General features: G+C 43.1%; 1 protein-coding gene across 1 annotated transcript; it reads left to right on the top strand.

Annotated features, from left to right (window-relative positions):
- Positions 1-52239: 52239 nt before the first annotated feature.
- LOC122927521 lies at positions 52240-66938 on the top strand. The gene is made up of 6 exons (XM_044279431.1): positions 52240-52524; positions 52625-52726; positions 54190-54418; positions 61860-61978; positions 64244-64374; positions 66832-66938. The coding sequence occupies exons 1-6, from the start codon at positions 52316-52318 to the stop codon at positions 66936-66938; spliced, it is 897 nt and encodes a 298-aa protein (XP_044135366.1). The 5' UTR covers positions 52240-52315.
- Positions 66939-72089: the final 5151 nt, after the last annotated feature.

Here is a 72089-nt window from a genome sequence, read left to right as displayed (position 1 = left end):
GCACAAAGCGCACGGCGTCATAGCAACCAATGACGCCATGCGCTCCTGCACTAAGCAAGATGCCAGTCTGGTCTCTCACGGACCGTTTTCCACGGACATCTGCATGAGGCTTTAGAGGGGTGCTAAAGAGACTCTTTACTCCCAGTTTTCTGGTACAAAGAAACACATTTCCCTAATACAGTTTAGCACAAGAATATTTAACAACCCCTTCCCTACTCTACATTAAAAATACAATGTAGAGATCACAATATCTTTTTTTTTTAGCCTGTAGCTTATTAGGATGATGTAACAAGGTGTTTGTCTTTATTTTGAGGCTGTGTTCTATTGTGATGATGTTGCAATAGCCTGTGTGTTAATTTATAACATTTGGTCTATTTTGTATTTTATTGTGGTGACATCACAATGTTTCCTAATGTTTATCCTGTGCTTTTAATATAAATGGTTTATAGTGAACATGTTTATGTGCATGTATGAGTGTGCAGATATGTTGTACTGTATACATTTAGCTTTTGTGCATGCCTGTAAGTGGTGGGTGTGGATACACTGAACAGCAATACCTTACAGTGCAACTGTCATCTCACCTTTTTTAATGTGTACGGAAAGTTATGTTGAGGGCTGATGCACACGACCATAGACTCTGTCCAAAAATGCGGATCGGATGCGGACTCATTCATTTCAATGGGGCACAAAAGATGCGGACAGAACATGGTGTGCTGTCCAGCATCACATTAACCCACCCCACACACACTAACACACACTCCTTATGCACTCTTTTCTTTTATCCAGACTGTGGATAAAATCTTGTAAGGAGAGCTGTACCTTGATGTGCTTGGCAGGTTCCCCCTTCAATCCACCAAATAGAAAGTTCTCCTCCCAACTTTCTTCACCTCAAACTCAACTCAAGGAGCCACTGAAGTGGGAAAGAAGACTGGGAAACTTGAGCAGCGGTTAAGGTTGAGAGCTAGTGGCTTGAGATTTGAAACATGGATAGAAGAGATGCTGGCAGGCAGGGGCGTACATAGAAATCATTGGGCCCCACAGCAAAACTCAGAATTGGGCCCCCACTCTCACCCTTGCAATAAAAAATACAATTATTGTATCAGATCCTTTAGGGTGTGGGGTTTAATCTGATATTGATGAAGCTTGTGAAGTGTTTTTTTGTCTTTTTTTAACTTTTAATAAAATTGTATGTGTTTGTTATGTCACCACGCATCATTCTAAAGTGTTACAATGGCAGAACTCGAACTAGCTCCAATCCTGCCAGCTACAGCAATGTGCCACCTGCATATTATAATGGTCACTAACAGGTAATGGTGCAAGCTCAACTTCTGTGTCTGCACCATGTACAGTGGATATAAAAAGTCTACACACCCCTGTTAAAATGTCAGGTTTCTGTGATGTAAAAAAAATTAGACAAAGATAAATAATTTCACCTTTTTCCACCTTTAATGTGACCTATAAACTGTACCACTCAATTTAAAACCAAACTAAAATCTGTGCAGGGAAGAAAACAAAAAAAATAAAAAATAATGTGGTTGTATAAGTGTGCACACTCGTATAACTGAGGATGTAGCTGTGCTCAGAATTAAGCAATCACATTCTAAATCATGTTAAATAGGAGTCAGCATACACCTGCCATCATTTAAAGTGCCTCTGATTAACCCCAAATAAAGTTCAGCTGCTCTAGTTGGTCTTTCCTGAAACTTTCTTAGTCACATCCTGCAGCAAAAGCCATGGTCCACAGAGAGCTTCCAAAGAATCAGAGGGATCTCATTGTTAAAAGGTATCAGTCAGGAGAAGGGTACAAAAGAATTTCCAAGGCATTAGATATACCATGGAACACAGTGAAGACAGTCATCATCAAGTGGAGAAAATATGGCACAACAGTGACATTACCAAGAACTGGACGTCCCTCCAAAATTAATATAAAGACAAGAAGAAAACTGGTCTGGGAGGCTACCAAGAGGCTTACAGCAACATTAAAGGAGCTGCAGGAATATCTGGCAAGTACTGGCTGTGTAGTACATGTGACAAGTACAATCTCCCATATTCTTCATATGTCTGGGCTATGGGGTAGAGTGGCAAGACGAAATTCTTTCATTACAAAGAAAAACATCCAAGCCAGGCTACATTTTGCAAAAACACATTTAAAGTCTCCCAAAAGCATGTGGGAAAAGGTGTTATGGTCTGATGAAACCAAGGTTGAACTTTTTGCCCATAATTCAAAAAGATATGTTGAGTGCAAAAACAACACTGCACATCACCAAAAGAACACCATACCCACAGTGAAGCATGGTGGTGGCAGCATGATGCCAAGGGGCTGTTTTTCTTCAGATGGAACTGGGGTCTTAGTTAAGCTAGAGGGAATTATGAACAGTTCCAAATACCAGTCAATATTGGCACAAAACCTTCGGGCTTCTGCTAGAAAGCTGAACATGAAGAGGAACTTCATCTTTCAGCATGACAACGACCCAAAGCATACATCCAAATCAACAAAGGAATGGCTTCACCAGAAGAAGATTAAAGTTTTGGAATGGCTCATCCAGAGCCCAGACCTGAATCCGATTGAAAATCTGTGGGGTGATCTGAAGAGGGCTGTGCATAGGAGATGCCCTCGCAATCCAGAAGATTTGGAGTGTTTTTGCAAAGAAAAGTGGGCAAATTTTGCCAAGTCAAAATGCGCAATGCTGATAGACTCATACCCAAAAAGACTGAGTGCTGTAAAAAAAATAAAAAGGTGCTTCAACAAAGTATTAGTTTAAGGGTGTGCACACTTATGGAATTTCTACCTAAAAGATTTCAGTTTGTTTTTCAATTAAGTGGAACAGTTTATAGGTTACATTAAAGGTGGGAAAAAGTCTGAAATTATTTATCTTTGTCTAATTTTTTTTAACAGGGGTGTGTAGACTTTTTATATCCACTGTATGTTCATGTACATAGCAGTAGCAGAAGATAATGAGGATTAAAAAAAATATATATATATATATATATATATATATATATACAGTACAGACCAAAAGTTTGGACACACCTTCTCATTCAAAGAGTTTTCTTTATTTTCATGACTATGAAAATTGTAGATTCACACTGAAGGCATCAAAACTATGAATTAACACATGTGGAATTATATACATGACAAAAAAGTGTGAAACAACTGAATATATGTCATATTCTAGGTTCTTCAAAGTAGCCACCTTTTGCTTTGATTACTGCTTTGCACACTCTTGGCATTCTCTTGATGAGCTTCAAGAGGTAGTCACCTGAAATGGTCTTCCAACAGTCTTGAAGGAGTTCCCAGAGATGCTTAGCACTTGTTGGCCCTTTTGCCTTTACTCTGCGGTCCAGCTTACCCCAAACCATCTCGATTGGGTTCAGGTCCGGTGACTTTGGAGGCCAGGTCATCTGGCGCAGCACCCCATCACTCTCCTTCATGGTCAAATAGCCCTTACACAGCCTGGAGGTGTGTTTGGGGTCATTGTCCTGTTGAAAAATAAATGATGGTCCAACTAAACGCAAACCGGATGGAATAGCATGCCGCTGCAAGATGCTGTGGTAGCCATGCTGGTTCAGTATGCCTTCAATTTAGAATAAATCCCCAACAGTGTCACCAGCAAAGCACCCCCACACCATCACACCTCTTCCTCCATGCTTCACGGTGGGAACCAGGCATGTAGAGTCCATCCGTTCACCTTTTCTGCGTCGCACAAAGACACGGTGGTTGGAACCAAAGATCTCAAATTTGGACTCATCAGACCAAAGCACAGATTTCCACTGGTCTAATGTCTATTCCTTGTGTTCTTTAGCCCAAACAAGTCTCTTCTGCTTGTTGTCTGTCCTTAGCAGTGGTGTCCTAGCAGATATTCTACCATGAAGGCCTGATTCACACAGTCTCCTCTTAACAGTTGTTCTAGAGATGTGTCTGCTGCTAGAACTCTGTGTGGCATTGACCTGGTCTCTAATCTGAGCTGCTGTTAACCTGCGATTTCTGAGGCTGGTGACTCGGATGAACTTATCCTCCGCAGCAGAGGTGACTCTTGGTCTTCCTTTCCTGGGGCGGTCCGCATGTGAGCCAGTTTCTTTGTAGCGCTTGATGGTTTTTGTGACTGCACTTTGGGACACTTTCAAAGTTTTCCCAATTTTTCGGACTGACTGACCTTCATTTCTTAAAGTAATGATGGCCACTCATTTTTCTTTACTTAGCTGCGTTTTTCTTGCCATAATACAAATTCTAACAGTCTATTCAGTAGGACTATCAGCTATGTATCCACCTGACTTCTCCACAACACAACTGATGGTCCCAACCCCATTTATAAGGCAAGAAATCCCACTTATTAAACCTGGCAGGGCACACCTGTGAAGTGAAAACCATTTCAGGTGACTACCTCTTGAAGCTCATCAAGAGAATGCCAAGAGTGTGCAAAGCAGTAATCAAAGCAAAAGGTGGCTACTTTGAAGAACCTACAATATGACATATTTTCAGTTGTTTCACACTTTTTTGTTATGTATATAATTCCACATGTGTTAATTCATAGTTTTGATGCCTTCAGTGTGAATCTACAATTTTCATAGTCATGAAAATAAAGAAAACTCTTTGAATGAGAAGGTGTGTCCAAACTTTTGGTCTGTCCTGTATATATATATATATATATATATATATATGTGAAACTCGAAAAATTAGAATATCGTGCAAAAGTCCATTTATTTCAGCAATGCAAATTAAAAGGAATTGCATTAATGCGGCTTAAAATCAGAATTTTGTGAAAAGGTTCAATATTCTGGGCTCAAAGTGTCACACTCTAGTCAGCAAAAGGTACCTCAAAATTGTGACTTTGGGGTTTCATAAGCTGTAAGCCATAATCATCCAAATTATAACAAATAAAGGCTTGAACTATCTCGCTTTGCATGTAATGAGTCTATCTCATATTAGTTTCACCTTTTAGGTTGCATTACTGAAATAAATGAACTTTGCACGATATTCTATTTTTTTTGTTTCACCTGTGTGTGTATATGTATATATATATATATATATATATATATACTTACCACAAGTTCTCCGACAGGTCCAGTCCCTGCCCCCCCCCCCCCCCCCCCCGAAATAGGCTATTACTAATGGAGCAATAAGGAGCAGGGACTGGACCTGTCTCAGAACTTGAAGTATATGTCTATGGGGGGTTGTGTATAGTTGTATAGTTGTACTCTATGTATAAACACCAGCACATCCACCTTTGCCCCCTCCCCTCCACATTGAAGTATTATGTGTCTTTTTACACTTACACACAATGTGATGAATGCTGCAGCTACATGTCAGCTCACCAGCAGGTTGGTTCAGGGTGCTGGATCCTTGGATTTAATCAGTTACACAGAGCTGAGGGCCTCTCTGGAGCAGAAAGAACGGTGCTCTCATTACTTCTGTAATGACACTGGACTGAGGCACATCCGCAGGCAAAGTCAGAAGCAGAGCCAAGAGTGGAGGCTAGGTGGCTCTTCAGGAGGAGTACTCAGGAGGGCTGGCATTTATCTATCCAACATCTGTATATGGCGTGTATTCAGGTTGGAAAGGGGGCCGGGCCATTCAACCTGGCCGGGCCCCTGAAGCTCTGTCTTCTTCTTTGAGGAATAGGACCTTTGATGATGTCACTGCGCTCATCACATGGTCAATCACATGATCTATCACCATGGTGATGGATCATGTGATGGACCATGTGATGAGCGCAGCGACGTCATCAAAGGTCCTTTTCCTGTGCACAGCAAAGATGAAGACAGAAGAGAAGCTAGGCTGCGTGAACAAGTGGATTAAGGTGAGTTAAATATTTTTTTTTAACCCCTCCAGCCCTATTGTACTAAGCATTCTGTATTCAGAATGCTATTATTTTCCCTTATAACCATGTTATTAAGGAAAATAATAATGATCGGGTCCCCATCCCGATCGTCTACTAGCAACCGTGCATGAAAATCGCACCACATCCGCACTTGCTTGCGGATGCTTGCGATTTTCACGCAGCCTCATTCACTTCTATGGGGCCCAAACGCACAATATAGAACATTCTGCGATTTTAACGCAATGCACAAGTGATGCGTGAAAATCACCGCTTATGTGCACAGCCCCATAGAAATGAATGGGGCCGGATTCAGTGCGGGTGCAATGCGTTCACCTCACGCATTGCACCCGCGTGGAAATCTCGCCCGTGTGAAAGGGGCCTTAGGCATAGTGGCTGCCTTTTGAGAGAGCCTGTGAGATCCAGCCCCCTGGATCTCACAGGCAAGCAAGCTGTAAGTGTATTACACTGGTAATACACTTACAGCCAATGCTTTACAATACAAAAGTATTGTAAAGCATTGTAAAGGGGATCAGACCCCAAAAAGTTGAAGTCCCAGAGTGGGACAAAAAAGAAAGTGAATAAAAAAATAAAAAAGGTTTTTACAAAAAAATTTAAAGTTTCAATTGAAAAAAAGCGTTCTTTTCCCAAAATAAAGTTAAAAAAAAAATTGGAGAAAATGGGGAAAAAAATAAAAGTAGACATATTAGGTATTGCCGCATCTGTATCGACCGGCTCTAAAACAAATATCACATGACCTAACCCCTCAGATGAACACCGTCAAAAAATAAAATAAAAACTGTGCTAAAAAAAATGTCACCTTACATCACTAAAAGTACAACACCAAGCAACCAAAAAGGCATATGCCCCCCAAAATAGTCCCAATTAAACCCTCACCTCATCCCGCATTAAAAAAAAAACACAATCGGTCAAAAAGACAATCGGTCAAAAACTAAAAAAGCTATGGCTCTCAGACTATGGAGACAACAAAACATAATTTTGTTTGGTTTCAAAAATGCTATTATTGTGTAAAACTTAAATAAATAAGAAAAAGTATATATATTAGGTATTGCCATGTCCGTAACTATCTGCTCTATAAAATGACCATTTAAAAAAAAATAATAATAATGTTTTAGTGTCTCCGTATTCTGAGAGCCATAATTTTTTCATTTTTTGGGTGATTGTCTTAGGTAGAGTATAATTTTTGCAGGACGAGATGATGGTTTGATTGGCTCTATTTTGGGGTGCATATGACTTTTTGATCGCTTGCTATTACACTTTTTGTGATATACGGTGACCAAAAATGGCTTTTTTGACACCTTTTTTTTTTTTTACGGTGTTCATCTGAGGGGTTAGGTCATGTGGTATACACCAGTAAAATCAGCTTTCCAAAAACCATATGGCGTTCCTTTCCTTCTGTGCAATGCCGTGTGCCCGTACAGCAGTTTACGACCACACATGGGGTGTTTCTGTAAACTACAGAATCAGGGCCGGAAATATTGAGTTTTGTTTGGCTGTTAACCCTTGCTTTATTAGTCAATTTTTTTTATTAAAATGGAAAATCTGCCAAAAGAATAAAATTAAGAAATTTCATCTCCATTTTCCATAAATTCTTGTGGAACACTTAAAGGGTTAACAAAGTTTGTAAAATGTTTGAGTTTTGAATACCTTGAGGGGTGTAGTTTATAAAATGGGGTCATTTTTGGGTGGTTTCTATTATGTAAGCCTCACAAAGTGACTTCAGACCTGAACTGGTCCTTAAAAAGATTTGCTTCTAAACTTCTATGCCTTCTAACATCCCCAAAAAATAAAATGGCATTCACAAAATGATCCAAACATGAAGTAGACATATGGGGAATGTAAAGTAATAACAATTTTTGTAGGTATTACTACCTATTATAAAAGTAGAGAAATGTAAATTTGGAAATTTGCAATTTTTTCCAAATGTTTGGTGAATTTGTTATTTTTTTATAAATAAAAATGATTTTTTTTTTACTCAATTGTACCATTGTCGTGATATACACTCACCTAAAGAATTATTAGGAACACCATACTAATACGGTGTTGGACCCCCTTTTGCCTTCAGAACTGCCTTATATCTACGTGGCATTGATTCAACAAGGTGCTGATAGCATTCTTTAGAAATGTTGGCCCATAGTGATAGGATAGCATCTTGCAGTTGATGGAGATTTGAGGGATGCACATCCAGGGCACGAAGCTCCCGTTCCACCACATCCCAAAGATGCTCTATTGGGTTGAGATCTGGTGACTGTGGGGGCCATTTTAGTACAGTGAACTCATTGTCATGTTCAAGAAACCAATTTGAAATGATTCAAGCTTTGTGACATGGTGCATTATCCTGCTGGAAGTAGCCATCAGAGGATGGGTACATGGTGGTCATGAAGGGATGGACATGGTCAGAAACAATATTCAGGTAGCCCGTGGCATTTAAACGATGGCCAATTGGCACTAAGGGGCCTAAAGTGTGCCCAGAAAACATCCCCCACACCATTACACCACCACCACCAGCCTGCACAGTGGTAACAAGGCATGATGGATACATGTTCTCATTCTGTTTACGCCAAATTCGGACTCTACCATTTGAATGTCTCAACAGAAATCGAGACTCATCAGACCAGGCAACATTTTTCCAGTCTTCAACGGTCCAATTTTGGTGAGCTCGTGTAAATTGTAGCCTCTTCTTCCTATTTGTAGTGGAGATGAGTGGTACCCGGTGGGGTCTTCTGCTGTTGTAGGCCATCCGCCTCAAGGTTGTGCGTGTTGTGGCTTCACAAATGCTTTGCTGCATACCTCGGTTGTAATGAGTGGTTATTTCAGTCAATGTTGCTCTTCTATCAGCTTGAATCAGTCGGCCCATTCTACTCTGACCACTAGCATCAACAAGTCATTTTCACCCACAGGACTGCCGCATATTGGATGTTTTTCCCTTTTCACACCATTCTTTGTAAACCCTAGAAATGGTTGTGCGTGAAAATCCCAGTAACTGAGCAGATTGTGAAATACTCAGACCGGCCCGTCTGGCACCAACAACCATGCCACGCTCAAAATTGCTTAAATCACCTTTCTTTCCCATTCTGACATTTAGTTTGGAGTTCAGGAGATTGTCTTGACCAGGACCACAACCCTACATCCATTGAAGCAACTGCCATGTGATTGGTTGACTAGATAATCGCATTAATGAGAAATAGAACAAGTGTTCCTAATAATTCTTTAGGTGAGTGTATATATGTGACGAGAAAACAATCTCAGAAAGGCCTGGATAAGTAAAAGTGCTTTAAAGTTATCACCACATAAAGTGACACATGTCCGATTTGCAAAAAATGGCCTGGTCCTTAAGGTGATATATAGCAGGGTCCTGAAGGGGCTAAAGAATCTGTAAATATTATGAACAGAGGCAAAGCAGTAACTGAACTGAACTCCACTCCTTTAAAACTCTAGGGTGTAATCCATCTGGACCCGTAGCCTTGTTCACTTTCATTTTTTTAACCCTTGAAAGGTATATCAGACGCTGTTTTGTTAACAGCGTCTGATACACCTGCTACCTGGTCCTCTGGTGGTCCCTTTTGCTTGGATCGACCACCAGAGGACACAGGCAGCTTTGTAATAAGTAGCACCAAGCACCACACTACATTACACTACACCCCCCCGTCACTTATTAACCCCTTATTAACCCCTGATCACCCCCCCCCCCCCCCGTAAGGCTCCATTCAGACGTCAGTATGTGTTTTGCGGATCCGCAAAACACGGACACCGCGGATCTGCAAAACACGGACAACGGCAATGTGCTTTCCGCATTTTGCGGATCTGCACATTGCCAGAACTATATAGAAAATGCCTTTTCTTGTCCGCAAAGAATAGGACATGTTCTATAGGCTCTACAAAAAACGCAGTGTTCGCCCGATCAGGCCTGATCTTGTGCGCACACGTGCGTTCAATCCGCCCCAACACAGTGAAAGAATATATTTTTTTCTGATCACTGCAAAAACACCGTAAAATCGCTGCGGCGCTATAAAGATCACTTTTGAGGGGCATGGCGGGTTCAGAGAAGATTTTTTTTTTTTTGGCACAAGTTAGCGGAAATGTATTTTTATTTTTTTATTTTTACAAAGTCTCATATTCCACTAACTTGTGACAAAAAATAAAATCTCACATGAACTCACGGAATCCAAATGTGTAAACATTTTTAGACATTTATATTCCAGACTTCCTCTCACGCTTTAGGGCCCCTAAAATGCCAGGGCAGTATAAATACCCCATAAGTGACCCCATTTTGGAAAGAAGACAATTTATTTTTTTTGCCACAAGTTAGCGGAAAATTGTTTTTTGTTTTTTTTTTCTCTTCCAAAATCATTTTCCGCTAACTTGTGCCCCCAAATTTTTTTTCTAGGAACTCGCCATGCCCCTCATGGAATACCTTGGGGTGTCTTCTTTCCAAAATGGGGGTCACATGTGGAGTATTTATACTGCTCTGGCATTTTAGGGGACCTAAAGCATGAGAAGAAGTCAGGAATCCAAATGCCTAAAAATGCTCTCCTAAAAGATACTCATTGGAATTTGGGCCCCTTTGCGCATCTTGACTGCAAAAAAGTGTCACACATGTGGTATCGCCGTACTAAGGAGAAGTAGGGCAATGTGTTTTGGGGTGTATTTTTACATATACCCATGCTGGGTGAGATAAATATCTCTGTAAAATGACAACTTTGTATAAAAAAATTGGAAAAGTTGTCATTCAGAGAGATATTTAACTCACCCAGCATGGGTATATGTAAAAATACACCCCAAAACAAATTGCCCTACTTCTTCTGAGTACGGCGATACCACATGTGTGACAATTTTTTGCAGCCTAGGTGCGCAAAGGGGCTCAAATTCTAAAGAGCACCTTTAGGATTTCACAGGGCATTTTTTTACGCATTTGGATTCCAAACTACTTCTCGCGCTTTAGGTCCCCTAAAATGCCAGGGCAGTATAAATACCCTACAAGTGACGCCATTTTGGAAAGAAAACACCCCAAGGTATTCTTTGAGGGGTATGGTGAGTTCATGTAAAAAAAATTTTTTTTTTGTCACAAGTTAGTGGAATATGAGACTTTGTAAGGAAAAAAAAAACATTTTCCGCTAACTTGTGACAAAAAATAAAAACTTCCATGAACTCACTATGCCCATCAGCGAATACATTAGGGTGTCTACTTTCCGAAATGGGGTCATTTGTGGGGTGTTTCTACTGTCTGGGCATTCACATTTTAGCACCATAGTTTGTAAACGCTATAACTTTTACCCAAACCAATAAATATACACTTATTGCATTTTTTTTAATCAAAGACATGTAGAACAATAAATTTAGAGAAAAAATTATATAGAAATGTAGTTTTAATTTAAAAATTTTACAACAGAAAGTGAAAAATGTAGTTTTTTTGCAAAATTTTTGGTCAATTTTGATTAATATAAAAAAAGTAAAAATTTCATCAGCAATGAAATACCACCAAATGAAAGCTCTATTAGTGAGAAGAAAATTAGGTAAAATTCATTTGGGTGGTAAGTTGTATAACTGAGCAATAAACCGTGAAAGTAGTGTAGTGCAGAATTGTAAAAAGTGGTCTGGTCATTAAGGGGGTTTAAGCTAGGGGGGCTGAGGTGGTTAAGGACAATATCTACAGGCAGCCAGTTAAGTATGTTATTTGAGATATTTACACCAGTGGCACCTCCCTCATGAGATGCCCTCTTTTCTTTTGTATATACAGAGCTAAAAAAAACATTTGAAACATCCAAAGTCGATTTGCATAATACTTTGTTTGCATACTGTACGGAGCCAGCGCTCCATACAGTATTAGAATGTATTGGCTCCTATGAGCTGAAGTTATTACTTTGCGAAGTCTCGCGAGACTTCGCATAACAGCTTCATAAATCAATTTCGACTGTAAAAAACATTTACCGGATTCGGGTTTGGTTCCAAGCTATCACTTGGAACCAAACCCGAGTTTGGGAAATGGTTTTTACAGTAGAAATTGATTTATGAAGTTATTATGCAAAGTAATAACTTCTGCTCATAGGAGCCAATACATTCTAATACTGTACGGAGCTCTCACTCGTACAGTATTCAAACAACGTATTATGCGAATCAACTTCAGATGTTTCATTGAAAGTCGATTCGCTCATCCATACTTATCATCTGTACTATCAGCTTTCACTAAATTAATGTTGAAACACAGCATAGTATCAAAGACTTTAGAAATCAATGGCAGGGGATATTTGTTTTTATGGTGATTGTTTTGTCTTCATACACGTTCACACAGTGTGACGTCTAACATTCAGCATAAACCATTCCTGTCTTCCAAATGAGAGGACTGTTATTTGTAGTCTAACTTGTTTATTGGTCAACAGGTCGTACATATGTGATTGATTGATTGGTAAAACAGGTTTGTTTGTTTGTTTGGTAAAACTACAAGAGTACAAATAGCATGTATAAGTATAAAGTATAGATAGCATGTACTATAACATTTGCATTAACACTGAAGCACATGGTAAAATGGATGCCTAACATAGGACTACATGTCTAAATAACAGTAGTAACAACTCCCTGAGTAACAATTACAACTGACTGAACAGCTCTGCATAACAGAATATCCCTAAAACAAAGGTAGATCTCTCACCAGATATGATTTTACAATGATGGTGGAGTTTGAGAAGGGGATATGCAAAAATACAGAATTGCTGATGTGTCCTGGTGACTGGAGACTTCTCTTTCTTAGGATGCTTTGCACCACCCACAATGCTGCAGTCTTTGTAACAGGAAAAACAAAGTGTAATACAACTTAACATTGCTAGATGGGGCTATAACCACATTAAACACTTGAATAATACCAATACTCTGGCACAATGAACTAGAATCGTTTTCCCTAACCCTGCTGGGCAGAACAGTGATCTTATTCAGGTCACTGTAGTGCGCAGTCATAGCACAACGAGCGGCTGTGGAAGACCAGGAAGTAGGGAGTACAGAGCCCAGGGAGTGCTGCATTCACTGCTTCCTGGTCCTCCTATACTAATAAGCGTTCATTAGTATTCGTACCATAAGACACACTGGCATTCTCCCAAATGAGTGATACCAGGCAACAGGTAGATTGGACAGTCATATGTTCTATGAGCCGAGAGTTTCAGCCTCCTCAGGGAGAGGTACTCCTTTAAAGGGGTTGACCACTTTGTTATATGTTATGCTTACTTACATACAAACCGGATTCCCAAAAAGTTGGGACACTATACAAATCGTGAATAAAAACTGAATGCAATGATGTGGAGGTGCCAACTTCTAATATTTTATTCAGAATAGAACATAAATCACGGAACAAAAGTTAAAACTGAGAAAATGTACCATTTAAAGGGAAAAATATGTTGAATCAGAATTTCATGGTGTCAACAAATCCCCAAAAAGTTGGGACAAGGCCATTTTCACCACTGTGTGGCATCTCCCCTTCTTCTTACAACACTCAACAGACGTCTGGGGACCGAGGAGACCAGTTTCTCAAGTTTAGAAATAGGAATGCTCTCCCATTCTTGTCTAATACAGGCCTCTAACTGTTCAATCGTCTTGGGCCTTCTTTGTTGCACCTTCCTCTTTATAATGCGCCAAATGTTCTCTATAGGTGAAAGATCTGGACTGCAGACTGGCCATTTCAGTACCCAGATCCTTCTCCTATGCAGCCATGATGTTGTGATTGATGCAGAATGTGGTCTGGCATTATCTTGTTGAAAAATGCAGGGTCTTCCCTGAAAGAGATGACGTCTGGATGGGAGCATATGTTCTTCTAGAACCTGAATATATTTTTCTGCATTGATGGTGCCTTTTCAGACATGCAAGCCACACGCACTCATGCAACCCCATACCATCAGAGATGCAGGCTTCTGAACTGAGCGTTGATAACAACTTGGGTTGTCCTTGTCCTCTTTGGTCCGGATGACATGGCGTCCCAGATTTCCAAAAAGAACTTCGAATCGTGACTCGTCTGACCACAGAACAGTCTTCCATTTTGCCACACTCCATTTTAAATGATCCCTGGCCCAGTGAAAACGCCTGAGCTTGTGAATCTTGCTTAGAAATGGCTTCTTCTTTGCACTGTAGAGTTTCAGCTGGCAACGGCGGATGGCACGGTGGATTGTGTTCACTGACAATGGGTTTCTGGAAGTATTCCTGAGCCCATTCTGTGATTTCCTTTACAGTAGCATTCCTGTTTGTGGTTCAGTGTCGTTTAAGGGCCCAGAGATCACGGGCATCCAGTATGGTTTTACGGCCTTCACCCTTACGCACAGAGATTGTTCCAGATTCTCTGAATCTTCGGATGATGTTATGCACAGTTGATGATGATAGATGCAAAGTCTTTGCAATTTTTCGCTGGGTAACACCTTTCTGATATTGCTCCACTATCTTTCTGCGCAACATTGTGGGAATTGGTGATCCTCTACCCATCTTGGCTTCTGAGAGACACTGCCACTCTGAGAAGCTCTTTTTATACCCAATTATGTTGCCAATTGACCTAATTAGTGTTAATTGGTCTTCCAGCTCTTCGTTATGCTCAAATTTACATTTTCCAACCTCTTATTGCTACTTGTCCCAACTTTTTGGGGATTTGTTGACACCGTGAAAATTTGAATCAAAGTATTTTTCCTTTAAAATTATACATTTACTCGGATTAAACGTTTGATCTGTCATCTACGTTCTATTACAAATAAAATATTGATATTTGCCATCTCCACATCATTGTATTAAGTTTTTATTCACAATTTGTTTAGTGTCCCAACTTTTTGGGAATCCGGTTTGTATATTCTGTGACAGTTTCTGTTATCCTGTATTTTCATCTCTGTCTTTCTTTTAGGCTGGGGCTGGTGCTCTTGTGTACAGTGCCTGTGCACTGTTTTGGCAGTGTGGGCCTCTCTTATTTACATCATTCAAGATGGTTCCTGTCAAACCCCCCCTTGTCTTGACGGCTGTGTGCGCTCCCCTTATCTGCTCTAATGTGCAGACTTCATGTTCCGGAGTGCTGTGCCTGCGCGGTTTAACCAAATTGGCTGCCATTATAAAGAAGAGGATAATGATTCATATGTGCTGAAGAGGAGCACTGGAGCACAGAATGCCAGTGCACATGCTCAAGTCTAAAACCGGACAAGATAGTTAGATAGTATGGGGACATCTAAAGCATGAAAAACTTCAACTGCGGAGGTGCACGACTCTGGACATGGAGTCTGCGCTTTACAGCAGATAAGGGGAGCAAGCACATCCATCAAGACAGAGGTTTTTGACAGAAACAGAAAGAAATAAGAGTGGCCAGCACTGCCAAAACAGTGCACAGGCACTGTATTTAGGAGCAGCAGCCCCAGCCAAAAACAGCCTAAAAGAAAGACAGGGATAGAAATCACCACAGGATAACATAAGCTGGCACAGAATATATGTAAGTAAGCATAACATATATCAAAGTGGCCAACCCTTTAACTGAAGTCACAGCCAAGTACTTCCCCCAGGAATACTGTGGCAATGCATTATTGGGTAACTAAAGTCTGATGCATAAAGTTACCAGCAGACCCCAAAAAGGCCTGTTCAGAGAACAGTTGTTACTACATGACAAAACCAAAGGAAAAGTTAATTTTGGAGAAAAGTTATTGTCACCTAAGGCCATCTCTCCTACCAACCCTAGGCACTGGAGTTTCAAGATTTGAGAAGGCAATTCTTCACATAATTGGTTGAACCATCATAGTATAGGCACAAATTGTTGTTGTGTCTGCGCAATCTCTCCTCCTCAGGCATTTTAACTCTTTCTAGTTGCATGGAATCCTCATTGCAAAGCAGATGAGGAGGGGAATAGGGGTCTCTGAAAGGAAGGCGCCATACATGGAATTCTTCTTCCCAAAGTAAACTCTCTGGGGTGTTCTCTGGAGCATAGATCTGTATGTGTGGACAGAAGTGAGTAGCTAGTAAGTCTCTGTCTGTAAGTTCGTCTTTGATTTTGATATGGCAAGTCAGACACTCCTAGAAAGTTCCTACCAAGTCCTCATTGTTACAGAACAACTCTAAGGACATGGTGCTGAACTGGATGGCTTACTGATCCACAACTGAGTTACCCTGGCAGAGGCTTGTCAAATATGATGCAGTTGAAACCACCTGACCAAGCTCTTCAAAGACCCAATGGAAAGTAGGCAAGAATTCATGAAGGTTTGTTTTCAAGAGTCCCTGCATTCCCGGAGAAGTGTGGGCCAAGGCAATGCCTCAATAAATAGGAGAGGCACTATGAAAAACATTTTGGCACAATCTGTAGGGAACTGGTGAGCCTGCAATTTGAAATTAAGCACTAGTTCAGGAAGTTATGGCATGTCATGGGAGCTCCTCTAGTGATGAGCAAAGTTTTGAAAAATTCTATTTGGCAGCTTCGCCAAACTTCGTCAATAAATTGTCTTTGTTACGAATTACTTTGTTACGAATATTATATTTTTTTTTCATTGTATGGAGGGGGTGCAATGACGGGGAATGGTGATCGGGCTGCCCCATGTCATTTAACCCCTCAGATGCCATGTTCAGGTCTGGTCCGTGACTCACATTCAGGTGCTCAGGGGGTTGAAAAAAATTATATATACAGTACAGACCAAAAGTTTGGACACACCTTCTCATTCAAAGAGTTTTCTTTATTTTCATGACTATGAAAATTGTAGATTCACACTGAAGGCATCAAAACTATGAATTAACACATGTGGAATTATATACATAACAAAAATGTGTGAAACAACTGAAAATATGTCATATTCTAGGTTCTTCAAAGTAGCCACCTTTTGCTTTGATTACTGCTTTGCACACTCTTGGCATTCTCTTGATGAGCTTCAAGAGGTAGTCACCTGAAATGGTTTTCACTTCACAGGTGTGCCCTGTCAGGTTTAATAAGTGTGATTTCTTGCCTTATAAATGGGGTTGGGACCATCAGTTGCGTTGTGGAGAAGTCAGGTGGATACACAGCTGATAGTCCTACTGAATAGACTGTTAGAATTTGTATTATGGCAAGAAAATAGCAGCTAAGTAAAGAAAAACGAGTGGCCATCATTACTTTAAGAAATGAAGGTCAGTCAGTCCGAAAAATTGGGAAAACTTTGAAAGTGTCCCCAAGTGCAGTCACAAAAACCATCAAGCGCTACAAAGAAACTGGCTCACATGCGGACCGCCCCAGGAAAGGAAGACCAAGAGTCACCTCTGCTGCGGAGGATAAGTTCATCCGAGTCACCGGCCTCAGAAATCGCAGGTTAACAGCAGCTCAGATTAGAGACCAGGTCAATGCCACACAGAGTTCTAGCAGCAGACTAAATCTAGAACAACTGTTAAGAGGAGACTGTGTGAATCAGGCCTTCATGGTAGAATATCTGCTAGGAAACCACTGCTAAGGACAGGCAACAAGCAGAAGAGACTTGTTTGGGCTAAAGAACACAAGGAATGGACATTAGACCAGTGGAAATCTGTGCTTTGGTCTGATGAGTCCAAATTTGAGATCTTTGGTTCCAACCAATCTTTGTGCGACGCAGAAAAGGTGAACGCATGGCCTCTACATGCCTGGTTCCCACCGTGAACCATGGAGGAAGAGGTGTGATGGTGTGGGGGTGCTTTGCTGGTGACACTGTTGGGGATTTATTCTAAATTGAAGGCATACTGAACCAGCATGGCTACCACAGCATCTTGCAGCAGCATGCTATTCCATCCGGTTTGCGTTTAGTTGGACCATCATTTATTTTTCAACAGGACAATGACCCCAAACACACCTCCAGGCTGTGTAAGGGCTATTTGACCATGAAGGAGAGTGATGGGGTGCTGCGCCAGATGACCTGGCCTCCACAGTCACCGTACCTGAACCCAATAGATGGTTTGGGGTGAGCTGGACCGCAGAGTGAAGGCAAAAGAGCCAACAAGTGCTAAGCATCTCTGGGAACTCTTTCAAACTGTTGGAAGACTATTTCAGGTGACTACCTCTTGAAGCTCATCAAGAGAATGCCAAGAGTGTGCAAAGCAGTAATCAAAGCAAAAGGTGGCTACTTTGAAGAACCTAGAATATGACATATTTTCAGTTGTTTCACACTTTTTTGTTATGTATATAATTCCACATGTGTTAATTCATAGTTTTGATGCCTTCAGTGTGAATCTACAATTTTCATAGTCATGAAAATAAAGAAAACTCTTTGAATGAAAAGGTGTGTCCAAACTTTTGGTCTGTACTGTATTTATATATATATACAGTACAGACCAAAAGTTTGGACACACCTTCTCATTCAAAGAGTTTTCTTTATTTTCATGACTATGAAGGCATCAAAACTATGAATTAACACATGTGGAATTATATACATAACAAAAAAGTGGGAAACAAATGAAAATATGTCATATTCTAGTTTCTTCAAAGTAGCCACCTTTTGCTTTGATTACTGCTTTGCACACTCTTGGCATTCTCTTGATGAGTTTCAAGAGGTAGTCACCTGAAATGGTCTTCCAACAGTCTTGAAGGAGTTCCCAGAGATGCTTAGCACTTGTTGGCCCTTTTGCCTTCACTCAGCGGTCCAGCTCACCCCAAACCATCTCGATTGGGTTCAGGTCCGGTGACTGTGGAGGCCAGTTCATCTGGCGCAGCACCCCATCACTCTCCTTAATGGTCAAATAGCCTTTACTTTCAAAGTTTTCCCAATTTTTCGGCTGACTGAATGACCTTTCATTTCTTAAAGTAATGATGGCCACTCATTTTTCTTTACTTAGCTGCTTTTTTTCTTGCCATAATACAAATTCTAACAGTCTATTCAGTAGGACTATCAGCTCTGTATCCACCTGACTTCTCCTCAACGCAACTGATGGTCCCAACACGTGGTGACAAAAAGACCAGGATTTTTCACTACGTCCTTCTGGTGCCGGAGCCTTTTTCTACTTTGTGTATCTACCTCCGGACTGGCTTGAGTCTGCCCCGTGCACCGTCACACAGGATCGGAAGGTGAGCTGGCTACAATCTTTTCTACTATGATGGTCCCAACCCCATTTATAAGGCAAGAAATCCCACTTATTAAACCTGACAGGGCACACCTGTGAAGTGAAAACCATTTCAGGTGACTACCTCTTGAAGCTCATCAAGAGAATGTCAAAAGTGTGCAAAGCAGTAATCAAAGCAAAAGGTGGCTACTTTGAAGAACCTAGAATATGACATACCGTATTTTTCGCCCTATAAGACGCACCGGCCCATAAGACGCACCTAGGTTTTTGGGGAGGAAAATAAGAAAATTAATATTTTTAACCAAAAGGTGTGCTGTGTGTTTGGTGGGTTTGGAACTAATGGTGGTCTGTGGATGACACTATTACTGGGGATCTGTGGATGACTGACACTGTTATGGGGGGATCTGTGGATGACGGACACTGTTATGGGGGGATCTGTGGATGACGGACACTGTTATGGGGGATCTGTGGATGACGGACACTGTTATGGGGGATCTGTGAATGACGGACACTGTTATGGGGGGATCTGTGGATGACGGACACTGTTATAGGGGGGATCAGTGGATGACGGACACTGTTATGGGGGGATCTGTGGATGACTGACACTGTTATGGGGGGATCTGTGGCTTGCACTGTTTCAGGGGGGGATCTGTGGCTGACACTGGTACAGGGGGGATCTGTGGATGGCACTGTTACAGGGGGGATCTGTGGATGGCACCGTTACTGGGGGATCTGTGGATGGCACTGTTATGGGCTGGGGGGGGGGATCTGTGGGTGGCACTGTTATATACCGTATGTGCCATCCACAGACCCCCCAGCCCATAACAGTGCCATGCACAGACCCCCCCAGCCCATAACAGTGCCATTCACAGATCCCCCCCCCCCCCTGTAACAGTGCCATCCACAGATCGCAATCTGAAATCCCCCCCCTCCCCCGCCCGCCGCCGCCATACAAATATAAGATGTCATATTGAATTAATAGTTATTAAACATGCCCCCCAACTCCTATTACTACCTTACATCCTAATCGCTTCTGTAAAATTCAGGCCGGGCGGCTGGGCGGCCGGCGCGTCTCACTGACGTCACTTGCCTGCGCCGCCTACTTCATTCATAAAGTAGGCGGCACAGGCACGTGACACGAGTTACGCTGCCGCCCGCCCGGCCTGAATTCTACAGAAGGATTAGGATGTAAGGTAGTAATAGCAGTTGGGGGGCATGTTTAATAACTATTACTTGAATTTGAGATCTTATATTAGTATACCGGAGCGGCGGGGCGGTGCTATACTACACTGACTGCACCGCCCCGCCGCTATTGCCGGCCCCCAGCTCCTCCTCCCAGTCCCTCCCCGAGTCCCCGCTCTGCCCATACATCGCAGCTTGCGATGTAAAACTAGCAGCATTCGCCCCATAAGACGCAGGGGCATTTCTCCCCCATTTTGGGGGAAGAAAAAGTGCGTCTTATGGGGCGAAAAATACGGTATTTTCCATTGTTTCACACTTTTTTGTTATGTATATAATTCCACATGTGTTAATTCATAGTTTTGATGCCTTCAGTGTGAATCTACAATTTTCATAGTCATGAAAATAAAGAAAACTCTTTGAATGAGAAGGTGTGTCCAAACTTTTGGTCTGTACTGTATTTATATATATACAGTACAGACCAAAAGTTTGGACACACCTTCTCATTCAAAGAGTTTTCTTTATTTTCATGACTATGAAGGCATCAAAACTATGAATTAACACATGTGGAATTATATACATAACAAAAAAGTGGGAAACAAATGAAAATATGTCATATTCTAGTTTCTTCAAAGTAGCCACCTTTTGCTTTGATTACTGCTTTGCACACTCTTGGCATTCTCTTGATGAGTTTCAAGAGGTAGTCACCTGAAATGGTCTTCCAACAGTCTTGAAGGAGTTCCCAGAGATGCTTAGCACTTGTTGGCCCTTTTGCCTTCACTCAGCGGTCCAGCTCACCCCAAACCATCTCGATTGGGTTCAGGTCCGGTGACTGTGGAGGCCAGTTCATCTGGCGCAGCACCCCATCACTCTCCTTAATGGTCAAATAGCCTTTACTTTCAAAGTTTTCCCAATTTTTCGGCTGACTGAATGACCTTTCATTTCTTAAAGTAATGATGGCCACTCATTTTTCTTTACTTAGCTGCTTTTTTTCTTGCCATAATACAAATTCTAACAGTCTATTCAGTAGGACTATCAGCTCTGTATCCACCTGACTTCTCCTCAACGCAACTGATGGTCCCAACACGTGGTGACAAAAAGACCAGGATTTTTCACTACGTCCTTCTGGTGCCGGAGCCTTTTTCTACTTTGTGTATCTACCTCCGGACTGGCTTGAGTCTGCCCCGTGCACCGTCACACAGGATCGGAAGGTGAGCTGGCTACAATCTTTTCTACTATGATGGTCCCAACCCCATTTATAAGGCAAGAAATCCCACTTATTAAACCTGACAGGGCACACCTGTGAAGTGAAAACCATTTCAGGTGACTACCTCTTGAAGCTCATCAAGAGAATGTCAAAAGTGTGCAAAGCAGTAATCAAAGCAAAAGGTGGCTACTTTGAAGAACCTAGAATATGACATACCGTATTTTTCGCCCTATAAGACGCACCGGCCCATAAGACGCACCTAGGTTTTTGGGGAGGAAAATAAGAAAATTAATATTTTTAACCAAAAGGTGTGCTGTGTGTTTGGTGGGTTTGGAACTAATGGTGGTCTGTGGATGGCACTATTACTGGGGATCTGTGGATGACTGACACTGTTATGGGGGGATCTGTGGATGACGGACACTGTTATGGGGGGATCTGTGGATGACGGACACTGTTATGGGGGATCTGTGGATGACGGACACTGTTATGGGGGATCTGTGAATGACGGACACTGTTATGGGGGGATCTGTGGATGACGGACACTGTTATAGGGGGGATCAGTGGATGACGGACACTGTTATGGGGGGATCTGTGGATGACTGACACTGTTATGGGGGGATCTGTGGCTTGCACTGTTTCAGGGGGGGATCTGTGGCTGACACTGGTACAGGGGGGATCTGTGGATGGCACTGTTACAGGGGGGATCTGTGGATGGCACCGTTACTGGGGGATCTGTGGATGGCACTGTTATGGGCTGGGGGGGGGATCTGTGGGTGGCACTGTTATATACCGTATGTGCCATCCACAGACCCCCCAGCCCATAACAGTGCCATGCACAGACCCCCCCAGCCCATAACAGTGCCATTCACAGATCCCCCCCCCCCCTGTAACAGTGCCATCCACAGATCGCAATCTGAAATCCCCCCCCTCCCCCGCCCGCCGCCGCCATACAAATATAAGATGTCATATTGAATTAATAGTTATTAAACATGCCCCCCAACTCCTATTACTACCTTACATCCTAATCGCTTCTGTAAAATTCAGGCCGGGCGGCTGGGCGGCCGGCGCGTCTCACTGACGTCACTTGCCTGCGCCGCCTACTTCATTCATAAAGTAGGCGGCACAGGCACGTGACACGAGTTACGCTGCCGCCCGCCCGGCCTGAATTCTACAGAAGGATTAGGATGTAAGGTAGTAATAGCAGTTGGGGGGCATGTTTAATAACTATTACTTGAATTTGAGATCTTATATTAGTATACCGGAGCGGCGGGGCGGTGCTATACTACACTGACTGCACCGCCCCGCCGCTATTGCCGGCCCCCAGCTCCTCCTCCCAGTCCCTCCCCGAGTCCCCGCTCTGCCCATACATCGCAGCTTGCGATGTAAAACTAGCAGCATTCGCCCCATAAGACGCAGGGGCATTTCTCCCCCATTTTGGGGGAAGAAAAAGTGCGTCTTATGGGGCGAAAAATACGGTATTTTCCATTGTTTCACACTTTTTTGTTATGTATATAATTCCACATGTGTTAATTCATAGTTTTGATGCCTTCAGTGTGAATCTACAATTTTCATAGTCATGAAAATAAAGAAAACTCTTTGAATGAGAAGGTGTGTCCAAACTTTTGGTCTGTACTGTATATATATATATATATATATATATATATATCACTTTAAGGTTACTAATGCTGTCTTGGCATTTAAGAGCTTGAAATGAGTTGCATACAGTCCTAAGACATACCAGAATGCCACACACCATATTTCAGGACAATTGGAGTACTTTCAATTCAATAGTCAAATTTATTCAGACCTGAATTCAAATTTCAAGAAACTCGCTCTTTACTAAATATAAGTAAATTGTCAACACTAATAATGTTAGCAGTTCCTTTGCTATATAAGACTTTACTACACAATTTTATTTTTTCAAGAAGTTTTTCAACATGTCTTGTAATGAACTAAAATATTATGTGTGAATCATCATTTTCACTGAATGATTTTTGCTAATTCATCTGCATTGTAGGTTTGCATTAATTAGAGTGTTTTGTAAGTAAATCTTGTGTATTTAACGCTTGGACAGCTTCAGCAGAGCATAGCAATTATTGTCAGAAGCAAATGCTCTCTTCTGAAACAAATTTGGGGCCTTGTAATTATTTTATCAAAAACGTCCCCTATTAATATTGAAATGGCTTAAGGCTAACATGCTAACGGTTAACATACTAAATACTTACCGGCTCTTTTATATGGAAAGGGATGTACATGTACATGATCGGACGGGCACAGGAGCTGTGCTTGCTCGGTCACAGCAGGGGCCAGGACGTTTCTGCCAGCCAGGGTCCTGCTCTTACTGCCAGAAACCAAAATAACACAGATGACAGCAGTTTAATCCCTTAGATGTGATGATCAATGTTGACCACTGAATCTAAGGGTTTTACAGAGGTAGGGGGCTCCCTCTTTTATCCCATCGGCTCCAGGGTCCCCACCCCCATTTAAAAAAACAAAACATTTTTGGATAGCCAAAAATACCACATGATCTTATCAGGTGAATGTTGTAAAAAAAAAAAAAAAAGCGATAGAAGAAAAGCCATTTTTGGTTACCTTACCTCCAAAAATCAAGTCATCAAAAAGTTGTATGTACCCCAAAATTAAAAAAGAAATGGTTCTCAGAAAATGGCTGTACTGGCACCCCAAAGTCTGTTCAAAGGCAACATGGCAGCTGTAAACCAGTCCATCAAAATTTGCACTGTAAAATCCTCAAGGTGGTCTCTCCCTTCTGAGCCCTGGAGCAATACCTCAACAGCAATTAATGTCTATATTTATGGCATTTCTGTACCCAGTAGAACCTGCCTAGCAATAATGTTTATTTTGTATGGTCCGCTGCTCATTAACCCCTTCCTGCTGCTTCACTGTAAAATTACACTGGTGGGTAGGGGTTTAAAGTGGCGCCCGCTCGCAAGCTCGGTGGGTGCCATAGCTGCCGTTTGCCTGCTGTTTTAAGCAGCAGGCACCAAGAAATAATGTATGCGATCGATGAGAACGTTGATTGCATACATTTGACCCTTCAAATGTCATGGTCATGTGACCACGGCATCTGGGAGGTAAAAAACCGAGCCACGCACCAACTCCCACTAGCGAGGATCGGAGGAGCTGGAGTGTGTGTGCAGCAGCCTCTGTATTCCTGAGTGATATCAGGCAGCAGTTCCTATGGAGCCCCTGCCTATGGCAGGGCTCCATAGTTAATCCCTATAGACCAATGCCAATGCATTGGAGTCTATGTTAGAAGCAATGTGATGATTGCTTGTTAAAGTGCAACATCTGAACAGCAGCAGGGGACCAGTGAAGTGAGTAATGATTATTTTCCACCTATTTTTTTTCTAAATTCCCCTGGAAAACACCTTAACCTTTATTATAGCCAAAACTTTTTATATAGTTACTAATCTAACCATTACAACGATAACAACAAGATAGGGAGAACACGATGGCGGCACTGGACAAGAATTAGAAATGGCGGGTCCAGGGATATAGCTGCTTACCCCTTGTTAATAGTGAAGGAAACCGGACAGCACTCCAAGTAAAAATCAAAAGGTGTTTATTTACCCATGTGAAAGGCAACGTTTCAGCTCATACAAACAGCCTTTTTCAAGCTTGAAAAAGGCTGTTTGTATGAGCTGAAACGTTGCCTTTCACATGGGTGAATAAACACCTTTTGCTTTTTACTTGGAGTGCTGTTCGGTTTCCTTCATTTTATATATATATATATATATATATATATATATATATACACACAAGCTACTCACAAAAAGTTAGGGATATTTGGCTTTCGGGTGAAATTTATGGAAAACAAAAAGTTCACACTATAGTAATATTATATCATGCAAGTAGGACATTTAAGTAAAAGCATGCAATGATGATTTCCTCATCTCAAACAATTTATTGAAACAAAAGCCAACAACAGTGGTGGGTATATCCCACAAAAAATGTCAATGTCTTAAAGGGGTATTCCGGTTACCATAAATATAACTTATGTTTTAGATTAAATCATCATCAATAATTAGCTAATATAATATAAATTTCACATATTTACCGTTCAGTAGTTATAAAAGTCGTTTTTCTCCTCTGCTACCCACTATTACCATAGCATTGACCTGTAGTTCTGAGCCTTTGTTAGGTCGAGCATGCTCAGTGTGTTGCTATTAGTTCTCTAGCTAAATGTCTTGTGAAAAAAAGGGCGTATTAGTGTGCTGCTGATTACTGAGAAGAGGGGGTGTGACCGGACTGTATATCAGGCAGCCAATCAATAAACATCAACAATCACAGCAGGGAAAGCTAGGGATTGTAGGGATTGTAGTTTGGTGAGGGAAGATCAGGCGCCATCATACTCTCAGTGTGTTGCAGGCCGTTTTTCAAAAATTAAGTTACTTTACCGGAAAACCTTTTTAATAACTTGTCATGTGGCCTTGAGCATCAGTTACAGCTTGACAATGACGTTTCATGCTGCTCACAAGTCAACTTATTATCTGCTGAGGCATGGCATCCCACTCTTCTTGAAGAGCGGTCCTCAGGTCATTGAAATTCTGGGGTACAGAGTTATGAGCCTCTACATGGCGACTCAGCTGATCCCATAGGTTTCCAATGGGATTTTGGTCTCCAATTGAGGTACCCCAGTCTCCAGCAGCCGTTCTCTATTGAAGCAGCCTCAATGAGCTGGCATATTGTCATCCATGAAGATGAACTTATTCCTGTGTTGTTCATGCAGAGGTATAATGACTGGATTAATTATGATATTCAAGTAGTATGGGCTTGTCACTGTACTATTTACTAAGGGTAGGGTAGTTCTGTATTGACTAGACACACCAGCCCACACTGTAACACCACCACCAAAGGCAAACAGTGGCTGATACATAACGCTCTCCTTGAAGTCTCCAACATGGTTTGCGGCCATCATTTCTGCTCAGCGTGAATAGACTTTCATCAGTGAACAGCACTGAGGCCCACTGGTCCCTCATCCAGCGTAGATGCTCCCTGGCTGATGCAAGGCGACGATGCCTGTGGTCAGGTACCCTTGCAGGTCATCTAGAACACAAACCATACTGATATAACCGGTTTTGAATGGTCTGACATGACACTTGAGTACCTCTCACCTCCCTTCAATGTGCCCGGAGTTGTGTAGCATTCATCTTCCGGTTCCAAAGGGCATTGTTCACAATGAAGCCGTCATTAGTGATGTGGCCAAATGACGTCCAATTCTATGCCTTTCTGTGACTCTTCCAGTCTCTCTATCTCTGTTGCAACCTGCTAATGACACTCCGCGACACTCCAGGCTCAGTGGTTCCGTCTGAGAACATCCTGCTTGAAGGTACTGTTGATCAATTGTAGACGTTGTCTTGGTCTCATGGTGTTAAAATGTGAACAGCATGATGAGGAGGACTGTTTAAATACCAATTCTAATTGAACCAGGAAATGTATTGGGCAATTCATGGATCAAACACCTGTTGTGAATTTTGTCGTTAAGCTACTTGTTAGAGAACAGCAAGTCATGCAAAAAGTACTGAAACATTGAACAGTTGGACATGTGCATTCAAAAGTTTAGAGAAGGTCACATTAAGTTCACCTGTAATGGTTAGAGCTCATTTTAGGTTCATCCTGAAATTTCACCCACAATATTGGCTAAATTCTCAATTTTAACACCAGTTTGAGGGTTTAGTCAGACTTGTTTGTTTGTATCCACAGTAGCGCACTTCCTTATTAATGTTTATTTCAATTTCACCCACAAGCCAAATATCCCTAACTTTTTGAAATATAAATATATATATATATATATATATATATATATATATATATATATCTCAAATCACATTACATCTAAAGCAAAGAAAGAACAAGGAGAAAATAAATGTAAATAATGTTTAGTATTTGCATTTCAAAGGAATGAATGAAGGCACGAAAGCTCCTTTAACTTACCATATTTTCACAAGTGAAAAGTAACAGTTCTGTGGGTTCTGTTTCTCACTGAAACCACTGTAAGAAGGAACAAGGAGCCGTCTTTGACGGAAGATACGTGTCACCGAGGTTCCTGGCCTCGGTGAGGTAAGAACCGGGTTTTTTCCTGAAGTGTCAGGTCTGTAGTGCAATCTGACACTTCAACTGTTAGAATGGCTGTAAAGCCAATCCGGGCCGGTTCTTATTGGGAGCAGCCAAAGAGCAGGGTGGGTGGCTGTTCCCCACGGTTCCAGGCCGGGTTTTGGCTTGAATATAAAAAACCCAGCCAGCATGTTCAGGTGGTGGATTATCCTCCATGACAGAGGAGCTGAGGAGTCTGTGGTTTGAGACACTGAGGGATCTGTTTGTGTGAGCCATAGGCTGGGGAAACAGGCCACTAAAGACTGCTGCGGACTCTGGGTGAAAATCATCTGCTGACCAGGTGACGTCTTTTTGCACTGTGAACTTTGTGTGGTCTGAACAGGCACCAAACCTGAACACTTTCTTTTGGCTTGTTTTCTGGCTATGTGTGAATAAACACTGAACTTTGATTTGAACCTTGTTTTTTGCCTCTGTACTGCGTCCGCTTACCCTGCCTACCAAAGCGAATCCCCACACCACATTGAAGAGAAATTGGACTGCCCTAGATGCACTATTAACGAATTAAACAATCATCCAAGTCCCAAGTTATACACAACGCAATACAGCACCGAAACAGTTGAAGTAGCATGTAAAGGTGCACTGAGCATCTAGGTCTGTGTACCACCATACAAAATTATGACATACACAAACCCCATTAAGACAGTGTAAACAGTCCTTTCAGAACAACACCCTCCCCTTCTTCCACCTTTCAACCTCAATGTTTAAAGTGAAGTCTTTAGCTAATTAAGCTGTCTTCCCTCTTGGAAAGTGGAGAGGTGCCACCTTGTAGACAAATTAAAAGTTCCTAATAGTCCCTAACTACTAGGCTTTCCCAGGAAAAGGTTGTAGGCTGTTCATTCCCTAGAAACTCAAAAATACTTGTTTTTTGCTCCCCCACCACTCTTCGCATTTAATCCACAATCAAATCCACAATGCCAGGACTAGTATCACTCCATTCCACCCATTACAATCCAAATTTCCTGGATGAGTCTCACATCACTCCCTCAATTCAATCTGAAGCTTTTGGGCTCTTCTCATCGCCCACTTGCATCAACACCACAGAGGGACAATAGGCTAGTCACTGATACCCTGTAGACATACAGGGTATAATTTTTTTTTTAATGCAGAACACAACCCTAGGAACTTGATTACCACTTAACGACTGAAATAGCAATCCTGACCAAAAACACAAACAAAATGTCTGGTAACAATTTGCCCACACTACTGTTTTTCCCAGCTGTAAACCTGACTCAGAGGCACTGAGAATCCATATTAATTCAGCTTGTTCCTATTTGTTAAAAAGCAGCCACCTGCTACTACAGTAAGTAGTGTTGGGCGCGAATATTCGAATCGTGAATATTAATCGCGAATATCGGCACTTTGAGAATTCACGAATATTTAGAATATAGTGATATATATTCATAATTTCGAATATTCTAGATTTTTTTTTTTTCATCAGTAACCTCCCTTCTTGCTTGTGGGCCAATGAGAAGGTGGCAATGTCTTTGTCTGAGCTTAGCAACATCCCTAGCAACCAATGGGAAAGTTGCCTACCCCTTATTATATAAGAACCTCTCCAGCAGCCATTTTCTACAGTTTTTTTTTTAAGTTCTGAGAGAGACAGCAGTGTCATTGGCTTTCCACACTACATTAGATAGATAGTTAGATAGCTTATATATATATATATATAATACAGATAGTTAGTGGAGATAGTCAGTGTAGGTTATATCCTGATATAGTGTAGCTGTTGCAGTGCAGTGTGTTAGGTAGTGTGATAGGTTCTGCTGTCCATACATACATGCAATAACAAAAAATAGTAGTGGAATCGCACTCACCAGATCTTGAGGTCGTCCGGTATGCAACAGCCTACCTGGAGTCCAAGATTCATCAGGGCTCCTACATGATAAGTCCAAGAAAAGAAGATGGAGGCAGCATGTCCGGTAAAAAAATCCCTTTAATGGGAACTGCCAAGTGAACAGACGTGCAACAGGTTGTGACGTTTCGGCTGATCCACAGCCTTTATCAAACACAATATGAAATCTAAAAGTACCTGTTTAAATACATTAAAACACACCCACTCACACAGGAGTGGTCAATAACACAGTGATTAAGGTGCTGATGTCATCAAAGGTGCGCCCTCTGGTGCTCCTACTTAGTGTCTCAGTATATATCTACCATAGGTATCAGATCCGTTACCACACATACCTTCAGGGCACACATGTTCCTCGGCGTTCCATGGCCGCCAGCGCGCATGTCAGGAAAAGAGGAGTTCAGTGTGCCCTGAAGGTATGTGTGGTAACGGATCTGATACCTATGGTAGATATATACTGAGACACTAAGTAGGAGCACCAGAGGGCGCACCTTTGATGACATCAGCACCTTAATCACTGTGTTATTGACCACTCCTGTGTGAGTGGGTGTGTTTTAATGTATTCAAACAGGTACTTTTAGATTTCACATTGTGTTTGATAAAGGCTGTGGATCAGCCGAAACGTCACAACCTGTTGCACGTCTGTTCACTTGGCGGTTCTCATTAAAGGGATTTTTTACCGGACATGCTGCCTCCATCTTCTTTTCTTGGACTTATCATGTAGGAGCCCTGATGAATTTTGGACTCCAGGTAGGCTGTTGCATACCGGACGACCTCAAGATCTGGTGAGTGCGATTCCACTACTATTTTTTGTTATTGTCTGGATTCTTGGAGTCAGCACCGGGGTTGATACCTCCAATATGGAAGGAACCCCAGGATCTAATAAGGTCAGCGAAACCGCCAATGTGAACTCGTGCTTATATACAGATGAACAGATCCAGAGACTCATTCATGGGGATAGCGGGGATGTTGCCTTTTTGAGCACCCCCTCTACGGACCTGCTCAAACGCAAATATGAGCATGAGTCTAAAAAACTAGTCACATTGGACTTACACCTGAATACGCTCAGAGAGTACTACCGCACACAGCGGATACCTCGGGGACTAAGATCCCATCTCAGACCGACCCTACTCCCTAACAATGAGGAATTCTGCAAAAAAAGTGAGTTGATCAACAACAAATATGCGTTTGAATTGATGCTGCTAAATATTGACTTTCTTGGCCAAGAGATTGAGGGGGTGAAAGATTCCATGACAGCCTTGGAGTCACAGATTCAGAATTTACTGAGCAGTGACGAGGCTATGGTGTTCTTTGAGAAAACCAAGAATTACACCCTTCGACACAAAACTGAAGTCGAGAAAATTAAAAGGGACAAATGGCATCGGGATCTGGAGGATTACCAGACGGGCCAGGTCTATAATTGGCAGCTACAAACACATAATAAACCACGCAGAAAGAAGGGGAGGAAGTTTGAGCAGGGTCGATTTGGCTTTACAACGAGAGAGTCTGACTCCTCAGACGATACAGGCAAAATGGCTTTTTTAGGCCCCCCGCCACACGGCCAAAACGGAGGTGCCGTAGGGGGGGAAGGAAATACCATAAACCCCAGAAAAACCTTACCTCCACCGTTTCAGAAATACAAGAGCACACGGGGACGGACGACGAGACGCAACCAGACATAGCTCCAAACCTGGTTGTCAATATTTCAACGAGACAGTTATCCAATGATCAACATCTTGTCTTGGGACGTGGATTGTCCTTCTGACCTGGACATGATAGGGACTGGTTCGAATTGGAACTGGACCTTCATTGCTTTTATCGTGTGCTGAGGCTGAAGGCTTTCTTTCTGGATAAGGAGGATAGAAAGGCGGTGTCAGCTACTGATGTAGTTGGGAGCGCTGACTTTGTTTTGAAAACACTTGATTTAAGGAACAAGAGTGATTTTGTTCCACCACGTAATAACCACGTTGTAGAGGCGTACATTGCGATTGTTTCCAAACAGATTGAGGCATTGAGAGAACAGAAGGAGAGGGGGACTGCGTCGAACCTGACGAGGGGAGAGAGAGAGGCACTTAGGCAGCTGAAAGAGGACAAATCCCTGACGATTAAACCCGCGGATAAGGGAGGGGCGGTGGTGGTGATGGACACACCAAGCTATGAACGGGAGGTACATAGACAGCTGGGTGACCGGGAGGTGTACATTGAGCTTCAGAATGACCCCAAATGGGACATCAAGCGTAACTTGGAAAAAATTATCGGTGAAGCCTTGGCTGAGGGTATCATCGATAATGATGTCAGGGATTTTCTTCTGATTAAACACCCGGTCACTCCCCTGTTCTATGTACTTCCCAAGATACATAAAAGCTTGGTCGATATCCCTGGCCGGCCGATTGTGTCGGGCAGGGCATCGATTTTTAGCAATATAGCTACAGTCATGTGAAAAAATTAGGACACCCTTTGAAAGCATGTGGTTTTTTGTAACATTTTTAATAAAAGGTTATTTCATCTCCGTTTCAACAATACAGAGAGATTAAAGTAATCCAACTAAACAAAGAAAACTGAAGAAAAGTCTTTTCAAGATCTTCTGTAAATGTCATTCTACAAAAATGCCTATTCTAACTGAGGAAAAAGATAGGACACCCTCACATGTATTCCCTCTTAAATTGGCTCAGATCTCACACAGGTATATCACACCAGGTGCACATAATTAGTAGATCGTTACTCTGCATGTTGAATGAGGCTTGCCCTATTTAAACCTCAGACATTTAGTTTGGTGTGCTCCTGACTGTTGAAGTGAGAGTGAGCACCATGGTGAGAGCAAAAGAGCTGTCAGAGGACTTCAGAAAAAAGATTGTAGCAGCCTATGAGTCTGGGAAGGGATTTAAAAAGATCTCAAAAGATTTTGAAATCAGCCATTCCACTGTCCGGAAGATAGTCTACAAGTGGAGGGCTTTCAAAACAACTGCCAACATGCCCAGGACTGGTCGCCCCAGCAAGTTCACCCCAAGAGCAGACCGCAAAGAGGTCTCCAAAAACCCTAAAGTGTCATCTCGAGAACTACAGCAGGCTCTGGCTACTGTTGATGTAGAAGTACATGCCTCTACAATCAGAAAGAGACTGTACAAGTTTAACTTGCATGGGAGGTGTGCAAGGAGGAAACCTTTGCTTTCCAAGAGAAACATCGAGGCCAGACTGACATTTGCCAGAGATAAAGTTGACAAAGACCAGGACTTCTGGAATAATGTTCTTTGGACAGATGAGTCCAAAATTGAATTATTTGGACACAACAGCAGAGGACATGTTTGGCGTAAACCAAACACAGCATTCCAAGAAAAGAACCTCATACCAACTGTGAAGCATGGAGGTGGAAGTGTCATGGTTTGGGGCTGCTTTGCTGCAGCAGGACCTGGTCAGCTCACCATCATAGAATCCACGATGAATTCTACTGTGTATCAGAAGGTGCTTGAAGAACATGTGAGACCATCAGTTAGAAAATTAAAGCTGAAGCGGAACTGGACCATGCAACATGACAATGACCCAAAACATACTAGTAAATCAACCAAAGATTGGCTGAAAAAGAAGAAATGGAGAGTCCTGGAATGGCCAAGTCAAAGTCCAGATTTGAATCCCATTGAGATGCTGTGGGGTGACTTGAAAAGGGCTGTACGTGCAAGAAACCCCTCAAACATCTCACAGCTGAAAAAGTTCTGCATTGAGGAGTGGGGTAAAATTTCCTCAGACCGATGTCGAAGACTGGTAGATGGCTACAAGAACCGTCTCACTGCAGTTATTTCAGCCAAAGGAGGTAACACTCGCTATTAGGGGCAAGGGTGTCCTATCTTTTTCCTCAGTTAGAATAGGCATTTTTGTAGAATGACATTTACAGAAGATCTTGAAAAGACTTTTCTTCAGTTTTCTTTGTTTAGTCGGATTACTTTAATCTCTCTGTATTGTTGAAACGGAGATGAAATAACCTTTTATTAAAAATGTTACAAAAAACCACATGCTTTCAAAGGGTGTCCTAATTTTTTCACATGACTGTATATTCCTCGACAGGGTGTTGCGTGTCCATGCCACCAGCGCCCCTTCCTACATCAGGGATACCAGCCATTTTTTATTGAAGCTCAGAGATCTGAGCCTACCTGCCGACGCTCTCCTTGTCAGCTTCAACGTAGTCTCTCTATATACCTCCATAGAGCACACATATGGACTGAATGTCGTCGATGTGGCCCTGGCCAGCACCGGGCTCTCCCCGGGCGGCCGTGGGTTTGTCCTCCATCTCTTAGAGGTGGTCCTAAGGCAGAATTATTTGCGCTTTGGGGACACCTACTACCAACAATTGCGTGGAGTGGCCATGGGCTCGAACGTGGCGCCCACATACGTCAACATGTTCATGGCGGAGGTGGAGGACAGACTCATCTATCAAGCGGCCCTATTTGGGAAAGCCCGGTGCTGGTGGCACTACATCAACAACATCTTTGTGGTGTGGGGAGGCTCTCATGGTGAACTACAACACTTTTTTGAATTCCTTAATGGCATGGTGCCCGGGTTGGGGTTCACCATGACAGTGTCGACAGTCTCTCTTCAATTTTTAGACGTGATGGTACATCTCAGGGAGGGGAGCATAGAAACGGATATTTTCCACAAACCGACAGACAGAAACAACCTATTAGAGTTTAGGAGTAATCACCCACGACGGATGGTGGAGTCGCTGCGCTGGAGTCAGATGCTGAGGGTGCGACGGGTGGTATCTGGGGATGAGCAATTTGGAACAAGGGTGGAGGAAATGGGGAGGAAGTTCCTCGAGAGGGGTTATCCACGACGATTGGTGGAGAGGATCTCACAAAAAGTGGGGGAGGTTGATCGGGAGTCCACGTTCCAGGGAAAGAAGAAGGAGAGGGACCTTAAACGGATCCCATTTGTTTCAACATATGGAGTCAACAGTGGTGACATAGCGCGTATTATACGCAAAGAGTGGCATATTTTACAAAAAGGGCTACCCATGATAGATGAATTTGATGGCATATAAGAGAGGGGCCAACCTACGTGACAAGTTGGTGAGAACCGAGGTTGGTGAGCCACACAGGGATGGGCAGAGGTATCTGGCACCAAGGAAGTTGGGATGTTTCCCCTGCCTTGGTTGTTGCAACTGCGGCAACATGTTAAAGGGAGATACCTTTGCCCATCCTTATAGTGGCAAGCCCTATAAGTTTAAAAATTTCTTTACATGCAGATCACGGGACGTGATATACATGATCACGTGCCCGTGTGGCTTTATTTACATTGGGGAAACCACAATGGAAGCTAGGGAACGCATCAACTCCCAAAAGAGTAATATTCGTAGGGCCCAGATTGATAAGCCGGTGGCGAAACACTTTCTGGAATGTGGACACTCGGTCAACCAACTCAGGTTTAGAATCATTGATTCTGTCGGCCCTCTGAGACGTGGGGGGAACAAGGACCGGATTCTACGTAAAAAGGAGCTTAAGTGGATTTTTGAGATGAGAGCCCTTCAACCATTTGGAATGAACGTAGATTTATCTGTGACAAATGTGTAATGGTTCCGAGTGACCTTTGAACTGGTTCTGTGTATAATGTTTTTTAATTGTACTTTGTTTTTTGATTAATGCACATTCTCACTTGTTCCTAACCCACACTGGATCATGGCACATTGATAGATTATAGGGCTCGTTCCTGCCTGCACCCCTGTCGTGAGTGTGGGCGCCTCCCACCGCGCGTCACTGCTGGGGGCGGTGTTGGATCCTGGTTACGTCTCTGGCAACACGGGGTTGGTCGGACATTAGAGAGGCGGGGTATGACGTCACCTAGGCCGGGCTTCGGCTGGAGACATGGAGGTTAGGAGCCTCCGCCTGCACCTCAGCGGACGTTCTCCGGTTGTGCCGGATGATGCGAAGGGGTGGTCGGTGAGTTCTCACTACCACAGCGCATGAACCAGGACCTGACTGCTGATGCTGATGACACGATGGAGTGAGGCGATCGCTTTCATCACATGGGGGTGGGCGGACCGGCTCATAGGCGTCCTTGGCAACGGCGCACATGACAGGAGGCTTAAGATGATGCGGTGATCGCTTGGGCGGAGTCGCTCGCGATCAGCTGATCTCGGGTTAGTCAGGTAGTGACGTAACTCCTCTTTTCCTGACATGCGCGCTGGCGGCCAGGGAACGCCGAGGAACATGTGTGCCCTGAAGGTATGTGTGGTAACGGATCTGATACCTATGGTAGATATATACTGAGACACTAAGTAGGAGCACCAGAGGGCGCACCTTTGATGACATCAGCACCTTAATCACTGTGTTATTGACCACTCCTGTGTGAGTGGGTGTGTTTTAATGTATTTAAACAGGTACTTTTAGATTTCACATTCTGTTTGATAAAGGCTGTGGATCAGCCGAAACGTCACAACCTGTTGCACGTCTGTTCACTTGGTGGTTACCATTAAAGGGATTTTTTTACCGGACATGCTGCCTTCATCTTCTTTTCTTGGACATACATACATGCAGACCTGCTAAAATGTGAAGTTTCACATCATTAGTGCCAATTAGCGCAATCGCGAATATATTGGAGCACTGCATATAAAGCCATTTTCAATTTTCTGCCGTGCCAACCATTTTCTCCAGTCTCAGGAAACTTCTAGCAGCTTGGAAAATTTAGCAAAAGTGACCCACGCCTGTATTTCGGGCGCATTAAGCGAATTTTACATTGCCGATTTTTCACAATCGAGAAAATAATCTCGAATTTGCAAATATATTAAGAATATTCGGCCAAATATTTGTGAAATATCGCAAATTCGAATATAGCCCCTGCCACTCATCACTACTACTAACACCTAAAGTAGCCCTCAGCATAGCAACAGACATCTTAAAGGGAATATCTCACCAGTTTTTTGCTGCTCTCACTCCTAAAAACTCGAGCACATGCCAATGAGTCCCCATATTCATGCTCACAACTGTTCCCGCTTTCCTGCCTCTAACTGACAGTTTTTTTTATCATATTATGTTGATCTTAGCTAAATGGGTTGTCCCATGAAAAATAATCTACAGTTTTCACACCAGCACCTGGTTCTGAATACTTTTGTAATTACATTAGCATAACCACTGAGTTATTCAATAAAATGTATCTGTATAGCACCACCTGCTGTTTGTTATTTTCTTATTTCTTTGTCCTGCTCACTGAGAAGGCCGCACATGCTCAGTTCCATCTTTCAGCTGCCTCCTGACCCGTGATAGGGAGAACATGGACACGTCCCATTATCTGCAGCAGAATAGACACTCCCCTTGAGCTTGATATAAATCTAGCAGAGCAATGAATGGGGAGATCTCTATATCCATGTGAGGTACAGGGCTGGTTCTAGTTGTGTTAGAAAGAGATTTGTATGTACTATATGATGTCTGATTCTCATTTTTAACATTGGCCATGGGATATCCCCTTTAAAACACCCTAAAACTGGTGACCTATTCCCTTTAAGCAACGCCAATCAATTATGGGGGATATATCCCCCAATGTTCTCCACCCTAATGTCCTCTAGCTCCAAGAACTTCCCCTGACAATTCAAAATGTCACACTGCAATCAATAAATTGAGACCAAAACCACACCATTCGCAAAAAATGTCTGAAAACGTGGGAAATGCTTCTGTCACACTGCCAGTGTCATCAGGCTGGACCTGGCTGCTGTGAGTGTTTTAACCCTTCTGACTCACCTACTACTCCTAACTCCTCTCAACCCTTCCCCATCATGCTGTAGCCCTCAATCTCCCTCCTACCTAAGTTATACAGGCCTTCACGGACTGTCTCAGTGGCTGACCAGCCTGTGCTGGACCCCAATGCCTAGTACAAAATGCATAGTCATCTAGAAATATTGATTTTTAAATTAATGCTGTACAGTGGCACCATATGGCAGCACACAGAGTGCAGTCCTCTGTGCATGAGGCCTTGAAGGGGTTATCCCATGATTGATGTAAAAAATGAAAATAAGACATCATATAGTACATGGTAATCTCTTTCTAATAAAGCTAGAACCAGCCCTGTACCTCACATGGGACCATAGATCTCCCCATTCATTGCTCAAATAGCTCTGCTACATTCACTTCAGGCTGGGAGCTCAGGGGGCATGTCCTTTCTCAGAGGATGTGTCCTTTCTGCTGCAGCTCCCTCCCTGTAGCTGCCACAGCTTCTTTCTGAAGATACAGCTAGTGACAGCTGAAGATTTAAACTTCTGATCCAGGTGCTTTTTTTGAAAAACATTGAATATTTTTCATAGGTCAACCCCCTTAGGAAGGTAAAAGCAATTTAGGTGGATGAATGAATAAAGCCTCACTTAAAGTGAGAAGCGTAAAGTGTCAGTAGCTGTACAATTGCAATGACTTAAAGGGGTTGTCCCATCTCCTCCGCCTCTCATAATCAAGATGGTAATATCCCGCAATAAGCGCTGGCCTGGGGTGGCTGATTCCTGAGTTACAGAAACAGTTTAGCTTGCTGTGCTACACTGCTTGCATTGCTCCCATTCACTGCTACAGTATAGCGGAGCATGGTCTGCTATGATGTTTCCATAACTCTGCATCCCTGGGCCAGAGCTTATCATGAGTTATTCTCATCTACAGCCCCTTTAATTGCAGTAATTTTTTTTTCACCTGCTATTCTAAAAAGTAATAATTTTTCAGATTTTCTTCCATTTCTTTACACTCTATCTCTGCTGACGAAGCAGTTTTAGAACTCTGCGACGTATGTGATAACGAGTCAGAAGAGATATGTCCAATTTATAAAGATGTCAAAAAAAATTATTGCACCCGCACTTAACAATTTCAGCACAGTCCATTAGGAAGCTATTTCCCCTTCCTCCCCCAGCACCTCTACACTCATGTCACATCCACTTTGGCTGAGGAGACTGTGGTGAATGCGCTGAGACCACGTGATGACACAGGCATTCATCAGCGCTTCTTGCCAACAGCACAATGCTAGCCATCCTTCATTCCACTCTGAAGCACAGTGCTTAATCTGTAATACAGCCCGTATGCCGAGAATCAATATCACTTACCCTTCTTAAATCTCTAAATGGATTAAAGCAGAAACTCAAATAACGTATATAAATCATTTTCATTTCCACAGCTTTAAATCAGATTTTTTTTATCCTATTTGTCTCTTTTGACAGCGTTTGAGGTTATTTAAAGTGAACTTTTCATTTCATCAAACTTCTAAAATCGAGTTTACCTAGCGGGGTACAGTATGTTAGGCAATATCCTTTATTAGGATTCTCTATATTGAAAGCGCTAGATCTGACAGCAGAAATGTTGACCTTCATCCTCTGTATTTTTTGCACTACAAAAGGGAGAGAAGCACCAGAAATGTTTCACATGTTTAGAAATAGACCTTTCACCTTTAAAAAGTATGGCGGTCATTTATTATCTGATTTACGCCAATTTTTGGTAGCATATTTTGTTGCAAAGTTGTTTTCCGGCAAAATCTGTGACTATACCCTGTTCATACCACTTTTGTGAAATGGCAGGAAAAAAAAAGGGGGGGGGGGAGGCATGAGTGGAAGAGGGCAGGCCGGCTTGTCCAGCTGGCGTAGTTTAAAGAATGTCACACGGCCGGCAGCAGCAAGAGCCAAAGTTATCTAGAGGCCTGGGCCTCTACATAACTTTGGCGCATCCACCAGCAGCACAGAGGGATTAGGACCGGCGCATAATTTGCTGGTCTTAAATGTCCCCCTATATTTATAAAAAAAAAGAACATTACAAACCATCAACCATAACTTTATTGGACCTCTGTCATCAGCACTTTGAATTAGGAAAAATAGGTCAACAGTTTAATCACACATAGTATATTGTTTCTGCCTAGTCACTGAACGTCTTGTGTAGGACACTGTTTCTGACCCTCAATCTAAGGAAATATATGCAGTCATAGATCACTTCTGTTGGGCAGATTCTTCCCTCCTATGGAATTCTGTGGCACTAGTAGAGGTAAGTGAGGTAATGTTTGCTCAGTGCCAGACTGGGGTTCCTTGGGCCCACCAGAGGAAATTGTTCTTAAGGCCCAAACCATATATCCTCAATAAAGTCTAATAGGTTTTGAATTAAAGAAATAGACCCTAGTGGCTCCAAAAGCAACAAAATTAGTTTATTTTCTCCTAGGCCTTTGGGGTCCACTATAGTATGGTCAGAACCTGGGCCTACTAGAGGATTGTCTTGTACTGTCACGGATGTAATAGGGGAGAACACCAAAAGACAACAAGAAGGAAGGGGAAAGATACTAGGCCTCATAACTCCTATCCGTATGGGCACCTCTTGATGGTAGAGATGCCCATACACAGGAACTTAGAAAACCATGGTGACCCTCGGATTCCCTAAAGGTAATGACAGGGCAAAGACAACCCATTTCTTCCCTGGTGAAGGAACCAGCGTCTCGCTGAGGCCTAGTAAACAACCAGGGGGGGGATACAAAACACAAGTGGAACACTTAACTTCTGAGGATGATGGATGAACAGGACTTCAACACAAACCACACTCCAGCTCTTCCAAAACCAAATTAAGCTATACAGAGCAAGGAGTGATGGGTAAAGTCAGAATAAATAGGGATGGGAAAAGGTCACATGATCCACAGGAGGTGTGGACATACCAGCCACACACAGACAAAAATAAACCAAAAGAGGCTGTCAGATCACTAATGTGCAGATAATCTTTCAGACCTTCTAAGACCTGTCACAGGAGTGACAGGTACTCTGGTAGCCCAGTCCAACCCTGTGTCTGCTTATTGGCTGCTCAACTGAATTAGGCCTCATGCACACGGCTGTTGTTTTGGTCCGCATCCAAGCTGCAGTTTTGGTGGCTCGGATGCGGCCCCATTCACTTCAATGGGGCTGCAAAAGATGCGGACAGCACTCAGTGTGCTGTCCGCATCCGTTGCTCCGTTCCGTGGCCCCGCTAAAAACATGTCCTATTCTTGTCCGCGCTTTGCAGACAAGAATAGGCAGTTATATTAAAGGCTGTCTGTGCCGTTCCGCAAATTGCGGAATGCGCAGACGCCATCAGTGTTTTGCGGATCCGCGATTTGTGGACCGCAAAACACACAATGGTCGTGTGCATGCAGCCTTACTCAAAGGAAATCCACAGCACTCTCTGGTCAATCCTTTTGTTTTGGCAAGCAGAGACTTTCTCCTCACTTGCCACTAAAAACACATAGATGTTTGGCCAAACCAAGCATGCATATGTATGAGGAGTCTGGATGGATAGTTATCTGGTATTAACCAGAGAGCTATTCTAATACTCTTACATATCAGTTATATGTTAGGAACCTGGACTGAAGTTAAATAAACTTCACAATTAATTGCAAGAAACTGGAGCACTGTGAATTTCATTTAACCTGTATTGGCACAGAGAGACATGCTCCACTGGCACCTGAGAGAAAATACGGAGCGAAGGGCACCATTCTCAGAATACAATAGTTTATGCCTGCTGGTAGTTGTGGAAGAGAGCAGCACGGAAGAGGTAAATTTAGTACAATGACTGACACTATAATGGAGCACTGCTGTACAGTATATGAAAATACAGTTTTTCCCATTATTCAGTCCGTTCTGGGGTTTATAAAAAGAAATGAGCAAATTTGTATAAACTGCTGACGCTCTATATGGCAGTGTGGTTGACATACAGTGACTCAGATTTGCTAATTCTGTAGATGGTGTAATCTTAGATAGTTTGTCTAGACCTGCACCAGCAGCTCAGGCTGGATGATACATCTGGTGCAGGGACAGGCACTTTTCTTTGACTCTATACCAGCTATTAGTTGGCTTAGTTTTAGACAGTTTTTTATGCCAGAACAGTGGGGCAATTTTGGTGTAAAATGGTGCATCTTAGGCCCGCCCCTTTCATCACAAAGTCCCACCCCCTTATCGAGCATGTTGGGGGGGAAATGCAGAAACCCACTTTTTAGGGTCAGTTCACACTCATTTTTTTTTTGGGCGCTGATTTTGGAACATTTCTGCCTCCAAAATTAGCTTTAAAAACACCTCAAAACAGCCTCCTATTCACTTCAATGGGAAGCAGCACTTACTTTTATTTTTTATTTTTTTACACATGGTAAAAATAAGCAGTATGCCCTATCTTGGGGCAGAAGCAGCGCCCATGCCCATTCAAATGAATAGGAAGCAGAAAAAGCTTCAAAAAGCTCCATGTAAGGGTACTTTCACACTAGCGTTTTTCTTTTCCGGCGCTGAGTTCCGTCCTAGGGGCTCAAATCCGGAAAGTAACTGATCAGTTTTATCCCCATGCATTCTGAATGGAGAGTCAGTCCTTCAGGATGCATCAGGATGTCTTCAGTTCAGTCTTTTTGACTGATCAGGCTTTTCAGAAAAACGTAGCATGCAGTATTTTTACCTCCGGCCAAAAAGCCTGAACACTTTGACTGAACGCCTGATCCGGCTTTTTTCCCATTGACTTGCATTAACGCCGGATCCGGCCCCGTGTGTTCAGTCAAAACGGATCCGGCTTTTGCATGTTAAACTCGAAAAATGTGAAAAAAAAAGTTAAAGTCCATAAATGGCGGATCCGTTTTTTCCAATGCATTTTTCCATTGTGATCGAAAGCCTGATCAGGATTCAAATGTAATCTGTTTTCACACGTTTTTCCGGATCCGGCGGGCAGTTCCAGTGTCGGAATTGAACGCCGGATTAAAACAACGCTAGTGTGAAAGTAGCCTAAGTCAATGGGCCAGATATATCATTAGGCAAAGTCACTTTTGTGGAGTGGAAAAGTCGCAAAAAAGTCCCAAAGGCTAAAACTGCGCACAAATTTGCGACTTTTTTCTGCTCTGCACTATGCTCGCCAGTTTTCTGAAAGTGGGCGTGTTTTCGTATGTAAATGAATCTCTAGACAGATTTACTATTGGGACTTTTTTAAAAAGTCGCAAAAAAGTCGCAACTTCACTCCAGTGAGGACCATGCTTATCTTATGAGACTTTTTAATAGAACATGCGACTTTTTCATAAAAACGTGCGACTTTTGTAAAGCTGCTTACTGACGGATAAACTGCTACCATCAAACCACATTTATTACAGTCTTAAAGGGGCGATCATAAATCTGACTTGGCTAAAACTGACTTTAGCCATATGTGAAAGTGGAGTGAGCTGTCAGAGTCATGGTAAATCTGGCCCAATGTGTTTTTTTGTAGCAGATCTGCTTCAAAAACCTCAAGCTGAAAATTCAGCTTTTTAATGAAGTGGTCAGTACTTATTTCTGCACAGATGTTTTTAAATGCACTTGCATAGATTGCAGCTACACACGAGGTCCATTCACAAGACCTTTTTTTCGTCCGCATCTGATCCGCACTTTTTGTGGATAGAATGAAGACGTCAATTTCAAAGGGTCAGCAAAAAATGCGGACAACACATCGTGTGCGGTCCGCATCCGTATGTGCTCTCCGTGGCATCCACAAAAAAATAGATGTCCTATTGTCCATTTTGCTGACAAGGATATGCACTGTTTCAGTGGATCCACGAATAAATAAAAAAGGGGTGCGTCACGGACGTCACATGAATGTCATCCGTATTTTTTGTGGACTGCAAAATACATACAGTGATGTGAATGCACCGTAAGGGGAGATTTATAATTTCCTGTGCACCTGAAAAGTGACGTTAAAAAGTCACAGGTGCAACTTTCTTAAAAACTGCCATTTTCCGCCATCCTCGCCACTTTTCTAAAAGGGGATGTGGCAAGGGCAGGGAAGTGGGCATGGCCAACTTCTGCAATAAATTTATCTTCATGTACAGTTTTGTGGTGTAAATGAAGCCAGAAGTCTACGGCAGCTCTGAGCTTACATAGATTTCTGGTGAGGCGGATGGACTGCAGGAGGACGCTCCTGATAAATGATGAGGCAGCACAGGGGATATAAAGACCAGCACAGAAAGCGGTCAGCTGTGGGAGTAGGGGGCATGCTGTCAGTGACAGAAGGTGTTTCACTGTCCCTGCTCTCCACAGACAGAGGTGGACGGCTGTATGTTCTGAAGATAATGGCCTTCATGAGGGTTACAGACTTCCGGAGTCCTAAACAGCTGCACTATTATTATTAATGGTAACGAGGTATTGATCCGTCAGGGTGAGGAAACTTGTGAGATCCCCGGTGACTTAGCCTGCATACATAACAATATGCTGGAGAGGATTGGAGCATTTCCTAGCTGTTGCATTTTTTAAGGAAATGTTAAGGATTGAAAGAAAACCCTTGTGCATTAGTCAATGTCAGCGCATTTATACGCCTGTATTAGCAATTCCTTCAGTCGTCGCTCCTTTTGTAGTTTCCATGACAACAGTTTCTACTGACAGCGCTACCTCTCTAGCCCCGCTCTTTTACGGCTTCTCAGCTGTTTTGTCACTTGGAGAGCAATTAGTGAGTACAATAGGCATTAGCTGCACCTTTATTTCCATGTATTCGGAATACATCAGGAACGATGCACAGGATACTTGGTAGAAAACGGAAATGACTGTCAGTCAGTCACTTGGCCTTGAGGATGTACTGATGACTCAAGTATATTAATACTGGCATTACTCAATTATTAAAGGGAGGCGGCACATATGTACCCTGCCATCTTTGCTGTAAGGGATGGAATACCTTTTTTCCCTTGTACCTGTTACGTGGCAGGAATTTTGTTGCCAGAACCGTTCAGCTTCATGAGCATTTCTGCAGTAATGAGCATCTCCAGACACTATGAATAATGAAATAAATGTGTCACAAAATAGCCACAATCTTCCTTCCCTAACAAAAACATTTGGAGAAACTAAAGTATGAAAATAAAAGCTATTTTGTTTTACTATCAAATCCATAGGGGGTCATATTTTATGCCCCCTTCACCCAAAACTGGTGTAAAAAAAAAAGTTGCAAACCCTGGGTTGGTTTATAAATGTCATTGTGTCTACATTTGGTTGCAATAGGCATTTTTATGCCACTTTCCAAAAAGGGGCTGTGGTGACAGCAGGACAAGGACAGGTTCATCTGCCCTTCTATCATCACTTACACTTTCTGCAGTAATGCACATCAAGCTCTGGAGGACCCAGTAGAAAACAGGGACTCCAGCATTTAATCAGTTAAAGATGATCCAAGCTTTATTAGTTCTAAAACCATAACACATTTCGGGGACGCAGCGCTTTCTTCAGAAGGAAGATGAAGAATGTGATGCAAACACCATCTGATGGTTTGTGTAGACACTGTTTGCCACCCTAGGCTTGGGATATCTCATCCAATTTTGTTTGCGGTACAGAATGGATCACTACGTGCAATTCTTCTATTCAGACAATCCGTCCATGCAGAGGTCTCATTTTTGATATTAGGATTTATGATAATGGGAATAGGATGAGCACTGCGGTATACAGAAAAGAGGTAGCAGGGACTGCGACACTGCTGGCCTCATCCTGTCACCCTCGATATGTGGGAATGGAGAGTGGATCAGAACGCACCACAATTGTTTGGAAGGTATAATGTGACAGAGCCTAATGTGTTGTACAATAGATTAAAATATAGAAGGGATTCACATAACATTTTAAAAAATGCTGCCCATAGGAAACAACAATTGGACCATATGCAGCTGATTAGTATTAGGAAAGAGTTGCATATTAGGAAACAGGGTGTAGAGAAGATATAGCCATCAGTCTAATCAAGTGAAGGGTATCATTTATACATACCTTCCTATGTTATATCAGGATGATAAATTGTGGGACATTTTAAGTGCTGGAATTAGAATAACACGTAGAAGAGTCTGAATATAAGGAACTGTATTTATTTTTGGAAACGAAACAAAGGAGCTATATGTGGATAACAACTCAAGGGTCATATAACTGCAGCCATAGAAGATCCAAATTGTGTTCATTCACTAAGGTTAAAAAAAACATTTAAATCGGTGGTCACAGGTAAAGAATACAAATTAGGAGCCAAATAAATTGTAATTCATCAAATATGGTATCCAGCAACCTGTGGTATTTGTAAAGTACAGTTTGTGGGGTGCGCCATGAATTCACTGACAATTTGTATGAAGAATCAGCTATCTGACACTACAAAGGTATGGTTAATATATCTATGCTATCGCAGTATTAAGAAGGTGTTCAGACTGCATAAAGGCGGTGACATAAGGAGAAAAATCTAAGATCATTTCGGATTTTTGTTTTAAATAGTAGCTGCCCAAATGGCCTTAAAAGGGTGGTCTCCTTCAGCAAATGGCATTTATTATGGAGAAAGTTAAAAAAAAAGGCACTTACTAATGTATTGCTATTGTCCATATTGCTTCCTTAGTTGGCTTCATTCATTTTTGCATCACAATATACACTGCTCGTTTCCATGGTTACTACCACCCTGCAATCCGGCAGCGATGGCCGTGCTTGCACACCATAGGAAAAAGTATCGGCCTCTATGGACAATCACAATACATTAGTAAGTGCCTTGTATTAACTTTATATATGCGATAAATGCCATTTATTAAACTGAGACAACCTGTCACAAACTTATCTGTCCGGGCTCCTGCGGCAAAATCTCCGGCTTCCGCGCGACTGCGTTGGGAGACACACAATGCTAACTCACGCCCCTGGTATCTTAGCAACAGGATACAATGTTCTTTCTCCCCACAGCGGGCATGTGCTGGAGGAGACTAGCAGTGGGCTGACTGCTCAGCTGATCTCTCCTATGTGCTGTGTTCTGACTAATGGAGCGCCGAGTCATGGACCTATTGGGTTCTGATCCTGGGACTCGGTGCTCTATTTAACCACCTCCCGACCGCCTAACGCAGGATTGCGTCCTGCAGACGGCCGGGTTATTTTTTCTGGACGCGCCGGCGCGTCATCTCGCGAGAGGCGAGATTTCCTGCGAACGCGCGCACACAGGAGCGTGCGTTTAGAGGATCGGAAGGTAAACGAGTGGATCTACAGCCTGCCAACGGCGATCATTCGCTGGCAGGCTGTAGATGCGATTTTTTTAACCCCAAAAAGGTATATTAGACGCTGTTTTGATAACAGCGTCTAATATACCTGCTACCTGGTCCTCTGGTGGTCCCTTTTGCTTGGATCAACCACCAGAGGACACAGGCAGCTCGTAAGTAGCACCAAACACCACTACACTACACCCCCCCGTCACTTATTAACCCCTGATCACCCCATATAGACTCCCTGATCACCCCCCTGTCATTGATGACCCCCCTGTAAGGCTCCATTCAGACGTCCGTATGTGTTTTGCGGCTCCACGGATCCGCAAAACACATACGGATGTCTGAATGGAGCCTTACAGGGCGGTGATCAATGACAGGGGGGAGATCACCCCATATAGACTCCCTGATCACCCCCGTCATTGATTAACCCCCTGTAAGGCTCCATTCAGACGTCCGTATGTGTGAATGAAGCCTTACAGGGGGGTGATCACCCCATATAGATTCCCTGATCACCCCCCTGTCATTGATCACCCCCTGTAAGGCTCCATTCAGACGTCCGTATGTGTTTTGCGGATCCGCAAAACACGGACACCGCGGATCCGCAAAACACGAACACCAGCAATGTGTTTTCCGCATTTTGCGGATCCGCACATTGCCAGAACTATATAGAAAATGCCATTGCAATTGCGGACAAGAATAGGACATGTTCTATAGGCTCTACAAAAAACACAGTGTTCACCCGATCAGGCCTGATCTTGTGCGCACACTTGCGTTCAGTCCGCCCCACCGCAGTGACAGAAATTAATTTTTTTCTGATCACTGCAAAAACACCGTAAAACCGCTGCGGCGCTATAAAAAGATCACTTTTGAGGGGCATGGCGAGTTCATAGAAGATTTTTTTTTTGGGCACAAGTTAAGGGAGATTTTTATTTTATTTTTTTTATTTATTTTTTCTTACAAAGTCTCATATTCCACTAACTTGTGACAAAAAATAAAATCTCACATGAACTCACCGAACCCCTCACGAAATCCAAATGCGTAAAAATTTTTAGACATTTATATTCCAGACTTCTTCTCACGCTTTAGGGCCCCTAAAATGCCAGGGAAGTATAAATACCCCACAAATGACCCCATTTTGGAAAGTAGACACCCCAAGTTATTCACTGAGGGGCATATTGAGTCCATCAAAGATTGAACTTTTTGTCACAAGTTAGCGGAAAGGGAGATATTGTGAGAAAAAAAATAAAAAATAATCATTTTCCACTAACTTGTGCCCCAAAAAAAAATCTTCTATGAACTCGCCATGACCCTCATGGAATACCTTGGGGTGTCTTCTTTCCAAAATGGGGTCACATGTGGGGTATTTATACTGCCCTGGCATTTTAGGGGCCCTAAAGCGTGAGAAGAAGTCTGGAATCCAAATGCCTAAAAATGCCCTCCTAAAAGGTACTCATTGGAATGTGTGCCCCTTTGCCCACCTAGGCTGCAAAAAAGTGTCACACATGTGGTATCGCCGTACTCAGGAGAAGTAGGGCAATGTGTTTTGGGGTGTATTTTTACATACACCCATGCTGGGTGAGAGAAATATCTCTGTAAAATGACAACAGCATGGGTATATGTAAAAATACACCCCAAAACACATTGCCCTACTTCTCCTGAGTACGGCGATACCACATGTGTGACACTTTTTTGCAGCCTAGGTGGGTAAAGGGGCCCAAATTCTAATGAGTATCTTTACGATTTCACAGGGCATTTTTTACGCATTTGGATTCCAAACTACTTCTCACGCTTTAGGTCCCATAAAATGCCAGGGCAGTATAACTACCCCACAAGTGACCTCATTTTGGAAAGAAGACACCCCAAGGTATTCCGTGAGGGGTATGGTGAGTTCATGTAAAATTTTATTTTTTGTCACAAGTTAGTGGAATATGAGACTTTGTAAGAAAAAATATATATATCATTTTCCACTAACTTGTGACAAAAAATAAAACCTTCCATTAACTCACTATGCCCATCAGCGAATACCTTAGGGTGTCTACTTTCCGAAATGGGGTCATTTGTGGGGTGTTTCTACTGTCTGGGCATTGTAGAACCTCAGGAAACATGACAGATGCTCAGAAAGTCAGAGCTGCTTCAAAATGCGGAAATTCACATTTTTGTACCATAGTTTGTAAACGCTATAACTTTTACCCAAACCAATAAATATACACTTATTGCATTTTTCTTTATCAAAGACATGTAGAACAATAAATTTAGAGAACAATTTATATAGAAATGTAGTTTTATTTAAAAAAAATTACAACCGAAAGTGAAAAATGACATTTTTTTGCAAAAATTTCGGTCAATTTCGATTAATATCAAAAAAAGTTAAAATGTCAGCAGCAATGAAATACCACCAAATGAAAGCTCAATTAGTGAGAAGAAAAGGAGGTAAAATTCATTTGGGTGGTAAGTTGTATGACCAAGCAATAAACTGTGAAAGTAGTGTAGTGCAGAAGTGTAAAAAGTGGTCTGGTCATTAAGGGGGTTTAAGCTAGGGGAGCTGAGGTGGTCCTGGCCTTATACCAGTGCAAGCAATAGTCATTGACTCTCTGGCTGTGCTCTTGGTTTAAGTTTTGTGTGCATTTGATTTTCTTCTATTATTGACCTCAGTTGCCTTTGACCACTCGCTGGGGCATATATGCAAACTGTTGTAATTTCTACACCGTTCACCCGATTTGGATGTAAATACCCTCAAATTAAAGCTGACAGTCTGCAGTTAAAGCACATCTTGTTCATTTCATTTCAAATCCATTTTGGTGGTGTATAGAGCCAAAAATGTTAGAATTGTGATGATGTCCCAATATTTATGGACCTGACTGTATATAATAGTTTTTTTGTCACACTGTTACTCCCTCCTTGATTCAAGCAAGAGTGGGCATAGCAGCAGCCCATGTGGGTAGCAGATTATGGTTCCTACTTTGCATTGCTGACATCTATACTAGGATATGCCTCACTGTTGAGCCTCTCTCATCTCCTATACCTTGTAGTGTTAGAACTGTGCACCCTCAAACAGCAAGCTGAAGCTGAACTGCACATTGTAACACTAGACAGCGAGATATAAACTTTGCGTTTGGGACAGTGAGTGGTGATTATGTAAGAAATACTGACAAGATTCAATTACTACATATTGAAGATTTTTACTTTGTACCACATAGTTTCAATAGCAGTCAAGTGTTGTATACTGGAATACCCCTTTAAATTGGCTGCAAGATTGTAGGTATAAAGATATGGCACAATACATTTTTGTATCCTGATAAATGGTGTTTTTTTCAAATATATAACAGGATGCAACACAATACAAAATGATGTGGGCTACTTTTGTGAACAAGAACCAGACAGATCCCCTTTTTTTCTAAAGAAGAAAATGTCAATATTAAAGGTTCTTTTCAACAGGATGCAAAAATATGGTGTGAACCTTGCCCTGGGCTAATAAAACTTTAATGTAGTATATATCCTTTACGTTTTACCTTTTATTACGAAGTGTAAATGAAACATCAGCAAAAGCTGAATCACATAGTAAAATAATGCAGCCAATAGATGTTTTATCTATACAATATATAGTGTAAAATATCTATATTTTAGGAGTGTCAGACATCCTTGGAGCAAAATAAAGATTAAGGTCCTGATTTATCACGACAGGCGTGTGCTACACCTGCCTTAATAGGGCCTGAGCTACACGAGGAGGCATAAATTACCTACCTCTTCAGGTTTCTGTGCACCAGGATGAAATCTACGGAAGACGGAGCTGCCATACATTTCAGTCACTATTTACGCCAGTTTCCAGTATAAATAATTATGTATTACACGGGATTGATGGCCCTGCTCTCGCAAAGCCACCTTTTCATAGACTTGCCGAGGGCAGCATAAAATGCAGATTACGACTAGAAAAGTTGCAAATGCACTGCAACTTTTCTACATCAAAAAGAGTTTCAAAAAGAGTGGAAAATGTCCTCCTTATTTCCCATTATTGGTAATAATCTGCTTATTCTTCATTTGAAACATTAAGGGCATTAAGGGCTGCAGGCAGATAAACTAGTGATGGAACGGTGAGAGGTAAAATTCTATTACATTTCGCCTCAAGCATGAGGATTTTTTTTAATTAGCAGGTTGAAAAGCAAAATGTTTGATTATTCATGATCTATAATTCCTATAAAAAGTTGAATAGCTGTTCCGTAACTTTCCTGGTCATCGGTGCCAAAAACTATACAAAAATTCAAAGAAAAACGATCATAATTTTGTTTAGATTTCTGCAGGCAGCTAAACTAGTGATGGAACGAACAGTGAGAGGTAAAATTCAATTATATTTCCCCTCAAGCATGAAGATTATTTTTTTATTAGCAGGTTGAAAAGCCAAATGTTTGTTTATTCATGACCTATAATTCCTATAAAAAGTGGAATAGCTGTTCCGTAACTTTCCTGGACATCGGTGCCAAAAACGATACAAAAATTCCAAGAAAAAAGATCATTTTGTTTAGATTTCTGCTTAAAGGGGTTTTACGGAAATAAAGGAAAATGAAAATACTTAAATATTACTTTATTATAAATATATTCCCAAATACCTTTCATCATTTATTATGGCTCGTTTTGTCTGGGGAGCAATCAGGGGAAACAAAATGGCCGCTGTCCCATCAGTTCACACAAAACCTGTCCTGATCACACATGAGGACAAGTTACTTTACAACAATAAGGTAAAGAGCTGCCTCATCCTCCTCTCTGCTCTACTTGTCATGGATTATGATCCTAAATACAGATGATAAGAACTTTAGTTGAATCTTTGGGGAATTTAGTTCATGAAGAGACATGAAGTACAAAGAGGACAGACTGTGGTAATGGAGACTGTAAACATGTGCTGCTGCTCATTAGCCACACCTCACCCTCCTCTCATGTCTCCTCAATTATCTCCAATCCCACAGAGATTCACCTACATTCAGGATCATGATTCCTGACAAGCAGAGCAGAGAGGAGGATGAGGTAGCTATTTAGCTCATTGTGGTGAAGTAACTTGTCCTCCTGTGTGATCAGGGCTGCCATCAGAAATTTTGGGGCAATTTACACAGCTCAAGGCCTGGGCCCCCCCTCCTACCCCGCCCCTTTAGAATCCATCCTGACTCCACCTCCCCTTCACCCCCAAGGACCTACCCCCAATTTCATAATTTTTTTACAACTACAAAGACAGTAAAAAGTGATAATCAGTGATTTCAGTAAGGAATTCATTTTTGACCAAATAATATGAAGCCTGCTACCACGACAAGGTAGACTCTTTTAAGCAGGACCCTACACTAACACTAACTACACTATCTGTTCTAATCTGCCCTAGCAATCTTCCCCTGGCACATTAAAAAAAAAAAAAAAAAAAAAAAAAAGCACAAGGTTTACTGTTACAGTGTTATGGGGGGATCTGTGGATGACGTACTGTTATGGGGGGAATCTGTGGAGGACTTACTCTTATGGGGGGAATATGTGGATGACACACTGTTATGGGGGAATCTGTGGATGACACTGTTATGGGGGAATCTGTGGATGACACACTGTTATGGGGGAATCTGTGGATGACACAGTTATGGGAGATCTGTGGATGACACACTGTTATGGGGTATCTGTGGGTGACACACTGTTATGGGGGAATCTGTGAATGACACACTGTTATGGGGGATCTGTGGATGACACACTGTTATGGGGGATAATGTGGATGACACACTGTTATGGGGGAATCTGTGGATGACACACTGTTATGGGGGAATCTGTGGATGACACACTGTTATGGGGGAATCTGTGGATGACACACTGTTATGGGGGAATCTGTGGATGACACACTGTTATGGGGGAATCTGTGGATGACACACTGTTATGGGGGAATCTGTGGATGACACACTGTTATGGGGGAATCTGTGGATGACACACTGTTATGGGGGAATCTGTGGATGACACTGTTAGGCTGGGTTCAGACCTAAGCGTTTTTGATATGCGCGTTTTATGCGCGACAACATGCGCGTTTTCTGCGCGTTTTTGTTGCACGTTTTTGTCCTTAGTAAACGCGCGTCGAACGCGCGTTTGTGTGATTGACAGTATTGCTGTCCAATGAAAAAACAGGCCCGTCTATATGAAAGGTGTCTAATGATAGTGCAATGGAGGTGATCAATTTCATGTGTTTGGAGAGAGTGTATTGGATTGTTTGCGACCATGGAATACTCCAGAAGGCGACCATTTGCGGCTATTGTGTCTGCAATCCTTCTCCTACGTTTGAGGCGTAGGAGAGAGAGCAGGCGACGCTTCTGGGTCCATCCTGTCATTGCCAACCGACAGGAAAGGGGACAGTTCTGGGCACTGTACGAGACCCTCCGGGCCCATGAAGACAAATTTTGGGCATACACGCGGATGTCCATCACCAGGTTAGTACAAATACAATAGTTCTATGAGTGGGGTTACAATTGTGAAGGTACCATTTTTTAATTTGCTATTGTTAACCCTCACCATTTTCGTTTGCAACAGCTTTGATGAGCTCCTGGGGTTGTTGGGCACCCATTTACAACGTCAGGACACATTCATGCGGGACAGTATTCCACCAGCGGAAAGACTGATCATAACTTTGCGGTAATTAGACTGTAATTGTGGCCTAATAAAGCATTTGCATTGTGTGTTGACTGTATATTAGTGTGGGCTTAGTTATTTTTTACTTGTGGTTGTGATGTTTCAAGTGTTTTTGAGGGGGGGATTGTATGTGTATGCTTTTTACATTTTGCATATAGATACCATACATAGTTTCCCCACATTTTTCCTTAGCAAACAATCTGTTCTAAATAAGAGTTCAAAAATGTTTGCAAAAGTTTTTATATTTTAGAAAAGTAATCACATCTTACAGTTCCTCAAACAATTTGCAAACTGGGTTTAACACAATCAACAGAACTTTTGTAAATTTTAAATCAAAATTAATCGGTAATGTACCGATCTTAACAATGAAGGAACAACACCCCTGATGCACCAAATTAAGTATGCCACTTCTCACAGGTTTTGGTATTGTGGCTCGTTATCCCGCATGGGCTCTCTCATTCCGCCTGATTGCTGGCCAGGTTGCATTTGAGTGGTGGTGGAGGTGTTGGTGCCCATGCTAGTGGAGGCATAGCTGTATGATGATTGTGGTTGTGTGTGCCACGTGTCGTGAGGGTGTGGTATGTTAGTTTGTGGGTATGTTTGTGATGTGTATGTGTGAGTGGGTGGTGGATATTGTGGTGGATGTTGTGGTGGATATTGTGGTGGATGTGGTGGTGGATGTTGTGGTGGATATTGTGGTGGATATTGTGGTGGATGTGGTGGTGGATGTTGTGGTGCATTGTTGGGCTGTGTGATGTCATCATGTGGAATGAAGCTGTCTAGGGCCCTTGTTAAGGTTTCCCTCGCTTCAGTATTGCGACTTGGGGGAACTAGCAGCATTCTAGCCTCCAAACTCAGTAAGAAATGGGCATCACTAGTGAGTTTGGGTGCAGGATGCGCAAGTGCATCCAGGCATGCAATTAGGCGGTCCTCCTGGCGATCGGATCTTTTCCGTTTTGGACGGTGAGTCTGAATGTTTTCGGGATCCACGACAGGTGGTGCAGGCTGTGAGGGTGTTTGGAATGTAGGGGTGGGATCGGGTGGAGGTGGACTTAGTGGCCCCGTAGATGCACAGGCCTCACTGTCCCTGGTGACGTCCTCCTCTTCCTCCTCCTGCTGTTGTCTTTTCGACCAGCTACTATCGGTGCTGTGAACATGAAAATATACATAAGTATGCGCAAGATATGAAAGTGAATGCATGTCATACCACACCCTCTCCTGCATGTGTATGCCCTGGACTCACCTACGCATTTCAGTGCATGGGATTAGAAAGGCCATTTCCTCCGCATGGACATAGCTGGACCGTGCACTTGGCGAAGCTCCACTCCTCTGTTCCTTCTCTTTGCGCCGATGACGAATGAAGGCATCTTTGAGGCTCTTCCACTTGCTTTTTAGGATGTTTACTATAATACAAATAAAATTACATCCTTTAATTGTATTTTTTGCTTTACACTCATTTTTTACAGCTATTTAGCTACAGGCCAATCGTTGACCAGTCTGCACTACGCCTTCCAGATCGGGAAATCCACAGCCAGTGTGATTGTGAGGGAAACCTGCAGCACCATTTGGCAGGTCCTTCATGCTGTTGTGATGGGCCAACCAAACAAGGAGGAGTGGATGAAAATAGCGGATACTTTTCAAAATACCTGCAATTTCCCGAACTGTGTCGGAGCAATTGATGGAAAACACATCCGTGTTCTGAAGCCAATGAGGAGTGGCAGTCAGTTTTTTAATTATAAAAAATACTTTTCGTTTGTTCTTTTTGCGGTATGTGATGCCAACTATTCTTTTCGTTATATCGTTGTGGGGTCCTATGGCAGCAGCTCGGACTCTGCTGTTTTTGGCCATTCTGAGTTTGGTCAATTGCTCAGTAGTAATGGCCTTGACCTTCCCGGAAACACCACACTGCCTGGCACCAGTTATCCCTCTATGCCTTTTGTTTTTGTGGGTGACGAGGCATTTGGTCTAGGTGAGCACCTTATGAGGCCATACTCCTCCCGTAATTTATGCATTAAGCGGCGTGTTTTTAACTATCGCCTGACCAGAGCACGCAGGGTGGTGGAATGTGCATTTGGCATCTTAGCCAACAAATGGCGAGTTCTGCACTCTCCCATAAATTTGAAATTGGAGACCGCCATCTCGGTTGTGAAGGCAGCATGTGCTCTTCACAATTTTGTCCGAGAAAGGGATGGCTTCAATTTTGATGATTCGTTGAGCCATTCCATGGAGAGCCAGAATCGCAGAGGTGTGCGTGGGACCACACATGCTGCGGCCATTCGGGACCACTTTGCGGCTTATTTTATGTCGCCACAGGGGGAGTTACCGTGGCAAATGCAAGCCATTTAATGGTATATTATTTAGTATTTTGCATCTGCTCAAATTGTTTCTGTTACTTGTAATATTCATTTTTCGTTGGTTATTGTAATGGGTTAAATAAAATATTTGAAGAGCGAATTAGTGCAATGGCGTGTTTTCCCCGATATCGTGCCCCTTGTAGGAGCCCCAATAGTGGCCGCCAATCCTCGTCCTTTAACAAGGGAAAACAATGTGGGCGGAATTAGGGATCCCATTTATGTGCCTAATACTCGTCCATTAAAACAAGGGAAAACAATGTGGGCGGAATTAGGGATCCCATTTATGTGCCCAATACTGGTACTATATATACACATACAATCACCTATCATGTGCCAGTGCTGCAATAGCCCACAAGCACAATAATGTTTCAAGGTTGACAATATCCATATCAACTTTAAAACCCAAATCCGCACCACTAATGTAGGCCAACATTTGAAGGTAAAATACATTTCCAGATTGGAACAAGTGCAAATTGAGCATACTGGCCGACTACATTGTGCAAGAATGTGGGTGATGGTGAAGCTGCGGCCCTCCAGCTGAAGCAAAACTGCAAAACTCCATGCATGCTTAAACAGGCTACAGCAAGTAAAATGCAGCACAGCATATTGGGAGTTGGAGTTGGACAACAGCTGGAGGGCCGCAGGTCGAGCTGGGCTGGACTATTACATAGAGATTTTACACCAGTGCACACAAGGAGTTGTTTTATTTTACACTCAGAACACACATGTAAATACCTTTGCTTTCTTTCACAGCTTTTGAGAATGTCTTCCACTGTGGCCAAATGCTTGCTCCAATATCCTCCCATGCCTGCTGCCTGCTTCTCCGATTCTTGTACTTGGCATCTTGGATGTCATACAGGCAGCGTTTTGCCTGCACAAGCCTGATCAGTGTCTCACTATCACAGCCTGCTTCCTCCATCTTGGTCAGGCTAGACACCTGCAGATCTCTAGGGTGTGGCCTTTTAGGACTGTTGCTATGTGCCAAACGCGCCTTTGGCCGCGCGTTTTTCTGGTCAAAAACGCGCAAACGAACATATTTGCGCGTTCCTATGCAATCCTATGGGCGCAAACGCGCAACAAAACGCCTCAAAGTCGCGCAAGTACTTTTTTGAGCGTAGGGCGTTTTTCAGCGCGTTCAAACGCGCTGGAAAACGCTCAAGTGTGAACCAGGGCCATAGGGAAGCATTGATTTTCATGTGTTGAGCGTTTTACAGCGCGTAGGAACGCGCTGTAAAACGCTCAGGTGTGAACCCAGCCTTATGGGGGAATCTGTGGATGACACAGTTATGGGGGATCTGTGGATGACACTGTTATGGGGGATCTGTGGATGACACAATGTTATGGGGGATCTGTGGATGACACACTGTTATGGGGGGATCTGTGGATGACACACTGTTATGGGGGAATCTGTGGATGACACAATGTTATGGGGGATCTGTTGATGACACACTGTTATGGGGGGATCTGTGGATGACACACTGTTATGGGGGGATCTGTGGATGACACACTGTTATGGGGGATCTGTGGATGACACACTGTTATGGGGGAATCTGTGGATGACACACTGTTATGGGGATCTGTGGATGACACTGTTATGGGGGATCTGTGGATGACACTGTTATGGGGGATCTGTGGATGACACACTGTTATGGGGGATCTGTGGATGACATTGTTATGGGGGATCTGTGGATGACACTGTTATGGGGGATCTGTGGATGACACACTGTTATGGGGGATCTGTGGATGACATTGTTATGGGGGATCTGTGGATGACACACTGTTATGGGGGAATCTGTGGATGACACACTGTTATGAGGAATCTCTGGATGACGCACTGTTATGAGGAATCTGTGGATGACACACTGTTATGGGGATCTGTGGATGACACTGTTATGGGGATCTGTGGATGACACTGTTATGGGGGATCTGTGGATGACACACTGTTATGGGGGATCTGTGGATGACACACTGTTATGGGGGATCTGTGTATGACACACTGTTATGGGGGATCTGTGGGTGACACACTGTTATGGGGGGTCTGTGGGTGACGCACTGTTATGAGGGATCTGTGGATGACACTCAACCACTCTCAAACCCAACTGGTCAAACTTGTTAAATGGATCCCATACACAATATGCACAATAACACCCCCCACCCCCTCCAACACTTAATTAACCCCTTCATGGCCTAGACATTTTTTTCAAAGCTGAACACAAAGCTAAATAGGGCTGGGTGGGCTGGCAAGGGAGGGGTTAATAACAATGATGGAGGATCATGGCCCTGTGGGATAATCCAGAAAACAGCTTTGCATTTTACCCCTGAGCAAAGACCACACAACAAGTTGGACATGCAGTACTTTTAGTCCGGCGGCCTTTCGCCATGCACTGCCGTGCTGGGCCGGAGCTCCACCCCCGTCCCCATTATAGTCAATGGGGACGGAGCGGTGGTCCGGCGAAATAACGGCAGGACGGATCTGACAGAGTGAACAGCCTGTCGGATCCGTCCTGCCGCTAGTGTGAAAGTAGCCTTACAATCTCATGGCTTCTGAGCAACAGATCGCGTGGTCTTCACAGTCATCTGTCACTTCTCTTATCTCTCTGCTCCTGTCCCTTAATCTTATCACTGCTGCAACAAAAGCATCAGCCTCAGTGTAAACTGTTCTACAGTCTGACTCATGGCTCTTTTAACTCAAAGAATCAAATGAGTCTCTAACTAAGTCGGATCTTTAGATTCTTTTAACCTGAGACTCATTCGATTCTTTCTTAGACTCCCTGTACTTGTGACAGTGACTCAGAGCTGCTAGTGCTTGCCTTGCCTCAGCTCTGATTGGTTGGTGGGAGGGGAGGGGCTGGCAGAAGCAGCTTCCACTCTAGGATCAGATTACACTCCTCCCGAGTCCCTCCCCTCCCTGCTGCCAGCGGCTCTGCTATTGTGTGCTGTGACTCACTGACTCAGCTCTGATTGGTTGGTGGGAGGGGAGGGGCTGGCAGAAGCAGCTTCCACTCTAGGATCAGATTACACGACTCCCGAGTCCCTCCCTGCTGCCAGCGGCTCTGCTATTGTGTGCTGTGTGACTCACTGACTCAGACTGAGCGGCTTCACACGGATCGGCTCAGTCAGAGGATTTGACTCCTCCGGTTCAGTGAACTGAATCGATTCAAATGAATGATTAGTTCATGAACTGGACATCACTAGCAAGGAATGAAGGAATGATCAATTGCCCCCCTCTAGCGATGCAAGTTCAACTCAATTCACTGACAAATGAGAGGGGGTAAAAAAAAAAATATTTGGAACTGGCCGGGCCCCCTCCCCCCCCCCAGGGTCTGGGCCCCTTACTGGGGTATCGGCTGTACCCCCCTGATGGCGGCCCTGTGTGTGATTAGGACAGGTTTTATCTGTACTAATAGGACAGCAGACATTTTATTTCTCCTAATGATTGCTCCCCAGACAAAATGAGCCATTATAACTAATAAAAAGTATTTGGGAAAATAATTATAATAAACTAATATTTATGTATTTTCATTTTTTAATTCCTGGAGAACCCCTTTACCCCCTTAGGGACCGGGCTCATTTTCACCTTAAGGACCAGGCCATTTTTTGCAAATCTGAACAGTGTCAATTTATGTGGTGATAACTTTAAAACGCATTGACTTATCCAGGCCATTCTGAGATTGTTTTTTCGTCACATATTGTACTTCATGGCACTGGTAAAATGGAGTAAAAAAAAATATTTTTTATTTATTAAAAAAATACCAAATTTCCCAAAAATGTTGAACAATTTGCAAATTTCCAAGTTTCAATTTCTCTACTTCTATAATAAATAGCAATACCTACAAAAATAGTTATTACTTTACATTCCCCATATGTCTACTTGATGAGGATAATTTTGGGAATTACATTTTATTTTTGGGGAATGTTACCAGGCTTAGAAGTTTAGAAGCAAATCTTGAAATTTCCAAACCAACTTTGTAAGGACCAGTTTAGGTCTGAAGTCACTTTGTGAGGCTTACATAATAGAAGCCACCCAAAAATGACCCCATTCTAGAAACAACACCCTTCAAGGTATTCAAAACTTATTTTACAAACTTTGTTAACCCTTTAGGTGTTCCACAAGAATTAATGGAAAAAAAAGATACAATTTCAAACTTTCACTTTTTTGGCAGATTTGCCATTTTAATTTTTTTTTCCAGTTACAAAGCAAGGGTTAACAGCCAAACAAAACTCAACATTTATGGCTCTGATTCTGTAGTTTACAGAAACACCCCATATGTGGCTGTAAACCGCTGTACGGGCACACAGAAGGGCTCAGAAGGAAAGGAATGCCATATGGTTTTTTGAAGGCAGATTTTGCTGGACTGGTTTTTTGACACCATGTCCCATTTGAAGCCCCCCTGATGCATCCCTAGAGTAGAAACTCAAAAAAAGTGACCCCATTTTAGAAACTACACCCCTCAAGGCATTCAAAACTGATTTTACAAACTTTTGTAACCCTTTAGGTGTTCCACAAGAATTAATAGAAAATAGAGATATGATTTTAAAATTTCACTTTTTGGGCAGATTTTCTATTTTAATATTTTTTTTTCCAGTTACAAGCAAAGGGTTAGCAGCCAAACAAAACAATATTTATGGCCCTGATTCTGTAGTTTACAGAAACACCCCATATGTGGTCATAAACTACTGTACGGGCACATGGTGTTTCTGTAAACTACAGAGCGCAGAAGGAAAGGAATGCCATACGGTTTTTGGAAGGCAGATTTTGCCGGACTGTTTTTTTGACACCATGTCCCATTTGAAGCACCCCTGATGCACCCCTAGAGTAGAAACTCCCCAAAAGTGACCCTATTTTAGTAACTACAGGATAGGGTGCCAGTTTTGTTGATACTAGTTTAGGATACATATGATTTTTGGTTGCTCTATATTACACTTTTGTGAGGCAAGGTAACAAGAAATAGCTGTTTTGGCACCGTTTTTATTTTTTGTTATTTACAACATTCATCTGACAGGTTAGATCATGTGGTATTTTTATAGAGCAAGTTGTCACGGCTGCGGCCATACCTAATATTTATACCATTTTTCTATTTATGTAATTTTTACCCAATTTTTATTTTTGAAAAAAAAATAATAATCATGTTTTAGTGTCTCCATATTCTGAGACCATAGTTTTTTCAGAAGTATTCCGTATGCCTTCCATTTCCGTATTTCCATTCCGTTCAAAGATAGAACATGTCCTATTATTGTCCGCATAACGGACAAGGATAGTACTGTTCTATTAGAGGCCAGATGTTCCGTTCCACAAAAAACGGAATGAACACCGATGTCATCCGTATTTTTTGCAGATCCGTTTTTTTGCGGACCACTAAATACTAAAAAAGCCATATGGTCGTGTGAAGGAGTCCTAAGTCTATGGGGACGGATCTGTTTTTTACTGACACAATATGGCACAAAAGAAAACGGATCCGTCCCCCATTGACTTTCAATGGTGTTCAAGACGGATCCGTTTTTGCTATGTTAAAGATAATACAAACCGATCCGTTCTGAACAGATGCATGCGGTTGTATTATCTGAACGGATGTGTTTGTGCAGATCCATGACGGATCTGCACCAAACGCGAGTGTGAAAGTAGCCTAAATTGATTTCAGCCATATACCACCTTTTCCTATAGAGCCTAATTTAAGATGCATTATAATTACATTGCCGCCAGACGTCTCTGTTAATACTTCAAGGGAGAGTAATGTCCATAATGCAGCTTGTTAATAAACAGGCTAAAGGGGTTTTATCTCAGGAAAATGAAAATCATAGACATAGTAACATTATGGGCCCTTGTGTTTCTACAGATGTCAAAATGGATCTATGATATGGCTGCATGGATAAGGCCTTCTCAATGTATCTGGAGAGAAAGAAAAATGTTTCCAACCATGTTTTCTGCTTGTGATGACTGCATAACAGAGCTGTGGAGAGATCTGAAAAGATCCAAGTGACAGGAGTTGCCTACACTGATTAGTGTTTCTGCCGTACCACACCTACACATCACTTTATGACGGCGCTAACAAATCTAAAGTGCTCTACAGGCCATTGATTTCCTGACATCAAATAACACTGTACTCTGTTCTCCTGAATAAACGCTGCAGCCAGGACTCTACATGAAAGTCATTCCCAGTCTGTAGGTAATCATTCTCTAAATGACTTGACGTGGAGGACCTGAATACAATTACCTGCACACAATGCGTATTTACCTGCAGAAAAATACAGTACCAGCAAAGTGTAGGAGATGACAAGTCTAATGTAGACTTTGCTTCTTTCTTCCATGTGGAAATTGACCTCCGCAGCGTGCCAATTCTTTGTGCGTTTTTTTGTGTGCGGATCTCACCCTTTTAAATGGAATGGTCAGATTTGTGGCAAAACTGCATAAAATCTGCGAGTAACACATACGGTTTATTGTGCGGATCTGGTGCTGAAACGCACAGAAATCTGCACAAAAAAAAACACGGATTTTCTGTTTTGAAATCTGCACATGCTGCAGATTTGTGCGTAGATAATCCTCAAGAAATCTGCACTATTTATTGCTGTTTTTGGTGAAGATTTTAGTGTGCATTTCTGTTTATGTTGACAATAAGTGTTGAGCAAAACGAAGTATCCAAAGTAGACTTCGCTCCAAATTTCAGGGAAAATTTGATTTGCCGTAAAAACAAATCTCCTCATGCTTTGCGGTAAGGAATACATTTTCCTGGAAATGGTGGTAAAAATTGTAAAAAAAATTATAATATTCACCTAATCCATTTGAGCAAAAAGGGGCTTCCACGGCCATCTTGCTTGAAGTCATCACACACAGCACGAGATTTAGCACTGGAGTTTCAAGCAATCAAGATGGCCGCAGCAGCCTTTTCGATCTCAAATGGATAAGGTAAGTACAATTTTTTATTTTTTTTATTGATCAACCCCTGAAAGGCCTTAATATTCATCTCAGAAAATTTGACCTATAGCATTGTCAGACCCCCACCAATCAGATACCCATGGCCAAAGTCTCAGAAAACCCTTTTAAAACATTGATGGCTGTTCTGATTTGTTTTCAACGTACCTGACTTACAGTAACTTTACCTGTAACAAAAGTGTGTTGGATTGTACAGTCGTGGCCAAAATTTTTGAGAATTACAAAAATATTGGAAATTTGCTGCTTAAGTTTTTATAATAGCAATGTGCATACACTCCAGAATGTTATGAACAGTGATCAGATGAATTGCATAGTGCCTTCTTTGCCATGAAAATGAACTTAATCCCCAAAAAAACTTTCCACTGCATTTCATTGCTGTCATTAAAGGACCTGCTGAGATCATTTCAGTAATCGTCTTGTTAACTCAGGTGAGAATGTTGACGAGCACAAGGCTGGAGATCATTATGTCAGGCTGATTGGGTTAAAATGGCAGACTTGACCTGTTAAAAGGAGGGTGATGCTTGAAATCATTCTTCTTCCATTGTTAACCATGGTGACCTGCAAAGAAACGCGTGCAGCCATCATTGCGTTGCATAAAAATGGCTTCACAGGCAAGGATAATGTTGCTACTAAGATTGCACCTCAATCAACAATTTATAGGATCATCAAGAACTTCAAGGAAAGAGGTTCAATTCTTGTTAAGAATGCTTCAGGGCGTCCAAGAAAGTCCAGCAAGGGCCAGGATCGTCTCCTAAAGAGGATTCAGCTGCGGGATCGGAGTGCCACCAGTGCAGAGCTTGCTCGGGAATGGCAGCAGGCAGGTGTGAGCGCATCTGCACGCACAGTGAGGCGAAGACTTTTGGAAGATGGCCTGGTGTCAAGAAGGGCAGCAAAGAAGCCACTTCTCTCCAAAAAAAACATCAGGGACAGATTGATCTTCTGCAGAAAATATGGTGAATGGACTGCTGAGGACTGGGGCAAAGTCATATTCTCTGATGAAGCCTCTTTCCGATTGTTTGGGGGCATCAGGAAAAAGGCTTGTCCGGAGAAGAAAAGGTGAGCGCTACCATCAGTCCTGTGTCATGCCAACAGTAAAGCATCCCGAGACCATTCATGTGTGGGGTTGCTTCTCATCCAAGGGAGTGGGCTCACTCACAATGCCCCAAAACACAGCCATGAATAAAGAATGGTACCAAAACACCCTCCAACAGCAACTTCTTCCAACAATCCAACAACAGTTTGGTGAAGAACAATGCATTTTCCAGCACGATGGAGCACGGTGCCATAAGGCAAAAGTGATAACTAAGTTGCTTGGGGACCAAAACGTTGACATTTTGGGTCCATGGCCTGGAAACTCCCCAGATCTTAATCCCATTGAGAACTTGTGGTCAATCCTCAAGAGGCGGGTGGACAAATAAAAACCCACTAATTCTGACAAACTCCAAGAAGTGATTATGAAAGAATGGGTTGCTATCAGTCAGGAATTGGCCCAGAAGTTGATTGAGAGCATGCCCAGTCGAATTGCAGAGGTCCTGAAAAAGAAGGGCCAACACTGCAAATACTGACTCTTTGCATAAATGTCATGTAATTGTCGATAAAAGCCTTTGAAACGTATGAAGTGCGTGTAATTATATTTCACTACATCACAGAAACAACTGAAACAAAGATCTAAAAGCAGTTTAGCAGCAGACTTTGTGAAAACTTATATTTGTGTCATTCTCAAAACTTTTGGCCACGACTGTACATGGCCAAGAAATATTTAAGGGTTTTCTGCACATGAAGTTGTATTTGAAGCACTTTTCAGAAAGCATGTAAAAAAAAAAAAAAAAAGCTAAAATCAAAGCAAATACCACAACATGACTGCTATGTTAATAAACACCACAATGCACTGACAAAAAATAGAAAAAAAAAAATCATATACCACATACACAATTACACTTGGAAATGTGTTATAATAGGCATTTAAAACATTGTTTCTGCTTACAATGCAGTTTAGATTCCTTATGCATTGTGACTTGTAATGCCATCTGGTGGTGTAACCAAGGCATTGGGCATTCTTAAATTGGGAAAATGAATGTGTCACTAGTTTTATAGTGTCCCTATTTGAGGGCAGCATATATTGCTAAAGGAGACTCCATCACAGGTCAATAAATTGCAGACGTGTGCTGTCCTTGTTCTTGGACAGCACACGTAACCATTGATTTTAAAGTGAATATTCATATGTCCTTGTTTTTCCAGACATGGAAGTCGTTGGGCTAATGAAAACTACTTCCAGAACACGTGGCATTCATGCTCTGTCTTTGATTTTTACTACCACTGTATTGCAACGGAGCAGAGGCAGCACAAAGGACTTGGGCGGTGGGGAGCAGGTACGGTAAGTATGAATTTTCTGTTTCAGGAGGCAAGCTGCGGGCATTACACAAAGTCATTATTACCAGAAAACCCCTTTCAAAACCTTCACATACATCATTTCAGCCTTTTTTGCAAAAAAAAAAATACAGAATTTCAGGCATTTGCCTTAGCATTTGCTACAAGCCTTTTTTGGTGGCATTTTTCATTTTTTAACAAGTTTTTCCAGCGATTTTCAAGTCACAAAAGTACTAAAAATACTGTGTGTACTTTATGCAGCACGCCAGACCTGCAGGGTATAGCGACAGTGAGGTCACGGTATGGGCAATTGAGGGTTACTCACTTTTTGGAGGACCCTGGGCAGGCATGCAGCAGTGAATGAGAGGCAGACACTAGTTCCTCTGGGGCACACTCTGGGTGTAGAGACCTGGCCTGATGTTGGGTGAGGTGCCCTGGTTGTTGCAGGTGTTTAGAGTGCCTGAGGCAAGGTCCCTTTAAGGATCGTGACGCCAGTGCCTGTAACGGTGGCACACCGGTTTTCAGTAGCAATAAGTGAGGTACACGGATGATATGGTGAACCAAACATTGCTTTACTTTAGGGCTGCAACGATTAATCGATGTAATCGATTATATTCGATAACTGGATTCGTTGTCGACGAATCCAGTTATCGAATAATCGCCGATTCGTTGCTATGCGGGCGGTCGCTGCATCTTTATTTTACCTTTTTACAATGACGCTCCTGTAACAGCCAGGCAGAGCGGACGGCGGCGTAACGTCACTCACTCACGTGACCCGCCTGCTCCGCCTCCTTCATTCATGAGGTGGGCGGAGCAGGTGCGTCACGTGAGTGAGTGACGTTACGCCGCCGTCCGCTCTGCCTGGCTGTTACAGGAGCGTCATTGTAAAAAGGTAAAATAAAGATGCAGACGTGATTAGTCCGACTTATAAGCATCGGGGCCGGGGCTGTTATGGGGAGGGGGGAGGATCTGTCTATGGCACTGCTATGGGGAGGGGGGTCTGTGTATAGCACTGCTATGGGGAGGGGGGAGGATCTGTCTATGGCACTGCTATGGGGAGGGGGGTCTGTGTATGGCACTGCTATGGGAAGGGGGATCTGTGCACTGTTATGAGGAAAGGGATCTGTGCACTGTTATGCCCATAACAGTGCACATATCCCCCTCTCCATACCAGCGCCACCCACAGATCCCCCTCTCCATAACTGCGCCACCCACAGATCCCCCTCTCCATAACAGCGCCACCCACAGATCCCCCTCTCCATAACTGCGCCGCCCACAGATCCCCCTCTCCATAACTGCGCCACCCACAGCTCCCCCTCTCCATAACTGCGCCGCCCACAGATCCCCCTCTCCATAACTGCGCCGCCCACAGATCCCCCTCTCCATAACTGCGCCGCCCACAGATCCCCCTCTCCATAACTGCGCCGCCCACAGATCCCCCTCTCCATAACTGCGCCGCCCACAGATCCCCCTCTCCATAACTACGCCACCCACAGATCCCCCTCTCCATAACTACGCCGTCCACAGATCCCCCTCTCCATAACTACGCCGTCCACAGATCCCCCTCTCCATAACTACGCCATCCACAGATCCCCCTCTCCATAACTACGCCACCCACAGATCCCCCTCTCCATAACTACGCCACCCACAGATCCCCCTCTCCATAACTACGCCGTCCACAGATCCCCCTCTCCATAACTACGCCATCCACAGATCCCCCTCTCCATAACTGCGCCACCCACAGATCCCCCTCTCCATAACTACGCCACCCACAGATCCCCCTCTCCATAACTACGCCACCCACAGATCCCCCATAAGTGTCGTCCACAGATCCCCCATAATAGTGTCGTCCACAGATCCCCCATAACTGCGCCGTCCACAGATCCCCCATAAGTGTCGTCCACAGATCCCCCATAATAGTGTCGTCCACAGATCCCCCATAATAGTGTCGTCCACAGATCCCCCATAATAGTGTCGTCCACAGATCCCCCATAATAGTGTCGTCCACAGATCCCCCATAATAGTGTCGTCCACAGATCCCCCATAATAGTGTCGTCCACAGATCCCCCATAATAGTGTCGTCCACAATTTGTTTTAATATGGCCTTTGAACATATTTTTTCAAGTAAGATCATATAAACCTCTCTGTTTTGTAATTTTGTCGTTTTTGCCGATTAATCGATTAATCGTAGAAATTAATCGGCAACTAATCGATTATTCAAATAATCATTAGCTGCAGCCCTACTTTACTTATAACAGTCCAACTTTGTACATCAAGATGGTAATACAGTCCCTTATGTGATATGCTGCACAAACAGGCTTATTTAAATAATGGCAGGTATAATCTTGCAAGATACTCGGAGGGTAATAATAATGTACACACTCAGACCAGGCTGTACCTTCTCCTCGGATATAGTGTACACTGTTCCTTTTGAACTGACCATTGCACTGTCTTTATAGGTCCTCTGCCCATCAGCTTACTTATCTTAGCTGGATACTCTGGCACTGCTTGGCTGGAGGGTACTGCAGGTTTCTCCCAGGAGGCACATCTCTACTACTGGGGTTGATTCTTATGAGCTAACATAGGCTCTCTTGATCCACAGGCAGGCTAGGGTTCTTCACTAGCCTCCTGGTTGTAGCTAGCAGCCGGGCTATCAAGCTGCATGTCAGGAGGAGGCCCTCAGCATATCCTGGGCTGGTGCCTTCTCACTTCTGTCTCCAGAGACTCCTGACTATGAACTAACCCACTCCCTGTCTGGGCCTGGACATTTATACTAGGGGCTCCCTATCTCCCTCTAGTGTCTGGGAGGCTAAATTACACCCCACTAGGCCTGCAAAGCATATAACAGGGAAAACCATTGCATGTAAAACACACAATTACATTAAATGCATAGATCAATACAATATCACTGTCCCTTGTGAGTAGAAGTACACGCTACCCAATTGACCCTTGTGTAGTGCCCACTCCTACCTAGTGGGACACTACATTTACAATTAAGGGATGGAAATGCTGGAAATTTTATTTTCTGTCTGCATCCAAAGACCAAACATTCAGATAGGAATACAGTGGTAGCAAAGTGGCAGGGATTTAAAGAGCCTTTTACAAATGGGAGACAGATTTAAATAAATCTTTTGTGCCAGCGCGTTGGGCCTTTGTTTTCTCCCTGAGCTCTAGAACCTCAAAGTGTGTCGACCACCTGGAGGCCTCAAGAAAACTCCTTTATAGGTGGTATTATACCCCTTATCGCCTATCCATTATATATCCAACCACCTCAAATGTTTGCTGGCGATGCCTATCAGCAGTTGGCAACTTAATGCATATCTGGTGGACCTGCCCTGCTGTCCACCGTTTCTGGTCCACAATATTGTTACTTATAAGTGCTGTAATAGGGAAGGCGCTCCCCATGTCCCCGGAACTAGCATTGCTCTCCTTTGAGCTGGAATGTTTAGAGTTAGCGGACCTCACTATTGCTTTTCATATACTAACAGCAACGAGAGTTGCAATAGCTAAAAGGTGGAAGAGTAGGGACATCCCAACCATACCAGAAATCATTGCTAAAATCCACTATAATTATGGCATGGAGCTACTGATTGCAAAACAGCTTTGCCAATTATCATGTGTCAGTGCAAGGTGGCGAAAATGGGCGTCTTATATATCCAAACACTATCCATCTTTGCCAGATCTACAAGTATAGAAGATACATACCTCAATTTTACTGCTTGATTTTAAATGTGGCGCAGTGTTTATTATTGTTTGTTTGTTGGTCGTTCTCTTACGGCCTTGTTTTTTTTTGTTTTTTTCTTTAATATAAATGAAAACTTTACATCCAGTGTCTTTTATCCTGCAATGTGATGAGCAAATTATACTGTACTGTACGGTAATTTGACATTGTGGAAGATGATGTATGCTATGATTTTCTAATAAAAAATTTGTGAAATAAAGAGCCTTTTACTATAAGGACCAATTCACAAGACCATCCTCATAAATCAGGATAACGTGCATGTAGCATCCGCCTTTTTTTGCGGACCCATTGTAACTATGTCCACTCTTGGCTGCAAAATAGACATGTTCTATGTTTAGGATATGAATAGGACATGTTCTATGTTTTTTGGGGGGCTGCAGAAAAAGCATACAGATGCGGACGCACGGTGTGCAATTCGCATTTTTGTGACCCCACTAAAATGAATAGGTCCGCATCCCAAAAAAAAAAAAACGCAGATTGGATGCGGACCGAAAATACAGTTATGTGCATGAATCGTTCAACCCAGCATACTGCTTAGAAGGGCTTGCAGAGTGTAATAAAACATGACCTGTCTTTTTCAATGCGTTGCTGCGTTCCTCTGAAGAACTATGTAAATGAACTGCGCACTGAGGGTGGGCCCTAGCCCCTCAATGCACCCTATCCCTGCTGCAGTTCAGTGGTAGCCTCTCCTTCTATTGGAGGATCGACAGGGCCGGGAATCTGAATTCTCTCATCTGTCCCTATACCATGGGGTACAACTTTGGCGCATGTGCAGTAGTTCTTTTCTCCTAGTAAGGAATTACATCTTGTTCTGCTAGATTACAAACCCCGATGAGAGAAGGATTCTAAAGCCTGGCCCTGTCAAAGAACAGTGGAAGAGGTAGGATTCACCAAGTGCAAAGACCCACCCTCAGTGCACTGGACAACTCATTTACATATTCAGCAAAAACTACTTTTCCGAAGAATGCAGCAACGGACTGAAAAACTGTAGTGTTTTAATCCCTTCCCGCCCAGTGCCGTAATAGTACCGCACAGCAGGACGTGACGTGCCGCTCAGCGCAGTACTATTACGGCGTGCTGATCGGGCGGGTGCAGGAGCTTCACCCGCCCGATCAGCTGCAGGGGACTGGCTGTTCCTGTTAGCCGGACCCCTGCTGTATGCGCTAGCATTGGTGAAAACACTGATGCCGGCGCATTGACGCCTTCTATGCCGCGGTCAGCACTGACCGCCACATAGAAGGGATTTGCTGCAGGTGAGTAAGCCCATCGGGTCCACGCGCTGCTGTGGCAGGAAACCCATGGGTGAGAAGGCAGCCCAATGCCGTGTAGAGCAGGGCTGTGGAGTCGGTAGATAAATGTTCCGACTCCAACTCCGACTCATCAATTTTTGGTACTTCCGACTCCGACTCATCAACTCCTCTGTATTTAATATGCAAATTTATTTTATACATTCCTTGAAGGAAAGAAAGGCAACATACATGTCATTACCACAGAACTACTGGCTAGGAAGCTGCTGCCTTCTTTGTGTGCTGATCTTCTGCTGAAAATAGGGCAATGGGAGGATCCAGAAAGGGGCAGGGGAAGGGGCATTTATTTTAAAACATGATTTCCCTAGTAGAATCCCATAGTCATGTTTAAAGTTTAAGCTAACAATCGAGTTTACAAGTTTTTATAGCCTTAGCTGAATGACAGCAGTTTTTCAAATGGTTTACAGCTTCAGTCTTGAACTATTGACTATCCATTCCCTTCACTTATACAAGTGTCTAGTCCTGCAAAAAAATATATTTATAAGTGAGAGGCTAGGTTAACCATGGGCGTTGCGTTCCCTGTAACAGCGGAACACAACACAATGGAAAGTATAAGTATTACCGCTCCTTAACTGTGCGTTGCGTGCCATATAGTGAAGCATATGAAAAGCATGCTTCTTCATGGTCGTTTTGCGGTAACGTGACGCACTGAAGTACTGTATTTTTCGCAAAAGTGGGGGAAAAATAGCAGTGCGTCTTATGGGGCGAAAGCTGTGACCGTCCGGTGCATAGGCTGAGAGGGAGGAGGGGCTGGGGGCCGGCATCTGTTTCTGTAATGGCAGAGGGGCCCAATGCAGTCACTGTATTCTACTACACCGGGCCCCGCTCACTGTAGTATACGGTAATAATATCTAACTTGTGGGTATTGTTAAAGTATTCCAATAATCTTAAATCTAGCGCTGTACTACTTACTACTAACTTCTTGGCAGTCAGGAGGCCGGGTGGGCGCTCGTAGCGTAGCTCACTACGTCACGCGCCTCCTCCACCCACTTTATGAATGAAGAAGGCACCGGGCCCCACTGCCATTACAGAAACAGATGCCGGCCCCCATTAACTACACAGGGACACTGTTATCGGGGGGGGGGGGGGGGGGAATCTGTGGATGACACATAAGATAAGATGCTATATATGTGTCATCCACAGATGCCCCCATAACAGTGCCATCCACAGATGCCCCCATAACAGTGCCATCCACAGATGCCCCCATAACAGTGCCATCCACAGATGCCCCCATAACAGTGCCATCCACAGATGCCCCCACAACAGTGCCATCCAGATGCCCCCATACCAGTGCCATCCACAGATGCCCCCATAACAGTGCCATCCACAGTTATAAAATTATTTTTTATGGGTGGGGGCAACCGCCTGGAGAACCTTCTGACCAAAAGAGAGGCCAGAGGTTCCAGACAAGTCCAAACGGTAATGTTTCACAAATGTGTGAATACTAGACCAGGAGGCGGCCCTGCATATATCATCCAGGGAGGCCCCTGCTCTTTCAGCGAAGGTAGTAGATACAGCTCTGGTAGAGTGGGCTCTAATATTGGAAGGAGGATCCAGATTCTGGTTCTTATAACAAAAGGTAATAGTGTCCTTAATCCATCTTGCAATGGAGGATTTTGAGGCCCTGGATCCCTTATTCCTTCCAGCAAATTGGACAAGCAGACTGTCAGACTTCCTGAAGTCCCTAGTGGCTTCCAAGTATCTAATAACTGCACGCCTAACGTCAAGGAAATGAAATTGCTCTTCTTCCTGATCCTTGGGATTGTTGAAGAAGGATGGAAGTAGGATCTCCTGGCCTCTGTTGCGGTCTGAGGCCACCTTTGGCAGGAAACCTGGGTCTAGTTTAAGCACAATCTTATCCTCAGTGATGGTAAGGTATGGTTCCCTAATGGAGAGAGCCTGAATCTCTCCCAGTCTCTTGGCAGAGGTAATTGCTATAAGAAAGGCAGTCTTGAATGAAAGTAACTTGATTGAACAATCCTTCAACGGCTCAAATGGGGAACACATAAGATTGTTGAGAACTAAATTTAAGTCCCAGGTTGGGCTGCGGGACCTAAGTGTGGGTCTCAGTCTACGTGCAGCTCTAATGAATCGTTTGATCCATCTATGGTCTGCCAGGTCGGAATCAAAGAAGGCGCTCAATGCCGAAACTTGAACCTTTAAAGTGGATGGAGAAAGGCCCATGTCCAGGCCCTTTTGTAGAAATTCCAGAATTTTCTGGATACTGGGCCCCACGGAATTTGGATTTTCCTCGCCCGACCATGAGCAGAATCTCTTCCAGATCTTCAGGTATATCGCTGAAGTGACCTTTTTCCTAGAACATCTCAGGGTGGCTATAACCTGGTCTGACAGGCCCTGAGACCTTAAGAGGGAGACCTCAGGATCCAAGCCGTGAGCTTCAGGAACTCCGGATGAGGATGTAGCAAAGGACCCTGGTATAGGATGTCCCCCCTGAGTGGGAGTCTCACTGGTTCGTCTATTGCTAGCTTTAATAGAGGGGCGAACCAACTCCTCTTGGGCCAGAACGGAGCGATCAGTATTACCGTGGTTCTCCCCTCCTGAATCTTCTGAATGACCCTCGGGATGAGCGGCAATGGAGGGAATGCGTACCCTAGATCCCAGCACCATTTTAGGGAGAAGGCGTCTACTCTCCAGGGATGGTCCCCAG

This window comes from Bufo gargarizans, chromosome 1 (genome assembly GCF_014858855.1).
Source record: "Bufo gargarizans isolate SCDJY-AF-19 chromosome 1, ASM1485885v1, whole genome shotgun sequence".
In the NCBI taxonomy this organism is placed as follows: domain Eukaryota; kingdom Metazoa; phylum Chordata; class Amphibia; order Anura; family Bufonidae; genus Bufo; species Bufo gargarizans.
This window is presented reverse-complemented; position numbering and strand designations above follow the sequence as displayed.

What these genes read in the sequence shown, in the direction of transcription:
- LOC122927521 (XM_044279431.1), top strand. Translation starts at nt 52,316, where the DNA reads ATGGAATACTCCAGAAGGCGACCATTTGCGGCTATTGTGTCTGCAATC. An exon ending in TTGATGGAAAACACATCCGT is followed by an intron (nt 54,419 to 61,859) that starts GTTCTGAAGCCA and finishes AATCCATTTGAG; the next exon opens with CAAAAAGGGGCTTCCACGGC. An exon ending in TTCGATCTCAAATGGATAAG is followed by an intron (nt 61,979 to 64,243) that starts GTAAGTACAATT and finishes TTGTTTTTCCAG; the next exon opens with ACATGGAAGTCGTTGGGCTA.